The 72,089-nt window shown below is 41.3% G+C and overlaps 1 protein-coding gene across 1 annotated transcript; it reads left to right on the plus strand.

Annotated features, from left to right (window-relative positions):
- The first annotated feature begins 2,156 nt into the window (after positions 1-2,156).
- On the plus strand, positions 2,157-57,509 carry AP1S3 (adaptor related protein complex 1 subunit sigma 3). Its single transcript, XM_067740410.1, has 5 exons — positions 2,157-2,296; positions 39,168-39,346; positions 41,212-41,320; positions 50,218-50,355; positions 55,477-57,509. The coding sequence occupies exons 1-5, from the start codon at positions 2,294-2,296 to the stop codon at positions 55,510-55,512; spliced, it is 465 nt and encodes a 154-aa protein (XP_067596511.1). The 5' UTR covers positions 2,157-2,293; the 3' UTR covers positions 55,513-57,509.
- The last annotated feature ends 14,580 nt before the right edge of the window (positions 57,510-72,089 follow it).

The raw sequence follows: 72,089 nt of genomic DNA on the forward strand, positions 1-72,089 counted from the left end.
CTCGTGCTATGTCATTCTTTCAAAGGTTGTGCCCTGCCTCCTTTCCTCCTGTTTCACCTTGGTGCCTTGATTGTAGGCTCAGCTCAGCCTCATTAGCCTGGTCTATGGTTGCCTTGGTCTCACCGCCTCTGAGACTCAGGCTCTCATCTGTACAGTGGGCACAGCACCCCCTCTTTTACAGGTTGTTTGAAGCCCAGATAAGACCACCTATGTGAAGTGTCCTGCCCTGAGGGTGATTTTGGCTGTGATGTGGGAATTTGGAGGGAAGAACATTAGGGGGCAGAAGCTCAGGAGGGTGTCCTCTGCCCATCGCAGCAAGGTCGTGAGGGAAGGCAAAGGATGGTCCTATTCTTGAACCAAGCTTTTCCTAACCTGGGCCATACAGTAAGGGAACTTTCTTCTGCTTTTATCTTTTACTTAACTGTCATGACAAGAGCATTGAGATTTCTATAGCTTAAAGTCTCACCTTTAGCATTGCCATCTCTTTCCACTAGCAACAAAATCCTTAAAGAAGAAGCTTCACAGAATGGGCAAGGTGGGTGGGACAGGGCTGGGCCCTGCCCTGAAGTCGGACAGAAAGGAGGAGGCACAAAGTTTAGACCGAAGCCAAAATGCCCAAAAAGGAAGAAAATGTACCCTGAGGGTAGAATTAGTTTAGAAAGCAGCTCTCCTAAATTTACAGTAAATTGCAGATCATCCCATAGTCTGGGGTTCAATTATTGCTTAAATAATCTTCTTCTAGTTGAGAATTTCCAGGTTGGAGACTGGGGTTGTCTTGGTGGCTTTTAGTGCATGGGTTGCCTTAAGGTAGGGAAGACCCATTCCCTCTTGCCCACCCTCTGACCTCCTCTCACTTAACTCCAGACACAGAGGCTCTCTTTGGGGTCTTTTGAGAAGGACAACTCTTTTTTTTTTTTTTTCCTTCAGTGCACTGGTATCTCACCTCCACATCTCATGTCACCTTCTCAGAGGGAGGCTCTCCCTGACACCCCAGCTAAATAAATGTAGCTTCCCTTGTGCCTGTCCCAGAAACCTGTACTCATCTTCTTGGAAATCTTCTCATCTACTTAGCACTCATTACTTTCTAATGATCTATTTATTTGTTTATTATTTGTTGAGCCACAAGAGATTATAAGCTTCAGAAGAAAGCGCTTGTTTGTTCCCAGCTGGATCTCCCACCCTCCTTCTGTAGGACTCTGCACAGAGAAAGCACTGATCAATGTGGCATCAATGCACAGATGGACGGAGCTTCCCTTATTTCCAGGTCACCTGGGCTGGACCACACCGCAGATGGCGGATCTGAGGATTTTCACCAATTTTGGCTTCCAGAAACCACTCAGGCAAAGGTTCTTAACCTTTTTAGGGTCACAGATCTCTTTAGGTATTTGATAAAAACGACTCTCCCAAACGAACATAAAAATGCACTCATAACTCTGCTTACAACTTGGGGGTTTGGAGACTCCTAACGGCCCAGGTGGAAACTCCAGACTTAAGAAAAACCAAGGGGAGGAGAGAGATTAGAGGCTCCACGCCAGTCTTAGGAGAGACCTCTTAAAACCGGGCCAGTTTAAAATGACCTATGCCCTTGGATTGCAGATATATATATATATATATATATATATATAAAATGCATGAATATGTGTGTATATGTATATATATATGAAAAGAAAGAAATCCGAGGCAAGAAATCGCTTCTGGCCAGCAGAGTTCCAGATCTGCCACACGCTCCCCGCCTTACACGGTTTAGGATGAGACAACCAGTGACACTTCCCGCAAGTGTCTCGGGAGATCTCTTAGCCAGGTCTGATCAACGTTTGTGGGATGAATGAATGACACACTCGCTCGCAGAGTCAGGAAAGCAGCCCCCTCGGCGCTCACCGCGCGGGGCTGCTCAGTGCGGATCCCGCGGGCTCTGGTTCCCGGCGCCTGGGCCTAAGAGGCTGGAGGGGGAGGCGCGCGCCCAGGTGTATTCGCACCTAGGGCAGCCCACGTGGCGCGGGGCGGGGCCAGCTGCGGCGGGGCGGGGCGGGGCGGGAGGAGGAGGGAGGAGGAGGAGGAGGGAGGAGCGGGAGAAGGGGGCAGGGAGGGAGCTGGTAGGAGCCGGAGGGGAGGGAGGGCAGAGGCGCGGGGAGGAGTCTGCAAACTTTCGCTTCGAGGGCATTGTGGGAAGCAGCCATGGTCTGAGGCGGGCACCTCACCTGTCAGCCGCACCGGCTCCTTCGCTCGCCTCTCGCCCTCGAGTCCACCGCGCTCGTCTCTCGCCCGCGGGGACGGCGGCGGCGGCCCGGCCACCATGGTTAGTGCTGGAGAGCGGGGCGGCGGCGCGGACCAGGGCGGACGTGTGTGTGCGCGCTCCCGGGAGGCACCTGCTGCGCCGAGCCGGGCGCGCGGCCGGGTGGGCGAGCAGCCCCGTCCCGCCCCGCCGGTCCCCCAGCCCCCCGGCCCGCCCGCGCCTGTAGTCCCGGCGCCCGGACGGTGCGGATGCGCCCGGGGCGCTAGGGACGCCAGCTTGGGACTCTCGGGCACTGCCGCTTCATTCATTACACCGTTTGCTGAGCGCTTAGTCTGTGCCAGGCGCGGTGCCAGGCGGTTGGAGATGTCGCGGGGAACAGGTGGAGTCCTTGCTATTGGCGCCTTACCTTCTAGGAGGACGATGTGGAAGGAGGGAGATGAGTAATATACCAGTAAAATGAAGATAACTTCCGAGAGTAAGTGCTCTAAAGTCTCAAGTACAACCGGATGGAGGGATGGAGAGGCGGCAGCTGCAGAGCTGGCAGGCAGTGAAGGCCTCCTTGAGGAGGTGACCTCTGAGCTGTTGGAAGTCCTAGGGGAGCTCTGCAGGTAGTGGGAGCAGAGAGAGCAAAGGCCAGAGAGAAGGAACCCTTGCTTGTAGCGAGAAAGGTAGGCAGGGGCCAGACGAGGCAGGTCCTAATAAACCAAGTTAAGGAGTTTGGATTTTATTTCCACTGAGTGGGGGAGCCTTGGGAGCGGTTTAAGCGTGAGAACTGACTTTATCCCTTCTATACTTTTAAAAGATCTCTTTGGCTGTTGGTGGAGAGCAGCCTGGGATAACGTGTGTGAGGAGGTGTGGAAGTGGAGACAGGGAGACCAGTTTGCAGTGCTCCAGGTGAGAGATCCTGGTTGCCTGCACTTGGATGGAAGCAATAGCTTCAGGCACCTCTTGTTCTTGCCTTCTGCTTAGGGTAGTGTTTTGAAAGTGCGGTGGCCTGAACTGCACGAGTTTCACTTTCCCAGCTGAGCTCACTTCCCAATCGGAGGAGGAACAGAAGTGACCTGCACTCTGGGCTTGAGTACCCTCCACAGGCAGGAGGAGGAGGGCCATGTGGGTTACGAAAGTTGATGGACAAGGAGAGAAGTGGAGTCCGAGCCCCTGGATGGGAAGACCACAGACGCTTTCCAAGGAGAGGTTTGGCTGCACAGACTGGAGGCGCCATTGTTGTGTGTTGAGGGTTCCTTGTAAATATAGCGTGATGAAAAAAGGAGGCTGTAAATAATGGAGCAGCTCTCCTGACTTGCTCAGGTTTCCCAAGGGAGAAGGTGACGTGTGCAGCCCGCCACATTTTTTGCCTGATGGAAGGTGGAGTAAGGCCCTGGAGTTTCTGAGTAGCAAAAATCTTCCAACCCGAGAGCTTGTGTAGGGTCCACGCTCTGGACAACACCTGCAGTGGAATTCTATGTTTTCTTGCTGGTGGCAAGTGATGAGTTGATCAGAAATGTGGTTTCCCTGGCTTTTCTACTAGATCTAGCCCAATGGGAAATATTGATGTTATTGAGTGCCTGTGATAGGAGGATGCTCAACGCTTTACCTTCATGATCTCAGTCAGTTCTTGCAACAAACAACCAAATGAGGGTATCATGCTCTTTGTATTTTATCTGCTCTGACCTGTCCCAACAATGTGTCCTTGGACCATGACTTGACCTCTCTATGCCAGTTTGCTCATTTGTAAAATGGAGATAATAACTGTTCCCAACTCATGAGGCAGTGGTTCTCAAAGTGTGGGCTGGGTACACTTAGGAGTCCCCAAGACTTTTTTTTTTTTTTTTTTTGGTATGCGGGCCTCTCACTGCTGTGGCCTCTCCTTTTGCGGAGCACAGACTCTGGACACGCAGGCTCAGCGGCCATGGCTCACGGGCCCAGCTGCTCCGCGGCATGTGGGATCCTCCCGGACTGGGGCACGAACCCGTGTCCCCTGCATCGGCAGGCAGACTCTCAACCACTGCGCCACCAGGGAAGCCCCCCAAGACTTTTTAGAGGTCCACAAGGCCAAAACGATTTTCATAACAGCGTAGAGATATTATTTGCCCTTTACACGTTCATTCCTACATGACTGTACATGAAGTTTTCTCAAGGCTAACGTGACCTGCGAGAGTGCAACAGAGTGAATGCAAAAGTGGTAGCAGAGTCCAGCTGTCTTCTATTGAGCCAGACATTAAGGAAATTTGCCAAAAAGTAAAACAGTGCCACTCTTCTCACTAATATTTTTTTTTTTGCTTTGGAAAATATTGTTACTGTTCATCAAAGAGTTGTTTCTGGTAATGTGTAATAGGTTGATTATAATTTTTAAGTGAATCAGCAAGTATCTGAAATGTTTCTCTATTTAAATTTACAATACCATACAGTAAATTCACCTTCCCAAGCTGAACTGTGAAGTTATTTCTTTATCTGAATTTATGTTAGAAACAGCATGAATGCTTCCTTTTCCTAAATAGGGTAATTCCAAGTTTCCCATGTTCATCATAATCTCACTGTATTACAGAGAAGTAGGAACAGTGAGAAGCCGAGAGGGTGAGGGTGGAGATATCTAACTCTGAACCTGGAGATCCTGCTGGGAACCCCTCTCCAGCACCCAGTATATCAGTTTTATTGTCTGACGCTTAAGTAAGTTGTGATTAGTGTGTATTGTTATTTTGGTGGTTTAAATTCCAGCTTGAGTGAGGAAGCCTATTATGGCAGCAGTAGCGAGCGCCGTCCTCCACTGAGACGTGGTCTGGGCTGCTGGCCAGCACTTACTGTGGGGTTGAGGGGTTGGGAAGAGACCCTGTGCGGTGTTCAGTTCTCCCAAGAGGGTTCACCCACAACAGACCTTTCCCACAGGCCTCCCAACAGCACCAGTGAGACTTGTGTTTACCCCTCCCCAGGGTTGTTACTTCTGAGTTCCCATTACTGGTTTCTGTGACAAATACTGTCAGCAGCTTACAATTTTTGTGTGGTATTTTATTGACAACAGCTGGCAGGAAGTGGTCAGCAGATTGTGTATTTGCCCCACTGTTTCCAATGTCTGTCCTTTTGGGTCCCATGAATTATTTTATTACGGATGAAGACATAATGGATAAAGTCACCCCTTCCCCTAACACAAATAAAGAAAGTTCCTGTATGAGTCCCCAAAGATTAGCATTCCTTGACATTTCTATGAATCATTCTTTCAATTTTATTTTCTTGTTACTGTACAGAGATTCTCCGAGTGAGCTGAGATTTCACTGGTGTTCCTTCTTTCCTGGGGCCTGTCCTTGCCTCTCTCTCTCTCTTTTTTTTTAATGTTTTCCACAGCAGCTACACCATTGTATTTAAATTATTTATTTATTTAATATTTATTTATTTATTTGTTTGCACCGGGTCTTAGTTGCGGCACGTGGGCTCCTTAGTTGCAGCACGTGGGTTCCTTGGTTGTGGTATGCGAACTCTTAGTTGTGGCGTGCATGTGGGATCTAGTTCCCTGGCCAGGGATTGAACCTGGGCCCTCTGCACCGGGAGCGTGGAGTCTTATCCACTGCGCCACCAGGGAAAGTCCCCTTGCCTCTCTTACAGCCTCCCTTTTTCACGTATCTTGTTTTTCTCTGATGGAATTCATTGCTTTCTAGCTCTTTACCCAGGAGAAGCTCCCTTTCCAGATCCTGTGATGTAAAAGAATGTATGCAGAGATCAGAGGCAAACACCCCTGAAATCCTCTCAGGGGTGTACTAAACTGTCTCTCCAGCACTCTGACTAGCAAGAGAAAATGTACTTCTTGCATGGCTGCTAACGTGGGATAAATTAAGAATTTTTACAGTGGAAAGGGGGTACTGCACACTGTTTCATTTAGAAATGAAATGCCACTGACCATTATGAGGAAGCTGGCCTTCAAAAAAATCTCCCACGAAGTCCCAAGTCTGAACACTTCCCAACAGGTAGAGCTGGGTTCTGAAATAGCTCTCTAAATAGTTTCTGAAAACTGCCTGGGGAAAAATAATATAACCACTTGTGAGTCCCTCAGTGCGATGGGGCGTAGACCTATATGACACTCAGTCAAGAACATAGGCGTGCAGGACTCCAGTTTTAATGTCCTTGTTGGACCTTCTGTAGCAGGGCTTCTGGGCCGGTAAGAAACGATGGGTGTGTGGCAAGGTTCAGTGGCCACTTAAATGCTAGCCTTCCTTCTGCACTGGGTCTATTAAGAGGAGGAACTAAGGCCACAGTACAAACTGTGGTGCTTCTGCCCTTTGTATACTCGCCCTTGTCGAGGGGGGACCTTCGGGGTAAAAACGACTCATCCAGCTCATTAGAGACTAAAAAAAAAAAATTTTTTTTTTTTTGCATTAAAACGTCAATGTATTTGGGTCCAAGAGGCAAACCTCCCAGAAACTTTAAAGATAAACACCTAAGATATAGTTCGTTTATGGCTAGTTGCTTAAGGCTGACCCTCCAGGTCTCACAAGTCTACCTGCCTTTTCTGCAGTTCTAATTATTTGGGAAGAGAAATTTGAGACAGTGTTCTAAGGCAGGTGTCCGAAACATTTTTCTGTAAAGGGCCGGACTAAATATTTTAGGCTTTCTGGGCCTTACAGACTCTGTCACTATTACTCAACCTCTCTGCTGTAGAGTGAAAGCAGCCATGGACAAGATGCAAATGGCTGTGACTGTGTTTTAATAAAACTTTATTTACCAAAACAGGTGGAGGGCCAGAATTGGCCTGGAGGCTGAGTTTGTTCTGTAGACCCATGTTTTCAGGCAACTTCCATTAATTCACTCATGTGTACATTTGACAAATAAATTGGACACCTGCCCTATGACAAGCAGTGTTCCAGGCAGGACTGGCTGTATCATTTGTGGTGCCCAGTGCAAAATGAAAATGTAGGATCCCTCGTTCAGAATTTATTGGGAATTTCAAGCCAATGGCAGCAGAGCGTTAAATCAGGGGTGCTCCCTCTGTGAACCCAGGGCTCTGGTGTCCACAAAAGCCAGCCCTGGATCTAGGCCCCAGAGGTTGCACTGAAGAAGCCAGAAGCTCTCCTGCTCTCCTGGAGCCCACGTTCTTGGCGGGAAGTTCTCTAAACTTTCTTAATATGTATTTTGTATCAAGCATACAGAAGAGGATTATACTATAAAGTAGTGGTTAGTCATCATCTCATTCTTGCTTCATGGAAGTTGTAGATGGTTCCCAGGCAGGTGGCATGGGGACCCAAGCAGTGCCGATCCTGGTGGCTACGTCAGGCCCTGCCACCCCTTCCCCTCTTGTCCTGAGGTCGTGGGCCGTTCGTCCGGCTGGCTTGGACTGTACTTGGTCATTTCCTGAACCAGTTCTGACTGGATGGGGAGTTCTCAGCCATATCCGCTCCCCGCATTTGCTGTAGGTTAGATCCTTAGGTCAGTGCTTCCGCTGCTCTCATTGCCTCTGTCCACGTCCCAATGGAGCCCTGGGCACGGGATGCCATGGCTTCCCCAGCTCTTCCTGGGTCTGCCCTGATTGTCAGGTGTGGTATAATTTGTCAGCTTAGACAAATTTGTGTAAAATGATGACACAGATAAACCTGCAAATAAACAGAAAACTTGTAGAAGGGTATGCTAGAGACAGTGATTGTTTCTGGGAAGGGCTCTAAGCATCTGGTGTTGTAAAAAGAGTCACTTTTTATTGTGTGTTCTATTAGACATCTCAGGTTTTTTTTGTATTTGAACATAGCACCTTTTAAATTATATGAAAAATGACTTAAAAAATGTTCCCATTTATATTACTTCTCCAGCAAAACTCTGCTTTGTTTTTCCCTATGTTTTGTAACTTCTTAAGCCTGGATGTGTCTGGAATTGGGATGGAAACAGAAGTTTCCTTACAATACGTCCACACACACATGCATGTACACATACATACATGTGCACATACATGTACACACACAGACACTTCCTCTCTTCTATTCTCTTTAACTTGGGCTCTTGGTCAGGCTTCCAGGACTCCTGTTTGTACCTTGCTTTTTTTAAAAAATAAATTTATTTATTTTATTTATTTTTGGCTGCACTGGGTCTTCATTGCTGTGCACGGGCTTTCTCTAGTTGCGGTGAGTGGGGGCTACTCTTCGTTACCGTGCGCGGGCTTCTCATTGCGGTGGCTTCTCGTTGCAGAGCACGGGCTCTAGGCGTGCGGGCTTTAGTAGTTGTAGCACGTGGGCTCAGTAGTTGTGGCTTGCAGGCTCCAGAGCGCAGGCTCAGTAGTTGTGGCGCACGGGCCCAGCCGCTCCGCGGCATGTGGAATCTTCCCGGACCAGGGCTCGAACCCGTGTCCCCTGCATTGGCAGGTGGGCTCTCAACCACTGTGCCACCAGGAAAGCCCTGTACCTTGCTTTTGAATGAGAATCGAGACTAGCTGAGGGGGAAAAAAATGTGATCCATCTTTCTCACTTCAGCGACTCTGAAAACTTTTGGTAAAAAGGTAAAATAATATTGCTAGTCACTTCACAGGACGGAACCATGAAAGCACAGAGGTGCTTGTCAGATGAACTAGAATTGGCCTCACTGTATTCAGTAGACAGCAGAACATTCTAGCAAGATTGAGAAGTTCTGTCCCTGAAAGAGTCAGGGAGGACCAGTCAAGCCCGGTACCAGATTCAGATTGTGACTGAATAGTTCAGCCCCCAGTTTCAGTGTCTGCTGCCCACCTCCAGCTTCTCTTGGCTTCCCTGAAAAAAAAAAATCAGGGCAGCAACTTTTCATTATGCAGGTGAGGCTACAAGAGGCCTGAAAAAGATGACTGTTTCTTTTAAGTGTCAAAACTTCCTCGGGAGGCAGAAGTGCTGTTGGAGGAGACATCTCTGTTGTGTAAATGTTGAGATACACGTTGCCTGTGGAGGTGACATGCCTACAGCGTTTCAGGAAGCCTGCCTGTGCTCATTTCTAAAGGCAGATGTGGGATACAGGTGTGACGTGGTGGTGAGGCAGAGGGCCCTGGGCTCCTGGGTGCAGGCTCTGTGATCTGGGAGGCTCTGCTCTTTGCTCTCGTAACCAGGCCCACTTCCTAAATTTCCCTGAAGATTGAATGAGCCAATCCAGTTCAACCCTTAGCTCGGGGGCTGGCACCTGGCATACATTCCATAAATGTTAGCCAGGACATTTTTAAGGGAGATAGGAAAAAGCTAATGAAAAACTTAAAAATAGTTCTTAAATTTTTTTCTTTTTTTAATGAGAAATTTATTTGAACGGATGAAACAAAGAAACAAAATATCACAGACTGCAGATATTGGGGAGGTGGGAGAAGATAAGGGTTATTGTAATATCACATTTAAGAAAATGTGATTCTAAAGTCAGAGTGTGTATAGAACGTTTTCCTTTTATTTCTGAAACAACTGCTTGCCTCCAGTTTCTTTGTGAGAAGTCAGGTTCTCAATTCAAAGTGTCCTGTGTATGAGTCCTACCTTTCTAAGTCTGTTTGGCCTCACGATTTGGATACTTTAAGAATTCAGAAAATCTAATCTACGTTGACAATCTTTGTAAAAAATTACGGGGAAAAGAGGAGGCTTGACTATATAACAAGGCAGGTCTGTCTGTCAGATTGAACCTGAATTTTCAAAGAGTGTGATGGATGGGCAATCTCCCACCTCTTAAATTTTGTGCACAACCATTGGCATGGTTGTCAAGGTATAAAGGCCCTAGGGACAGATTTTTAATGAGTGTGGAGTATAGGCTGCAATAGGAAGAAAAAGGAAGGTTCTTAATAAACGTTTAAGTGATCGTTACGATGCAGGGCGCTGAGTTTAGCATAGTAATCATAGCAAGTTGTTCCTGGCCACAAAAAAATTCACATTAAGAAAGATCAAATAAGCATCACTATGAAATATGAATGGGGTCCCAAGTTATTAAGGTTTCATTCGACTTCAAAGGCGAATTGAAAATTGCTTGGAATTTCTGCTCCCTATTTCTAGGACCTTTTCCTCCTCGAATGATTTGAAACAGAACCAAAGGCCAGTCTGCCTCTCAAAAGACTCCAGGAGAAAACCTAATTAGGGACATCTTGACTATAAGACAAAATTAAACCACCAACAGCTATTGTTGATATACCCTACGTTGATTACCTTGTCCAGATGAAATGATAAATGGAGAAATTGTACATGAATCACTTTTCAGGGTTTTTTTTTTCTTCTTCATTTGTTAATCCTTGTGTTCTTAACCAAGGAGGTTATTAGAAAAGAAAACCCCACAAGTATGAGATCTGTTTCTTGATTACAAGAAACTTGTGTTGTTGGGAAGAAATTTCTCACATGCATAGCAAACCTAGATGAGTATGGGAGTAGATAATTAAGCTGTGAAGTATGTCGTTCAGATTACATAATTGCTGCAGGAATTCCATGCAGGAGGACATGGGAGGGGCTCATGGAAGAGACAGTCGTGGGGCTGAGCCCCAGAAGAGCAGGTGACCCTGCCTCCAGCTTTTCAGAAAAGGGTGTGTGTGTCTGGTATGTATGTGAGTGGGAAGGGGTTAATAAGTAGACAATACGGAAAGGTGGTATTAAGAAAATATAAGTCCTGAAGGAGGGCCTGCTGAAGGTCTACCATGACAAACTGGTTTCTTTCTTTTTTTTTTTAAAGATGTACCTTTTTTCTTAATTAGTTTTATTTCATTTATTTATTTATTTATATTTTTGGCTGTGTTGGGTCTTCACTGCTGCACACGGGCTTTCTCCAGTTGCGGCGAGCGGGTCCGGGGGCTACTCTTCGTTGCGGTGCACAGGCTTCTCATTTCGGTGGCTTCTCTTGTTGCAGAGCACGGGCTCTAGGTGCACGGGCTTCAGTAGTTGTGGCATGTGGGCTCAGTAGTGTGGCGCACAGACAGGGGATCAAACCCGTGTCCCCTGTATTGGAAGGTGGATTCTTAAGCACTGCGCCATCAGGGAAGTCCAAACTGGTTTCTTATTGATTCCCCCATCTCTAACTCTGCCCTCCAGTCAACCCCACTAAGAAATTCTTTATCCAGTATTATCAGGAATGACATTTCTCACTGACTTTACAGATAACGAAAAAGGATAAACTTTTTATTTTAGAGTTAAAAAAAATTAATATCTTACTTAAGCATTTGGGGAAATGGGTCAAAAGTAGCTTGAGGCTTGTCCAGAGTCCGGAGGAGCCTCACTTCACTCAGCTGCATAGTTTTGGAGATGGACTGCCTTCTTAGCAGCCAAGAAACAATGTTACTGAAGTTGCAGGTGTGTTTAGGGATGTGTGCGTGTGTTTTGTCTCTGAGTGGGCTAGTTTCCTTGTGTATCTCTAAGAAACAATTGCTGTTACCTTCCTCCATCACTCTAATGAATGTTTTGAAAAGGAAAGCTTATTTTAATAGCAGCCGAAGACAGACATCACTAGAAAGAGGAGCATGATGCTTGGAAGGATTGCTAGACTGGAAGATAAGGGGATCCGGGTCCTGTACCCAGCTATGCCAGTAACCATGACCTTTATTTACCATGTTACCTAACTTCCCGGGGCCAGTCCTCAGCTGTCACTTGAGGTGAGAGAGAACCTTAAAAATCCTTTCTGGCTCTCACAGTTTGTAATCAGCTACAAGAAAGTCATATGCCTCTCCAAACCCAATGTACCTTATTTTCTGCACGTGTCAGATCCAGAAGCAGGGCAAGCCTGACGCTGAACTGTTGAGCCCTATGTCCTTGTGTTGCTGTTGATCAGGAGCTGGGCTCCTCGTAAGTGCAGCTTGCAGGTGGGGTTGTCACGTACCAGGAAGGCCATACCAACAGAGCTCATGGAACTTTACGTCGAATCGCTGCATTGCTCACGCATCTATTTGTGTGTGTGTTTAGGCACAGGTTTAAGTGCACTTTTGGCTTCAATCAAGTCAGGTATAAAAGAAGCACAGCATTATTATTTTGCTATAGGTACACATTTACTGAATACCCACTGTGTGGTCTGTACCCGGAATTGGAGATTATTAAGAGATATAACGGAGACAGAAATGAGTATGCTTCTTATCCCACAGGGAGGGAAAACAGAAACAGTACAACTTGCACGTTTCTTTCAAGAATATCGAAAATAGAGATGTAGCTGGGATGGGATAGGGTACATGGGGACGTGTACATTTTATGAGAGATTCTGAAAGGATGTTATAGACTTGGTTGGGTGAGGAGTATATTTTGGGCATGGGAGAGGGATGAGGAATGGGGTGTGAGATGCGCTCTAACAAGGCGTGTTTCAGGGCCTGCAAGCAGATTGGCGTGGCTGCATCTGGGAATCAGTTTGGGAAACATACACACGCAGAAACCTAGTTCCCGAGAAAAAGTGGAGTCGTTGGTGGAGGCTGTTGAATGACAGAGGAGATTTTCTCCCTGTCATTTGTTGGGAGGACAGTTCAGGAAGGTCTGGCTTTTTTGTTTTCTGTTCAGAAAGATTTTAAAGTGAACTTTAAAGTTTTATGTTCATTTTCTTTTATAGTAGGTAAGTTGAACAACCACACCCATATCTCAGAAAAACTTGAATCTATCTTGCATAATTTTTTCTTTTTTATTTCCTCTTTATTGAGACGAACTTCCTGATCATGAGCTTGGGTGTTGGGGCAATGCCAAATTGCTATAAAAAAAGTTTTTTTTGAGATATAACTGACATATAACATTATATTAGTTTCAGGTGTAACTAATATAACGATTCAGTATATGTATATATTGTGAAATGATCACTGCAATAAGTCCAGTTAACACCCATAGTCATTTTTTTAAGGAAATTCAGGCCAAATATATTTATGTATTGAGCAGCTATATGTCATTGCTTGTTAAAATTCAAACCATTAAACTTATTGAAGAATAAAATATTTTAAAACATAATGGACCAATGTGAAAACTTCCACTCTTGCTCCTGTGTAAAGCATTTGGTAAAAGACTTATCCTGTGTCAATTGTAAGACAAATAACTTTTGGTCTGAGAAAAAACCTTTTTAAAGTGACTTGCTTTGTAATAATGGGCTTGTCTGATTAACTGATGTTGATCCATATTTATTAGTAAGATCAATATCAAAAATGCCTTTTAGGGCTTCCCTGGTGGTGCAGTGGTTGAGAGTCCGCCTGCCGATGCAGGGGACACGGGTTCGTGCCCCGGTCCGGGAAGATCCCACATGCCGCGGAGCGGCTGGGCCCGTGAGCCATGGCAGCTGAGCCTGCACGTCCGGAGCCTGTGCTCCGCAACGGGAGAGACCACAGCAGTGAGAGGCCTGCGTACTGAAAAAAAAAAAAAAAAAAAAAGCCTTTTAAATCATGATAGGATGTAGTTTTTGGAGCAGCTGCTTAGCAAACATTATGCCAATAAAATTTGCGTTAGCGCCATCTCTGCTGCACGTAAGTCAGTTTTGGGATCAAAACATTGATATTTTAAAGACCCCACTAAATCTTTCTAAAAAGAATTATGTCAAGACTTTTAAACAAAGTCAGCTTTTAAATCTCATTTTTCTGAGCTCCTTTTTATAACCAGTGAGGACAATTGTGTTTTATCAGTAAGAGCTCAAGAACAGAATATTTAAGATAACTAACTGCAATAATCATTATGTTTTTAGCAAATATTTACAACATGAATGCTTCCATAATACACTTCCAATTTAGAATTATATTCTGTACTACAGTCTTAGACACGGAAGCTAAAAATTTTGGACCTTGAAAAAGTGACCAAAAAAAAAAAAAAAGGCACAAATCCTTTTTTAATTAACTGTGAAATAATCACAACCAGAATAGAACTTTTCTTTCCAAAGCTTCTTTTTTCTTCCCAGTTTTATTGAGATAGAATAGACCAAAGCATCTTGGAGTGGTATTTTTTTGGTAATATCCTTGAAAGATTTATAATTAAACATCAGTTTTACTGCCAACTGCCATATTTAATTATGGGTGCTGATGACTTTACAGTTTATATTGTAGTTATACATTGCTAAAATTAGGTTAGATTTCTGAATTTTAAATAAGCATTTAAAATGTTAGGCAAGGGAAAGAACTGAGAAAAATAGAGTGTGCTTTTCTTTCATTGCCTGTTTTTTCTCTGCTGGATGACGTAAAGAATGATTATTTCCCACAAAAGTGACCCCAAAATATCTGTCACATCCTCCCCTTAAAAAAGTCATACTATTTGTCAGGTCTAATGAAAAAGAAACAAGTTTTCAGACTTGAAGATGTCAACCATCTTCAGCCTGCGCACGGCTGATTGCCATGAACCCAAGATGGGCCAGGCCAGTGCTGGGTGTTGTCTGGTGTTCCCTGAGCTGTGTAGGGAGCCGGAGACTGCCAGGTAGAGAACGGGTGCACTCTAGCCGGTGCGCGTTTATTTACTGCCCAGCCTTAGTCTCATCACGCTATAAGAATAGAGAGCCCAGAAAGGGGTTATATAATGAGATTTGAGCAGAAGGCCAGACTCACTATCATGTAACTGCACTGAAATTACTTTGTTGGCAATTAAAATATATTTAAACTATTTCTCCATGACTGAAGCTTAAATCTGTGACTATTTTTTTAATATCCTTTATCTTTTTTTTTTTACATCTTTATTGGAGTATAATTGCTTTACAATGGTGTGTTAGTTTCTGCTTTATAACAAAGTGAATCAGTTATACATATGTTCCCATATCTCTTAAATAATGTCCTCTTCAAAGCAGCTGGTGATTCTTAAAGTTTTCTGGGATAAGAATCCTTTTGGAAATCTGCTAAAATTTCTGCACTTTGTCCTTAGAACAATGCTTATAAATCCAAAATATACTTTTAGGAAGTCTACCAACAAGTCTACCTTTCTCTTCCAGATTATCCTTAGACCTTGGGCATTTCTTGTAAAGCTACAGAACGCTACCTGAATTCAACACTTAGCCCTGCCATCTCTAGCTTGATGACTCCGGGAATGTCTTTTAAGTGTCAGAAACTTAATTTATTATTATTATTATTGTCTTTCATGTTGGTACATTGCCTCAATATGTGGCTTAAACAATATAATGCATATAAACATACCAACATTGTGCCTGCCATGCAGCGGGCCATTTCTACTGATTAATATAATTGTCGTGTGGAACACTGCGTTCATTTTAGTTGGTCAGCAGATTTGCATCTTCCTGGAGGAAAGGCCCCCTGAGCAGTTAGATGATGACCAGAAGAGTTTTGGGGGGCTTAGGACCCGAGTAGTGAGAGTTGGTGGGCCGGTGACAATGTCTCTAGTGTCATATAACTCATAGCTGTTGCATCTGTCTCCACTTGAGGTAAAGAAGTCAACCGCAGATAATCACAGAGGCCAGACGAGGGCACCTTTGCCCCTGGAGATGTGTTCACAGATTCTTCCAAACTGTCTTCTTTTTCAAGGACTCTAAGCAGACCACTGCTGTCCTTCCTTCAGACAGGCTCCTGTGGAGCAGACCCTGGAGCCACCTTCTGGTTGTCATTCCAGCCATGTCATCCTCTGACCACACCGTGGTTGTGTTGATTGGAACATGTCTTCTGCAGAGGGCTAATCACGCTGCCTACGGACTATTTTATTTTAATTGCCAAGTTCTGGGGATTGCATGCGGTCATTTGTCAACAGTCTGCAGTATTGTTGAGCCTAGTGTTATGCAACACAGACTCAAAAGACTCATGTAGTGGAAAGCAGTCCCGTCTACACTGTGCACATATGAACAGCGTAGTTTCTTTTTTTTTTTTTTTTTGTGGTACGCGGGCCTCTCACTGTTGTGGCCTCTCCCGTTGTGGAGCACAGGCTCCGGATGCGCAGGCCCAGCGGTCATGGCTCACGGGCCCAGCCGCTCCGTGGCACGTGGGATCCTCCCGGACCGGGGCACGAACCCGTGTCCCCTGCATCGGCAGGCGGACTCTCCACCACTGCGCCACCAGGGAAGCCCTGAAGACTGCCTTTGATTGTGGGAAGGACTGATGTGTGGATAATGGGAAGACCTCAGGCTTTACAGTCAGATCTGTGTTGGAATCCCTCTCTGCCGTTTACTAGCCTTACAGCTCAGTCATTAATGTAGGTATTATGGTGCATCTATCCATGCCCTCAAATGAACACTCACTATCTGTTCCTTGCTGGTGGTTGTCCTGATGGTGATGGCTTTTGACTACTTACATTTCCTGCTTCTTTTAGCAATGCTGCGTGTTCATGCCTGGAACCCTGGCTTTGTGCAAAAAGGGCCATCTGATCTGTTGATTTGCTTTTGACAAGTGACCAGTTGAAGTAGTTTTTTCAAATGCATGAGGATGGAAAAAATAATCATCTACTATTTGTCCTGGAGATTTATCATTGAATATATTACTTACATTCCTAATTTAACCAATTAAGCTAGCTGATGACAAAGTTCATTCTAGTAGTATTGTGTTCTATGGAATGCAGAATAATGTATAAATAAGAATGGTTTATGCGCTTGGACTATTTGCTGTGGAATGTAAAAAATTTTAGATTTTAGTCAACTAGGACCCATTGCCTTAGTTTTTCTTACAAGGTTCACATGTTAGGTTGGTTTCACAAATCTATGCAATATTCATTTTAGGCTTGTTTCTACCACAGTCCTTAGGAATTTGAAGTTAGTTCATAAACTTAAGAGGGAAAGTGATTGTTATCTGAGAGTTGAGTCAGACCCTGAAGAATCATTACTTGGGTCTGTCTAGAATTTAACCCAGTCTCTGCTTTCCTTGAATTACATCCAAAATCAACCCTGGATGGTTTCTTCCAGAATGAGTTCCTTCAGACTCTTCCTCTCAAAGAAAATGTGTCCTACACTGGAGGCCACAACTGAAATTTACCAACTAAGGAGAACCAATGAATGTCCTGGTTTTATAGCAAAAGATTCTCAAAGGTTTTCCAATGTGGTTTATAGAACGTTGATATTTACTTTCAGAATCAACGGTATTGTTTTCCTAACTTTATCTATCCTATTGGTAGAATGAATTAAAAGTCCAAAAGTCCAAATCAAAAACGAAATCACATTCATTTAAAATAAAGATTGGGCTTCCCTGGTGGCGCAGTGGTTGAGAGTCCGCCTGCCGATGCAGGGGACACGGGTTCGTGCCCCGGTCCGGGAAGATCCCACATGCTGCGGAGCAGCTGGGCCCGTGAGCCACGGCCGCTGGGCCTGTGCGTCCGGAGCCTGTGCTCCGCAGCGGGAGAGGCCATAGCGGTGAGAGGCCCGCGTACCGCAAAAAAAAATAATAATAATAAAAAAAAATAAAAATAAAGATTGGGTCTTTGTTATTATTGTCAGCCTGAAATCTCCTATACAGTCTTAGTATTTTTTTGTTTAACGTACAAGCCTCGTTTTGATTGAAGTAAAACTATATTTGAAACGTGAGACTACATATTCGCAAATGGTGGCTGTTTACATGATCAGTGAGAATTTTATTTGTGCTATTTGGTAGGGTCATTGGAAAACCTGTCTTGGCCACATGCCCCTGATTATTGTGGCCTAGAGGGCGGCCAGGGATGGTTTAAATGTTAGCTTCCAAGCGTATTCAGTTTCAGAATTAGGTGATGTCTGAGAAGCAGAAAGGCCAGCCCTTTGTCGTTTCTGCCTCTTTGTTAAGCTCGGTACTGATGGGCATGGTCTCTGCTCCTAGGCTGTGAATTAAACAGAGCAGAACAGAAAATGAAAGGCAGAAAACAGCTGCTTACCATTGTTAACGGACGAAACAAAGAACAGAGGGTGGGATACTCAATAATGCCAGCTGTGTCCACCGCGGTCTCTTCCCTGTGATTTTTCTCTGACTTGGTCAGCGCAGTCTTCCTGGCAATGAGAGCCACAGGGGGTTAGAGGCTGGGAGGCAGAGAGGGCACAAAGCCCAGGCCACTTCCATAGTCTAAACATGTGACAAAACAAAGAAGTGGCCAAACAAGGCTGTAAGTATTGTGGCACCTTTTCAAACCTTATGCCTAACAAGATAATATATGCAGTGTTCATAAAATTCTGTGCACTTCCGTTTTGCCTTTTGCAAAATACTTTAAGGATTTATAAAACTTTATTGATTCACTGTGTATGCCAGGATCTTGAACTGGTAGTGGGATACAAGCTTATAGCCACATAAAGAATGCCTCTTTCAGACCCATTGGGTTTTTTCTGTGACGGTCTGAGTAATGCATGATTCTAAATTTCATTCAGTGGGGTTACCTCCGATTCCGAGGCTGATTTGTCTGTCTTTGCTGTCCCACACATTAGCACTCATAGTGTCCATATTTTGGAAAATGGCTTACAAGAGGCATGCAGGGGCTGTGTCAGAGTGGGCTTAGCCAGGCTGTGTCCTCCAAACAGGGCTATAGTTGGTAAAAGTTATTCAGAGTTGGGGATCTGCTGCCAACCTTCCTGGCTTCCAAGCCCAATTCTATCAACTATAGCTGTGTGACCTTGGACAAGTTACTTAACATCTCTGTCCCTCAGTTGCCCCAACTTAAGAAATGGAAACTGACTGGTAGCAAATGATATTTCAAATAATGTATAATGGTAATAAATTACTGTTATTTGTTGGACTATTTATTCTTCTCCCCAAGATTTTAATCTATTTGTTCTCTTGCTCTTGGGCTCAGGTAGGAGATGAAGGCCCATTAATATACCGCATGGAGATGCTGTACTCCATCTCTAGGTATCAATTCTAAACGACAGGCTTTGAAAGTCATAGAAAAATTGCTCACACAAATTTTGCTCTCTGCTTTTGATCCATATAGCTCTTTTCTAATTTCTAAACCAAAAAAAGTCCAACATTGATTTTGAATGAACTATAGGAAGCCTAGTGGACTCAGTCAATAGTCCTGACTTGAGAAGGGCCATGGTCAAAGATGTAAAGGCCTCTTGATTTTAGAAGGTGTTCTATTACATTGTTCTCAGTATTACTGATAGAAGCATTATTGGGAAAACTGTTATGAAGCCCTTGATGCTAGCGCTGATGGAATCAGTTATTCACTCATTCTAGCGTTCTGCAGCTGTGGACATTGCTGCTGTTCTGTGACTTGAAGGACACCTAGAAAAATCATAAGGAGAAGAGAAGGGGATGGATGATGACAAAGGCTTGGATCCCCATTCTGAATTCGGTGGCTTGGAAATTAAAACTTAAGTTTTTCCAGAAAAACAAAAATAAAATGGCTACCTCTAATAATGTCTTTAAGAAAACTCTTAAATTTCAGTTCATACTTACCTACAGTTTCAAGTGTCCTTAGGTAGAGACTTGTTTTCTGCTTTGGTACAGTGGGAATTCTCATAACTAGGTGCATCCCAGATGCACAGCCTAGTCTACTTTTGTGTTGTCAAGACTTTTCTTTTGGCCATTATTTGTTTTCTGATTGTTTATTGTCTCTGTCTCATTTTCTAGGAGGGGATAATGTTGAATGTATTGGAAAAACAGATATTTGGTAGCCAGTTGGAAAAGTTAAATGCTCATTTCTTCGTTTTGAGTTCAAGTAAATGTTCAGTCCCCATGGCAGTTACTTTGATTGTTAGTCTTACCAATAAATGGGCTAAGGGAGATTTTTTTTGACTTTGCTATGATGGATCATTGCATCTTTTGTTTTTTACAATGACATTTACAGGAAGGAAAATTCATAGTGTTTTCATGTTGCTTTTAGTATGTTGTCCTAGAATTATCCATCAGAGATTGACACCAAATATACTTGTATGCTGATAGTACATCAACAATTTCCAGAAAAAATTAATTTATCTCCTCTCCCACAGGCAAAATCTGACATTAAAATGTGAGGCAGCAATGGATTTAGACATAATATGAAACCCATCAATATTCTAAACATTAATCTTCTGAATTCTCACAGTTCTATTGTAAGTTAATTAAGTAATTACATTTTACACATATTTTCTTTTTTTGTATTATGGAACTACTATTAAGTAAATTGTTGCTTTATCATCTTCACACAAGAGTTGATCTGCCATAGAACTTCATCCATTCATTCAGAAGGTATTTCTTGAGGACCTACTATGTGCCGGTCACTGTTCTGGAAGAGTGGGAAACAACAATGAACAAAAGGCAAAATCATTGGCTCTGGAGCTTATATTGTAGGGTGTGGAGTAGCAGCAACATAATAAGTAAAATAGTAGGTCAAAAATACTGTGGGGCTTCCCTGGTGGCGCAGTGGTTGGGAGTCCGCCTGCCGATGCAGGGGGCGCGGGTTCATGCCCTGGGCCGGGAAGATCCCACATGCACACATGCCGCGGAGCGGCTGGGCCCGTGAGCCATGGCCGCTGAGCCTGCGCGTCCGGAGCCTGTGCTCCGCAACGGGAGAGGCCACAACAGTGAGAGGCCCGCGTACAGCAAAAAAAAAAAAAAAAAAAAAAATACTGTGAAAAGTAATGGAGTGGCGTTCAGTAGTAGGAGTGTTGAGGTAGCGTAGTGAGAGTGGCGCATTTTATACAGAGTGTTCAGGGTAGGCCTTACTGAGAAGCAGATTTTTTAATAGACTTGATGGAGGTGAGGGAGTGAGGCAAGCAGATATTTGGGGGAAGGGAGCATTGCGCAGAGGGCAGGAGTAGATGATGACCTCAGGGGTAGAGAGGGGCATGTGGAGTAAGGCCTCGTGCAGGTCATGGTAAGGACTTGGCGCTTGCTTGGAGAGAAGGGTTTGAGGAGGGGAATGACCTGCTCTGACCTACAGTCGATCTGGCTGCGGAATTAAGAACAGATGGTAAGGGAGCAATGGTGGGAGTAATTGTTATGCTCTTCCTAATGAGCTCTCCTAAAACTTCAGCAGCCTGTCAACATTTATTGAAAAGAAAATGTTGAATATTTCCAAGGAAATTTAGCTGCATTGTTTTCTAGTTCATGATTCTAGTGCATTCTAGTTGATTTGCCATCAAAGAATCAAAATGTAGGGGCCTATTTAGGTCTGCATTAATGAAAAGATGTCATTTAAAATGAGAACTTATACATCATACAACTTTCAAATGAAAAGTGATTGGAAAGAGTCCTTCCTTCTGTAATGCTTCCAGCGGCCTATGGAATGACCAAAAAAAAAAAAAAAATCCCCCTTCCATGTAGCAGTAAATCCCCATTAATTAACCTAGAATTTAAAACTCATCCAAAGGGATGGGGCTACACAGGGAGGAGAAGAAGCAGTACTCCTCAGCCTGGCTTCCCGGGGCCCTCAGGGATGATGTTGGTTAGCAGCTGCTGGTGATGACAGGGTGACAAGATGGGCTTCTCCAAATCCTTGAAGCCCTTGCTACCTATGTCACCTTCTTGTGTTCTCAGGCCTTATCTTGCCATTGGGAAGAATTTATGTTACCGATTTTTTCATTTCTGATTAAGGAAATTCTTACAAGTATTAGTCTCTTTCTTGACGTAAGCCAAACATCCACAAAGCCATATTTTCTTGGCTGGAGTGTGTTGGGGCCTGGGCTGGGGTGTGTGGCAGAGTCCTTGCTCCGGTGTCCCTGAGTAATACCACTGCCTCTAGCTATCCAGCATTCCGGAAAGCCCAGTTCTTCCCTTCCTGTGTTGGATTAGCTACTATATTCTATATTTCCCTAGGAATTGTAACTTAAATTTTTTAAAAATTGTGACTAATACATAATTATTATAGAAAACTTGGAGAAAACACCAGAAATGTGAAGAAGAAAATAAAAACCACCTGAAATGATGCCTGGGGAGAACCACTGCAATGTTGTTTATACTATTACTTTTTTCTTCAAATACTATAAAAAGTAAACATGAACAATATCTCAGCATATATATATTATATATCTATATATAAGTATTTACATATATTCTGAATAGTGAAAGTATAAAGTTTACTTCCAAAAATAAGAAAAGAAAAAAGGGGAATCTAAAATGATATGCAGCTAAAATGATATAAAATACAGCTAAAGGACATAAAATTATATAAAAACAATCAGCTAAATGATATGAAAATATATACAGCTAAAATGATATAAAAATAATTCTTCCCTTATACCAAAAACTGAAATATGACCATGAATTTCACAAGATGTGCATTTTGCATTTACTGGCGTGATTACGAGGAGGGATTATTTGGGTTTGGCACTTTGAAAAGTGAAAGCATCCACTCAGTTGGAACCTGTCTGGTTTCTTTTTAACTTGGCAGGCATACCTGCTAGAGAGCTATGCAGTTTTTCTAGTGTCTGTACTCAAGTTTGTCTTTATTTTTGTTTTTCTAGAAGTTAAAAGTTTGACATTCTTTCTCTGTCTCTCATTTGTTAAAACCTTTACTTAGTACCACCAACTCTCCTGTAACATTTGATTCTGTACTTGATCAGTGTTAGAAATGGAGGTTTCTGGTATACTCAAACTAGTGAAGGCACAGAAAGTATTCAAATTTAACCTCCGATTCGCCATCGTTTGCAAAAGTTCTGAAAAAAATTGTAACTCAATTATGTGTATTACTTGGGTGAAACAAGTAAAGCAAAAGGGGAAAAGAAAACCCTCTCTGAGACTTCAAAGCAAAATAGGTCGAGGAGCAACCTGTGAGAAACCAAAATACTTTTTTTTAGAAGTATAGGAAGTTAGATGTGGCTCTGAATGACAACGAGGTATTAAGCATATATTTGTTAAAGTAATTTGGAATGGTATTAAATACACATCTAAAGTATCCGAGCGGAATGAACTCTGAGACTAAATAATTTTGTCTTGACACCAGAAGTGTAGCACCATATATTGTAAATATAAAGGCACAATCTTCAGAAGTATTTTGGAGAATTGTACATCAACATATGTTAAAGCTGTAATGGTCACTATTTCCTACTTCCTATGCCCACTGACGGATTTAAAGGCTTCTGTTCAACATTGGCTTTTTCTTTGCCGGCCATTCAGAGGCAGATTCTTACTGCACTTGTTTCTCCAGGAATGTTTTCTCACAGGTTCATTTTACTTGACTTGTACACATATGAGCTTAATGCCTGTGTAATTTTAGCTGTTAGTTGAAGGTGGTTTTCAACTAACTAGAAACAGAGTGCCCATTCCCTACAACACTGCTGCAAAATTAAGACTTTACCTAAGATTCAGTATTCAAGATGGATGTACATACAAACGCAATTTGTAAATTTTACCATTAATATCCTTACTTTAGAAACTCCCCTTCCTTTCATTTGATCCAGAAGAGTCTTGTCTTTTCCAACCTCCCCTAGTTTGGAATCAGGGACCGGGAAAACTGGAAGAAAGGTGATTATGGCATTGGCAAAGCACGCATGCTTACTTGAGAGTACATTGTGGAGATAATTAGTGGTTCCATCTCCGTGTTGGCAGTGTAGATTTGCAGCCACTAATTTGGGTTTGGGATGTGTGCTCAGCCACTGGCTGCTGTGTCATGCTAGAGTCATGGGTGGGACCTAAATTTAGGGGCATGAACCTAGGCGTCAATTGGGAGGTTCTCCACGTCTAGCTTTACCTGACTCTCATCACACATTGTTTTTTTGTTAAAGGGCCATAATTCAGCCTATGGAAAAGGGGAGATGCAGGGTAGGTTGGGTCAAAATCAACATTCTACTTAAGTTTGAATAGACATCCTTACACTCCACATTTGTGCTATCCATTCCACCTTTCAAAGGTCAGGAAAATTGTACTCATTATTAAGTATTTTTTGGATACCTAATTTTCAAACCAGATAATCAGTGACCTGCCATCCTGGGACTTCTTAAGAACAATTTTCTTTGAGTCTGACCTGTCACTTGTACCCTCATGCTAGGTGCCATGCTAATAGGGTAAAACCAATTAATTACTGCATGAAATGAAAGCACTTACGTATGGAATGCCGAGCAGTAACATTTAGTGACACTAAACTTGCACCATGAAATGGGGGCATTATAAACCTTATTAACAGTCTCTCATTTTTGCATGCCATTTTGGTGCCTCTTGATCACTTTGGATATAAATTTTAAAAATTAACTGGTTGCATTCAACTTTGAATAAAGCTTTAGCTTTCTAAAAGAGGAAGACTGATAAGTGAATTGTTTGAGGATAGATCTTGGAGTTGGGGTGGTTTGTCTTCAGTGAGTACCAGTGATTTACACGAAGAAAAAACTTGACTGCTGATGTGCAGTCAAGTTTTTTGCATTTGATAACATCATTGCAGTTTAAAGTTACCCTAAACAGGGTTCAAGTAGTCATAGAAAAAGGTTGGTCTGAACCGTCAACCAATACAGAAATTTTGATTGATGGAAATGTTCAGACTTTAACACAATTAAGTAGATTGCTATAACTGGAAAACCATCTTACTTTGGTTCTAGCATATACTGGTTTATATAGCCAAGGATGTAGGTGCTTATTTATTGCAGTTTCATCTATAAAAAATGCTTAATTGTTCCAAAATATTTCTGGATTATCTATATTGCAGAAAGATATTTCTTTTGAGAACTGTGGATGGTGGAGAGGACTAAACACTTAAAAAAAAATGCTCCTTTTTGAAACCATTGATGAAACTCTTAATTTACTTGACACTGAGGTTCAATAGAGGAAAACAGTTTGTCTTTGCTGCATTTGGGATTTGTGTGGTTTTTTGGTTCAAATTCTGTAAGAGCTACTGTTCTTTAACATAGTTCACATTATTGCTTAAGAATGTAATTTATGATTTTGGAAATTATTTTTTAAAAATGGGATTCATTACTGGGAATCAAAAAGGCAAAAGACCGTAAGTAATTTTTACATTGTGTTTTATAAGAAAATACTTTTATTTGTCCTTATTTTGAAAACCTTTGAAATGGCTATAACAATCTAGCAAAAATCACTATGAATTTTTTTTACATGTTAAAATAACATTAATTGGGACCCTGCATAGAAGCATTGCTGATTACATGGTTTATTATTGGAAAGTGGTTCATTATTGTGAAGTACTGAGACACTCCCAATCGACATAGTATTATTTCTTTCTTCCTGAGACATTTTGAAATGTTCTTCTTTAGTGAATCCAAAATTTAAAAAGAAATAGATAAGCAACACAGGATATAACTAATGCTGTCTTTCTCTCCAGGTTGTACAGATTGGCTCTAGGGAGGTCATGGGAAGGGGTAAAAAGTTTGACTCTTACTTCACGAGAAGCACTGTAGGGTGGTGGACATGGGCTGGTTACTACATCTGATTTTACTCACTTCCTTTGTGGTCTTGGTGAATCATTTCCCATCTCTGTGCCTCAGTTTCTTTATTTAAAAGCATGGGATTAGAGCCAGTGATTTTAAACTTAACTCTATTCTAAGCCTCTGCTGGAGAACAGTCTCTACATTCCAGAGGATCTTGAAGCATGACCTGGTTGAGTCTCCAAGCCTGTTGCCACCGCCATGACTGCCCCCTCCTCTTTGGTGGTTTATCTCCTACTCTTCCTGGGTTCCCTGGCTCAGAAAATTTGCTGCCACTCTTGGGAATTATCCTTGACCCTTCTCTCCCTCTCACACCCACAGCTAACCAAGTCCCACTGGTTCTACTACTTAAATAGCTTCGACTCCTTTAACTTCTCTCCATCCTCACTGCTACAGTGATGGAGGCCACTGTTGTCATCTATTGCATGTCTTACTCCATTCTTGGGCTTCTTTATTCCCCTTTCCCTTAGACTAAAGTCCAAGTTCCTTACCCTGGCTTACAAGACCCTCCTTCTGTTTGCCTCTGCCATCTCTCCTGTGCCATTTCTCCCCACTCTTCCTCTCCAGTCAACCAGCCACATGTGCTGTCCTCAGTTTGCAGAAGATGCCATCGCCTTTCCTTCCTGTGGCTTTCCTGTCCACTGTTCCCTCTGTCTGGTCATTCTTACTTAGCTCTACCCTTTCCTTTCCCTGTTTCCATTTGCCTGATCCTCTTCATCTTTCAGATCCTATCTTGAAGATCACTTCCCCAAGGGTTCCCTGACTGTTAGACAAGGTTATTTTATTTTCCCATAGTTCTTTGTGCTACTTGTGCTTTAACGCATCGGGCTCGGATAGAATTCATACTGTTTAGTTGTCCATCTCCCTCTGTTAGAATGTGTGCCCCATGAGGGTAGGAACTTTTCTGTTCTGCTCTTGGTGGTATCCTCATCTCTTGACACAGTACTTGGCATATAGTAGATATTCAGTAAATACTTGCTGAATGAATACGTGAAAGAAGGAAAGAAAGGAAGAAAGGTAAAATTCTGTGAATTTGCAATAAGAAAGCAAGCCTAGCAGGCAGCAGCTGTACCTTCTTCCTCTCTTTTCTTGCCATCATCCTCCCTACCTCCTACCCCATTTCTGTTAGGTACAGGGACTTCCCTACCAATGCAGGCCCTGTTTTAGTTATCACCTCATAGGAAGTAATGGCCTTCCCTCTCAATAATGTTACAGACCCTGAGTAGAGCTATCCATGCAAATTTTTCCCAAGTTCAAGTTCCTCATTGCTCCCATTTATATGAGAAGCGATACAGGCCCATGTTGGATCTAGCTAAACTGCATAGATGGCTTTAGATGATCTTTCTCTGCTAGCAAAAAAGTTTCCAGTCCAATAAACTTCTCTTAATACTTCCTCTACCCATCTTGATGTCACTGCTGCGGTATGTTTAATAGTAGTGACTCAGAGTGATTCAGTCCTAATGTCATTATTATCTTCAGTTGAATATTTATTTCTCTTATTTTGATTTCTATAAGTACAGACCTTTTGGCCCGTCCTGCTCATTTTTAAAATTGTTACAGAAGCTCTTGGTATTGGATAAGGCAGGGAGAGCTTCAAGGACTACCTTCTGGTTATAAAGATGGTCAATATCATATTGACTTTAGAAGTGGGTGAATCCAGCCTCATTGGTGCCGGTCTGTATCTGTGCTGTCTCCCCACGAGGTGATGTTGCAGAGCAATTTAAAAAGTGGGCTCCAGAACCAAAGCCCACCTCTGGAACCTCCTTCTTGCTGATTAACTCAGAGCAAGGTACTTAACTTTCCTGGGACCCAGTTTCCTTACCAATCAAATGAGGGTAATAATAGTATCTACATCTTACAGTTTTAATGAGGGTTAAATGAGGTACTGCATGTAATGTGCTTAGCATGGTGTTGGCACGTGTTCAACACATGCCAGTCATTGTAAATAGGTCTCTGGGATTAGCATAAGACTTGCCTATTGTAATTATTTGCATAAATGGGAAAAAAAGTAGTAGTTAATTAGCTTTGCCGGAAAAAACTGATTTAAGGTGCCAAGTGCAAAGAGCCTTGGGCTGGGAGCGGGGAGATCGTCTTAACTCTGCCACTTGCTAAGTACCCAACCGAGGGTCAAGTCACCAGCTCTCTGTCTTAAGATGAGGTTTACACCAAATCAGCTCTGCTGTCCTTTCTAATGTTATTAGCCTTTTGTGAGTCCAGGAATGAGTGGTTATTTCATTTCAAATACCTCACTAGGGTAGACACTGAATAAATATTTGCTAAGTTGAATGGAATCTGCTGACTTTATCTCTGGAATGTAGATGATTCTTTTAAAAAGCTTTTTCTGCATCTATTGAGATGATCTTTTTTTTTTTTTAATAAATTTATTTATTTATTTTTGGCTGCGTTGGGTGTTGTTGCTGTGCGCAGGCTTTCTCTAGTTGCGGTGAGCGGGGGCTACTCTTCGTTGCGGTGCGCGGACTTCTCATTGCGGTCGCTTCTCTTGTTGCGGAGCACGGGCTCTAGGCGTGCGGGCTTCAGTAGTTGTGGCTCGCGGGCTCTAGAGCACAGGCTCAGTAGTTGTGGCGCACGGGCTTAGTTACTCCGCAGCATGTGGGGTCTTCCCAGGCCAGGGCTCGAACCTGTGTCCCAGGCATTGGCAGGTGGATTCTTAACCACTGCGCCACCAGGGAAGTCCCGATGATTTAGTTTTATGATATTGAATTGTAATGACAGAAAACAATGGTGGTGATTTTGAGATTTAAAAAAAAAAAAAGACAAAATGAAAAGCCAGAGACAAGCTGTATATCAGGGCTGTTGTAACAAAGTACCACACACTGAGCGGCTTAAACAATAGAAATGTATAGTTTCACAGTTGTGGAGGCTGGAAGTCCAAAATCAAGGTTTCAGCAGGGCTGATTCCTTCTGAGGATTCTGAGAGACAGTCTGTTCCATGCTTCTCTTCTAGCTTCTGGTGCTTTGCGGCCAGTCTTTGGTGTTCCTTGACTTCTGCTGCATCACTTCGATCTGCTTTTATCTTCACGTGGTGTTCTTTCTGTGTGCATGTCTTGTCCAAATTTCCGTTTTTTATAATGACATGCGTCATATTGAATTAGGGGCCCACCCTACTGTAGTATGAGCTCATCTTAGCTTATTACATCTGCAGTGACCAAGGTCACATTCTGAGGTGCTGGAGTTAGGACGCATGTCAACATATGAATCTTTGGGTGATGCAATTGAACCCCTAACAGGCTGCTTATTCTGTCCTTTTTGTATAGCTATCATCTCTCCATCCTTCTTTCTTACCTTCCTTCCTTTCTTCCAATAAACATTACTGTGCAATACAAGCAGATTGATAACAGACAATTTTAGAAACATCTTTAAAGCTTTACATAAATGGCCTCGAGCTAATTCTCAGCAGTTGACTTTTTAATTTGTGACTTACTCATGACTTTTTTTTCCATCTCATTTCCTTTTTTTTTCTTTTTTCTCTTGCTGCCCCTCTTACTGGACTCTTCCTAACTCTTTCTTCTTCACCCAATTCACCTACTTTTCCTTCTTCACTGAGCATTTCACTTGTTATAAATAGATAGTTCTGCCACCAGATGGTGTGCAAGGACTGGGAAAGGATTGGAAACACACTGGCCGATGTGGCAGCTTTTCAACATTTTATCTCAGGAAGAAAGTTGACATAATAAGCCCAAAATGAGATCCTGAGATCGTGTAGCTTTTACTTCTCTCTCTACATTTTCTCTTCCTGTACTGTGCAAGCAGAACCCTGAGCTGGAAATCTTGAGGAGAAAAAAAAAAAGTTAAAAATTTTGATGAATAAGAGTTAACAGGAGACCCTGATCTGAGAATAGTTTCAACAGTAATATTAGGCTGAGAGGTGGAAGCAAGCTTCTGGGGTCTGAGGGCCACTTCCTCAAACAGGTAGATTCAGAAACCACAAAAAAATGGGGAAATCTGTTGAAGGCAATAAAGCTGTAGAAAGGCATTCGTGAAATAAGGCGCTTCAGCTGTCATTTAATTCAGCAGTTTCAAATGAGGCCTGCCGCCCGCATGCAGCTCACAGACCACAGCCACTCACAATGCGCCTTGTTTGGCTTGCACAGGGTTTTGTTATCATTATTCCTATTGATTGCGAATATTAAAACAATCCCAGTATTTCACATAATCATCCAGGTTTCAGGCTTCTTCTGGGGAAAAAAAAAAAATCTGAAGGCCTGGCAATACTGGCTGAATGTTTTTCTTGGCAGTACCTTCCTATGGCTGAGTTGAGGCTGTCCCTTCAGTTGGAACTTGTGATTTACAGTTTGACTTTGTGTCTTCCACCCCCTTTGCATACGGAACCCTCACCCCCATTGAAAATGTTGCCTGCCGCTGCCAGCCTGTGAAAGGTATTTGAATACGTGACCCTGCTCTCCTGTTTCTTAGAGGAGGAGATGAGGCCCAGAGAGGGGAGTTGACAGCTGATTCAGTGCCACACCTGCCCTGGAATTCCCACTGAGCCCTGTTGGCCCGTGAAAGAGAAACAGGTGGGGAAAGGGTGAGCGTGACCCACCACAGAAGTGTGATGCAGTTTAAACAAAGAGTCAGGAGGGAAGGTGAAAAACCTGAACACCTGTTGTTACTCAATATAGAAAAAGAAACTAGAGCCATACACAGACACACAAGTGAAAAGATGAGGAACCCCCAAGTAAACACCTTACAGGGAACTTGGAGAGAATTAACAAATACATGATCAGAATACCACTGGTCAGCCGTCCAAAGAAAGAAAGGAACCCTAAAGGGCTACCTGCACGTTTAGGCTATCTCTGGACTGAACTCCTTATTTAAGCATTGAGAAGGTGGTTGATGAGACAGAGTGACTGAGAAGGCAAGGTAGCAAATCAGCTAGAAATTGGATGGTTTGTTATCCAAAGAAACAGCAGAATGCCTTTCTGGGTACCTATGAAATGGCTGTCACAGACACTTTCCATCAGAATGTGGGGACCAATTAGTGGGAAAGTGATGGGGTAGACATGGAGTGATTCCAAAGGTGGAAGCAGGGAATTTTTTGCTTGCCTCAGTGAAGATAAATGGGATTGTAAATGGGCTGGGCTGACTCCTGGATGAGTCATTAGCCATAGCAAGTATTTATTGAGAGCTCACTCTGTGCTAGGCTCCTCACTAAAAGGTAGACGTGTGATATCATCGTATCCTCTACATTACTGAGGTCATGACTGTTGTCATCCCTATTTTATAGATGATGAGACTGAGGACCAGAGAGGTCAGGTAACTTTTCCAAGCCCACTTAGCTCACAAATGACAGAACCAGGATTCAAATGCAAACTCTCAAAAGCTGCCTATCACCAGAGTCTTCCCACGTAACAACCAACCTGCTCTACTGCCCCCCAGCCCTGGCCAAGGCCTGGCCTAGTGATAAATGCCCTTCATGTCCTGAATCCAATTTGGGTTGGCCTACTGGTAAACGCACAGCATGTCCTGGATCAAATCTGAAACAGTGGTGGAGGTACACCATTTGGACTGGGTGGCATATAACGAGTTTGGAAAAACTAAAATTTAAATTTCCAGGGAACTCCCTGGTGATCCAGTGGTTAGGATTCAGTGCTTTCACTGCCAGGGGCCTGGTTTCAATCCCTGGTCGGGGAGCTAAGATCCTGTAAGCCGTGTGGTACGGCCAAAAAAAAAAAAAATTTCCAGCACGCAACTAGTTTGTTTCAAAGGGTCACTAAGTTAGAGGTCTAGCCAGTTGTCAGTGAACCTTTGTCCTAAGAACACGAGTACATGACTTCTGGGAAACTTTGTGGTCTGACATCATCTTCTTATTTCCACCTGGGGCATGCTGGTAACATCTATAATAAAGGTAGATCACTAGAAGCTTAAGCAAATGACCTTTTTAGAGAGAAGGAAACTTGGCTGTGGAAGAGGGAACTGGAGCCCAATGCGAAGGTGACTACATGAGGCTGGTGAAGAAGCAGTGGATATCCCTTCTCTCTACATTCTGGAAACCCCTCTGATTGGGGTTCCGACCAAAGGGAGATGCACGAGAGGCAGCAACCTTGGAGGGTTGGTCTTGTCGCTTTCTGAGCAGGCTTAGAGGAAGGAAATCAGGCTCATTGTTAAAGGGATCATTCCTACGTGCAAGTATAAACTGTGGGACCCCGAAGGAATGAGTGCCCAGACCAGTTGTGGGTAACATTTTTTACAACTGATCTAGCAGAGAGAATAGGGCAGCTGGAGCTCTTGTTTTTTAAATGCTATTAAGCTCTTCTGGCCAGAGAACTGTTAAGCCGGACAGGATAAGCTGCCAGAAGGTCTGGCAAATACAACAAGGGAGAGTTGAGTTTATTGCATCTGGAGAAAAGTAATCCCAGTTACAAGCATATGATCCCAATAAAACCCCAAACCGCAGTGTTCTCTAACCCTTATAGAAAACCCAGTTCTCTACTCAGAATATTAATGCAGGGCTGGTTGCCGTTTCTCAAAATTCAACACTTCCACCAATATTTACTAAGTCCCTGTTATGAGCAAAAAGTGGAGTTAGACATGATCCAGGAAGAAACATGCAAAATGATAAGAGAATTGAGAAACCCATGGTATGAAAAGAAGTTTCAGAGGTGAACGTCTTAGCTGCACAGGTGATAGCTAAGGGGGATGTATAGTGAATTGTTAGTACATGAAGGATAGGTACAGAATCTGCAAAAACTTTTTAATCCATCCTCTCTTTTTAAAAATTATATTAGGAACAGTAAAATTCTGGTCAAATGTTATGTGCTTGAAGTAAAATCAGGACATAAAATGTATTATTCCACCTGGAAGCTAGTAAACTAATGGCACTCTTATTCATGAACTGGTACAGGTTGAAAACTAAAACTGCCTCAGATAAAATCAAATGAGAGCTCAAAACTGATAGTTTAGAATAGTTACCGTATTTAAGGATTTTTCCCTCTAAATTTCAGAGTTTAATATTAGGAGGGAGAAGGGAAAATATCTCAGAATATGTTTTTTTTTAAATAAATTTATTTTTTATACTCACTCTGGCCTTTCCTTTCAGCATCATTTTGCTTTGGGTTCCCTGTGCCCTAGGTAACCATATCTAACTCTTTTCTACGCTTTGCTCAGAGACGTCTTACAGCGGCTTCCTAAGAAAGATATACTGAGTGCAAATTTCTTTATCTTTCTCTCTTTATTTTTAGTCTTTGCAAGTATGAAAATTCAAAGGTCACTTCCCCTCTTTCACGCGATTGATAATTTGTTTGGGTGTAGGCGTGTAGTCTTCCAACAAATGCAGGTGAGGAGTCCAATGCTCTTTTGTTTTGCTTTGTTTTTTTTAAATTTTTATTTCTTTATTTATTTGGTTGTGCTGGGTCTTAGTTGCGGCAGGTGGGCTCCTTAGTTGTGGCACATGGGCTCCTCGTTGCGGCATGTGGGCTCCTTAGTTGTGGCATGCAAACCCTTAGTTCTTCCTCTCCGTTATCTCTGTTGTAACTCTCTGGATTTTGCACCTTCTGGGTTGACTCCTTAATAGTTTTATTTTTTCCTCTAATTTTCCATCTGTTTTTCTGTTTGTTCCGATCTCTTGGAGAATCCTCTGACTTTATTTTGGTTACCATACTTTTTAATTTGCAAGAGTTTTCTCTCTTTTTCCCCCAATAGAATGCTGTTTTTGTTGTATTGATATAGGAACTCCATCTTCTTTGAACTCTGAGCATATTCATGTTCGTGTGTATGTGTGTGTGTGTTAACAGTTTGTCCTGCTACATGCTTTCTTACTGTATGCAGTGCTTACTTTTTTTCTATTTGTTTTTTTCAGTCTCTTCCTTTGACATTCGAGACTATTCTCAAATGTCTGGTAATCCTTGGCCTCTGCTCATATTTAAAAGTGGGTTCTAAGATGCTAATAGGCAGTTCTGAGGGCATCGTCAGTGGCCTGGAAAGCTCCGTTGTTAGTACCTAGAGGTCTTTTCTCTGCCATTCAGTGTCTCCAGAGAGGAATCATTCCATTTCCGGATTAGGAGATGGGTTTTTTTATACAACAAATTTGGTGGTAGAGGTGCAGGAACATGTTTCTTTCTTAGTGAAGATACATAGATAGCTTTGCAGGCTCTGAATTACGTTTAAGATCCAGGAGGGTTGCAGGTGTCTCTAAATATTTCTTCTTACGGTAAGATCTCTGAGAGCCTTAAGTAGAGAAGACATATGGCATTGCACGAATTTGAGCTTCTCAGGTTGAGTAAACCGCGCCTTGTTTGGGTCATCATTGACAGCTGCTTGCTGTCCATTACTGACTGGGGGCCAGAGGAAGCCGAGCTAAGAGGTGCTTCAACTGCATGACCTCCACTACATTTCTGCGCCCTTGAGTAAAGCAGCTGGGAACTTACTGAGGAGTGTGTGTATGTGCACGTGTGCTATGTGTGTACACACGCGTCAGTGTTCTCACTTAGCTGTAATCCCCTGGAAATGCCACAGGTGGTCCATGCCAACCACTCTGTAGGTAGACCTTTAGCCAGTGTCCCTGTTTTTAGAGCTTTGTGGAGCCATGGTACCCACAAGTGCTGCCCTCAGGCTTTCTCTGGGAGCGTGGCTGGTTTGTCTTTGTAATCTGCCTCTTAAGCTACGATTTTCCTTATTTTGCTAGGTTAGTCATCACTCTTCTGTCTCCTTCCATCTTCCAAAGATTTGTTGAAATCTCTTGGCTGCTATCACAACCCCTGTCATTCTCCTAGTCTTTGAGGGTTAATGCATTTAAGAAAATTCTACTATTGTCATTTTAGTGGCATTTTGGGAGGTAGAGGAGTTAAAGCCCTGTGGTTTAATTCAGTATGTTTACTTTGGGTTTTTGTTTTTGTATTCTTTATCACGATTAAAAGCGCTTCAAGGTAAAGAACCAAGTTTTACGTTGTAGGTTCATAGTGCACAGAGTAGGCACTCGGTAAATAGGCGTTGCGTGAATAAATGATCTGTGCTCTAAGGTCTCTAAAATACAATTAATTCAGCTGCCAATGTGATTATTTCCTCTGCTATTGTCTCAGGTTAACCTTGAATGAGGGAGGGGAGAGCTCGGTGAAATCAGATGCCTACCTAAGGCCAGAGCATTTGGGCCAAATGTAAGAATTCAGGCTTGCCCATCACAGTTCGTTGGATGTTATGGTTGTTTCTGGAGTTGGCATTTCCCAGAAGAGGATTACCAATCAGCCTCTCCATTATTCCTTTCTTGCCAGCACTGTTATTGAAACAAAATGCCTGGGTGTTCTGAAGTCAGTTGAAGTTTGTTTATGACATCAACTTGAGTTGAAGTTGGCTCTTTGTAAATATTGGGAAAAAAATCCAAACCCTCCCAATTGCCTGTTTCTCATACTCTCAAGCTAATGCTAATCAAAAATGGTATTTGATTAACCTCTTGAAACATATTATCCAAATATGCCTTGAATGACTAAACTGATAAATTGGATACAATTAATTGCTCGAGGTGATGAACTCCTGTGAATCACTACAGTTCATTCCGCCAGTTTTCTCATGCTACACTGTTAACTCTGGAGAGGCAACAGACACCAGACACACAGGAGCGAGCTACACTTCCCCCTCAGAGCAGAACTTGAGAGAATAAAGTCTGTCAACACTGTCTTATGCAATGCAATTACTGGATAAACTTGAACCTGTTTGTTACTTCTTTTGAATTTGAAACACATTTTTGTATTTTAAATCGCTTCATGGATGTGTGTATTATGTTCCTGATCATCTTTTCTCTTTGAATTCATTGTTAGAATGAAAAAGGGTTATTTGTTTATTTTCTACCTTGTTGAGCCGTTTAAGAAGGCAGGCACTTGATCTTGAGGGAAAGTTGCAGTAGAAGGAATAGAAAGTAATCCATAATTAAACGCAGCAATAGTTCCAGCCACTCACTGGAGCTCCTTGATCTGAGCTCCATAAATTAAAAGTGACGTTTATCTATGAAGTAATCCTGGAGGAATTGTAACAATGATGGTTTTGAAATCTGATAATAGAACCAATAAGAAGACATGAAACCAGGGTAATTTCTTCTGGAAAGAAAGGACTCCAGATACACTTTAAAGTCTGTCTTCAAGTATTTGAAGAGTTTCTTATTATTTCGAGGGTAGTGATATATTGTCTTTTAATCTGCTCTGTGGATAAAATCAGGGAAAATCAGTTTAAATTGTAACAGAAAAGATTTAGGTTAGATGTGAAGAAGAAAATTTTCTGACAGGAAGTGCAAAGTAAACACCAAGAAAATGTGTGGATTTCATTTCTCTAGCAAAGGTCTGACCAGTCACTAGAAATGGGATCGAATAGTCTTAGCCACTGGTGATAATCCAAAGCTGAACCTTGTTCTCAAGATCCTGAGGTTTTATTATTATTATTCTATTCCCATTCAATTGTGTACTTTGAGAATGTCACTTTTTTTTTAAAACATCTTTATTGGGGTATAATTGCTTTACAATGGTGTGTTAGTTTCCGCTTTATAACAAAGTGAATCAGTTACACATATACATATGTTCCCATATCTCTTCCCTCTTGCGTCTCCCTCCCTCCCACCCTCCCTATCCCACCCCTCCAGGCGGTCACAAAGCACCAAGCCGATATCCCTGTGCTATGCGGCTGCTTCCCATTAGCTATCTACCTTACGTTTGGTAGTGTATATATGTCCATGCCTCTCTCTCGCCCTGTCACAGCTCACCCTTCCCCCTCCCCACATCCTCAAGTCCATAGAATGTCACTTTTATGATGATCTCTTCTTGGAAGCAAAAAATACCTTTCTCAATATGATTCTTAGAAAGCGGTAGCTGTGTTTCATTATTGAATTATCTATACCTGTGCTGATAGTGAAATGTGTATTTAAGAAAATGCTCTGTTCTAAGCAGATGCTTACAATTCTGGACTGAGGGTGATTTTTCTTAAAGCTGCTAGTTGAGCAGGGCTTTTTAACTTGCTTTCTTTTCACTTGCCATGTCTTGGTTTTCAAGTCCTTATTAACAGATGTCTCCTTTCTAAGAAAGAATGTAGTTTATTAAGAAGACCTCAAATTCTATATGTTGGGGTAGGGGATGCTCTGAGGAAAGAGCCTGGTTTCTGTTGGTCTTTGGATGAGTTTGTATGATTTGTGCTGTGACATTAAGAGCCAACTCTCTTTAATAAAAAGAGTTGAATATTTTATTTGTAGAAAGTTTTAAAATTGTAATTATTTTGGCTCCTAGTATATATTGTTCCCTCCATGATACAATTAACCTCAATAATGAATTTTATTTTTTTTAAAACAAAACAAACACGTGACAGAATAAATTATGATTCTAAACTTGATCTTCTCATACTGTGGATTGAGAAAACTTAATCTCGTAAAATAAAGATCAGACCATCTGACAATTTCTGAAAAACAAATCTTCCGTACCTCCCAGGCTCCACAGTAAATTTCTACAGCGTCTTCTATTCATGTAAAGCTTTCAAAATTCATTGAAATAGGAATGTGCATTTCAAATACACACTTTGAAACTTAATTGAAAATAAAATCAGGTTTCTTCCTAATGTGGTCAACACACTATTTAAATTGTAAACATTTATTGTGATGCCCAACTGTATCTTGAGATGGTTGACTCTAAAACTCTCAGCCAGGTATCCCACAAGGTGGAGTAAAGAGCTTACATTTGAGACTTAGTTTGAACTTTGAGAAAGGTGCCAAGAATGCCCAGTGGGACAAGGACCGTCTCTTTAATAAATGATGTTGGGAAAACTAACATCCACACACAGAAGAATGAAATTGGGCCATTATCTCACTTCACGTACAAAAATCAACTTAGAATGATTAAAGACGTAAATGTAAGGCCTGAAACTGTAAAACTATTAGAAGAAAACCTACGGAAAACACTTCTTGACATTGATATTGACATTGACGTTGATCTGGGCAATGATATTTTGGATACGACTCTAGAAGCACAAGCAACAAAAGCAAAACTAGACAAATGGGATTGCATCAAACTAAAAAGCCTCTGCACAGCAAAGGAGACAACAAAGTAAAGAGACAACTTATGGAATAGAAGAAAATTTTTGCAAACCATACATCTGTTAAGGGGTTAATACCCAAAATGTATAAGGAATTCAAACAAGTCAATAGCAAGAAAACAAATTATCCAATTTAAAAAAAAATGGGCAAAAGACCTGGATAGACATATCTCCAAAGAAGACATACCAATGACCAACAGGTATATGAAAATATGCTCAATATCACTAATCATCAGGGAAATGCCAATCAAAACCACAATGAAACATCATCTTATACCTGTTAGAATGGCTATTATCAAAAAGATAGGAGATAAGTGTTGGTGAAGGTGTGAAGAAAAGGGAACCCTTGCACACTGTTTGTGGGAATGTAAATTGGGACAGCCATTATGGAAAATAGTATGGAGGCCCCTCACACAATTAAAAAATAGCAAAACCGGGCTTCCCTGGTGGCGCAGTGGTTGAGAGTCCGCCTGCCGATGCAGGGGACACGGGTTCGTGCCCTGGTCCGGGAAGATCCCACATGCCGTGCAGCGGCTGGGCCCGTGAGCCATGGCCACTGAGCCTGCGCGTCCGGAGGCTGTGCTCCGCAACAGGAGAGGCCACAACAGTGAGAGGCCCACATACCGCAAAAAAAAAAAAAAAAAAAAAAAAAAAAAAAGCAATACCATATGATAGTACTTTTGGGTATATTTCCAAGGGAAATCTTACTTCTGGGTATATTTCCAAAGGAAATGAAATCAGTTTCTCAAAGAGATATCTGCACTCCCATGTTCATTGCAGTGTTATTCACAATAGCTAAGACATGTAATCAACCTGAGTGTCCATTGACAGATGAATGGATAAAGAAAGTATGCTGTGTGTATGTGTATACATACGTACATGCACATACAATGGAATATTATTCAGCCTTAGAAAGAAGGAAATCCTGTAATTTGTAACAATGTGGATGAACCTAGAAGACATCATGCTAAATGAAATAAGACAGGCACAGAAAGACAGATACTACATGATCTTACTTATATGTGGAATCTAAAAACATCAAACTCACAGAAGCAGAGAGTAGAACAGTGGTTACAAGGGATGGGGAGGTGGGAGAAATGGGGAGATGTTGGTCAATGGGAACAAAGTTGCAGTTATGTAAGATGACTGAATCTAGAGATCTGGTGTACAGCATGCTGACTATAGTTTATGATACTATATTGAATGCAGGAAATTTGCTAAGAGAGTATATTTCAGGTGCTGTCATCATACACAAAAACTGAGAACTGTGTGAGGAGATAACATGTTAATTAGCTTGACTATAGTAATCACTTCACCATGTATGTGTATACCAAGCCATCATGTTGTACACCTGAAATATATATATAATTTTTATTAAAAAATTAGAATATGGTCCCCTTCTAGTTTTCTCACTTTTCCCCCTTGCTTCATCCTTATTTCCTTCTCTTACTTCTCTTCTTTATGTCTATATTATCATTTGGTTTCTATACTTGTGATATGAAGCAAGAGTATAATTTTTAAAGTAAATCTTTCTACTGTTTTTAACTTTTTTTTGGCTTGTGAAGGAAGAATTTAATATTTTCTCAAAAGAGTTCTATTCTGCCTTGATATATTTTTTCTCACTATGAGGTTGTGACTCGTAAAAGAAAACTTATCTCTCTCCTATAGTATAAATAAGCTATGTTTGTGGTGTGTGCATTTCTTTGTTCTTTTGGGGTTAAATGTAATTGTCAGAGGGGATAGTTTTCATGCTGGTAATTATTTTTTTCCTCGGTTCAGAATAATCCTTTGTAAACCCTGCTGCTGTATTTTAATATCTATGGTAGAATGATTTGGCTGACCAAATTCTGTTTTTTTTCTCTCCCTTTATTTGTTCTAGATTCATTTCATATTGCTCTTCAGTCGACAAGGGAAATTACGGCTGCAGAAATGGTACACTACTCTCCCTGACAAGGAAAGGAAAAAGATCACCCGGGAAATTGTTCAGATTATTCTCTCTCGTGGTCAGAGGACAAGCAGTTTTGTTGACTGGAAGGAGCTAAAACTTGTTTATAAAAGGTGTGAGTAACTTCATGAGAACTGAATTTCTTATTACTCTTTGGTTTGTTGAGTCCTGAGCATTTTAGATTGCAACACCAATTCTATCATTTACTGAAATCTTTGAAGGCTGGAGGCCAAACGTTTGTACCAGTAGACTAAATAGAAGAGAACTCTCATTTATTGAAAGGCTTTCCATATGCCAGGATGGATTCTAGATACTTAATTTATGTGTTGATAATGTACACATGCATTCAGGAAATTATGAGCATCTATTGTATTTCCAGCGCTGTTCTAATGACTGTGCGTATGGTAGCAAACAAGACACAGAGCATTCCTGCTCTCTTGGAACTTATTCATCTGTTAAGCAAACAAAACAGTTTCAGTTAGTAACAAATGCTATAGAAAAAAGGTTAACATGATAGAGAGATGGGCAGCTCTTTATTATTCACGTTTGCAGATGAGGAAACTGAAGCTGCAGAGAGTTTAAGTAATTAGTCCCCAGTCACAGTAATTGAGTGGTAATCAGCAGAGCCAGGATTCAAATCCAGATTTTTCTGACTTTAAAGACTGTGTATCCTCTCTTTACTGTACCTACTTGCCATGGCAAGACCATACTAGAAAGGGACCTCAATTTCTAGGTGAGGAAACTAAGGCCCTGAGAGGTAAAGTCATTTTGCTCATAAAGACCCAGATAACTGATGCCTAAACCAGGACCAGAACACAGCCGATCTGGCCCTGCATCCAACATCATACTGCAACTTTCAGAGGGAAAACACACATTAGAAAGGCTCTCACAAGGTGTGTTTATAAAACTGGAAGGGGAAAGACAGAGGTAACATCAAAGGCTGTATTCAATGGAGTAAATTACCAGGAAGTGCCTGGACCAAGCTTCTCTTGCTGGGCCCAAGGTCAAAACTTTTCGTACTAGCATCGTGGGAGACGTCAGCAAAGGCCCTTATAGCAATAAGCATCCCAGGGATAGAAAGACAGAGTCCCAGGAAATCCTTGCCGACAAAAGGCTTGTCCCTACTCTCTGCCTGGTTTCTACAACTTGGGGTTCAATTGTGATTTAAACCATTACCTGAAGAATAGGCTTCAGCAGTTCTCTCAACAGCTATCTATAACTACTGGGTCAACAACGCAGACTCAGTACCTGCCTTTGGGAAGCCATTGATTTAGTGGGGGAGAGACAGGCCATGAAATACGGAATGAAGAGCTCTGGATGCTCTGTGAAGGAGGCACAGGAATGCATACCAGGGGCCTCCAGTGCAGTCAGAGAGGACAGAGGTTTCCTGGAGGAAAGGACATCCGAGCTCCGAGCTACAGGAGAAGGAGGAGTGAGCCACGTGTATGGGGTGAGGAGGGTATTAGGCAGAAGAAACACACATGACGGGGGGAGGACTTGATAAGCTGAGGATGGGAGGCACACTACAGTACAGTATGAAGTAAGACACACTATCAGTACAGTATGAAGAGACACACTACAGTATGAAGTAAGAGGGTGGGCACGTGGGCCCATGGGCCCCTTGGTCGGGGCTCTGGAGTTTAGAAAGGACAATTCACAATCCAGGGAGGGGCATGAACAGGCACCCTGATTCCCATGGGTCAAAGGACTCTGTGTCCCCTGATCACAGCTCCTTAAGGTAAAGTTTTGAGGACCTTTCACATAATTAACAGAAATAACCCAATCCCCACCATATTTTTTACATATTCTATTTTACATTTGGGGAGGCTATTGGATATGATGAATAATGATTTCCCTCTTGGATGTGGACAGGAAGAATCCCTGGAGAGGAAGCGGTAACTGCATATTCATGGAAAAAACCATCTTCAGGTTGTGTAATGTGTCATTATATTTTATATTATCTTCTTTTCTTTTCAAGGTATGCTAGTTTATATTTTTGCTGTGCAGTAGAAAATCAGGACAATGAGCTCTTGACACTAGAGACTGTGCATCGTTATGTGGAGTTGCTGGACAAATACTTTGGAAATGTAAGTGGTGTCCTGGTCTGTAGAATGAGTCCGTCTCCACCCCAGCTCCGACTTCAGTTCTGTCTGTTTTCATATTCCTTCTCTCTCTCAAGTCTAAAATATGAACTGCATTTGCGCCGAGAATCAGAATGCAACGCTTTCCCCCTTTCCTGTAATTCTTAGTAAATGGAAGACCCAGAGCTTTCCAGAGGAAGGTGGTGTGTGTATGTCCAGACCACAGCCACACTAGACACTAGAATTTAATTGTGAAGGATTCCTTGATATTTTGTCCTTTACTCCCCACTGACTGTCTTCTCTTTTCTGTTGTGCCTTTTTATCCTCTCTCTGGCTTCTTTTACTAAGCTCCAAGGGTTCTTTAATATTATTTATACATAAGAAAAAAAAAACAACACCAGACAAACAAAACCAAAATCCTTTTCCTTCACATTGCTATTCAATCTCCATGCATTTACTGCCAAGCAATACACTCTACGAGGTGCCCTGATCCCCAGAACACATTCACTCTGTGGCAGCTTACGGCTTGGCTTCACCTTTACTCCTCCAGGGAAATCATAATGGTCAACACCAGCGATGCTGCTTTAATCTTCACCTGCCTTAACCTCTCTGCAGCACTGGACCCTTGCTCAGTGCAATGCTTTCTTTAAATCCGCTCCTCTTTATTTTGCCCTGACACTGAGTTCTGCTAATTCTCATCCTGTTGTTTTGTTTTTTTGTGTTTTTTTTTTTGCGGTACGCGGGCCTCTCACTGCTGTGGCCTCTCCTGTTGTGGAGCACAGGCTCCAGATGCGCAGGCTCAGCGGCCATGGCTCACGGGCCCAGCCGCTCCACGGCATGTGGGATCTTCCCGGACTGGGGCACGAACCCGTGTCCTCTGCATCGGCAGGCGGACTCTCAACCACTGCGCCACCGGGGAAGCCCCATCCTGTGTTTTTGAAGGCCCCAACTTGGTCTCTTCCCCAGCTCCCTCCCTCCCCCTGCCCTCTATATGCCCTCCTGCTCCTTCTTTCTCCTCTCCTGTGTGTCTACTAGACTCTGTCTCCTGGAAATCCATCACCAGATGACTCTTCTTCACTTTGCTGATGACGCTGTTCACTGGGCTTCTCACGCTCACCTCAGTCTTAATGTGACACGAACTGAAAATTAGCTTCTGAAAACCTGTTCAGTCGTGTGCTTGAAATTATGACATCCTAGGATCTCTCAATGCAGAAGGACGGTGTTCCTTACATATTTCTCCACCCTTTACTTAAGTCTGCCTCTGTCTATTCAAATTGGATGAAAATTCATCTCCTTTCACTCTCACTAGTATAGTTTTACTTGGGATTACAGTTTTGCTTTTCCTTTAAACCTCATCTCTCCCCCTTTCTGCCTCTGGGCTCATCTCTGCTTGCCTTTCCTGGCCTGTTTGTTAGCATTGTCCTTCCAATGCACAGATCTCTGGTGACATTCGGTCACTCTCCTCCATCTTTAATGAATACAATTCAAATTTCTTAGCTTGGCATTTACTCATTGTAAACGTTGGTCCCAGACCACTGCTCCAGCCTTCTCACTTCTCTGTCTTTTTATCCCTGACATATCCAGTGCTCCAGCAACGTGGAGCAGCCTTGTATTATCCTCAACTTGTACAGGATTTGCCTGACCACCAAATTGCGAGTATCTCGAGATCATGACCTGGGACTTATTTGTTCGTTTTTTCAGCCCTTGGAACCAGCTCTGGGCCAGATTTTAGAGAATGTTCCAGAAATATTTTATCTAGTTCACAGTCTCAAGAAATGAATCAGTGGATTAGGAAAATGTTTTCTTCTCAGTAATACTCTCTTCCCTATTTCCTGGCTCACTAACGATTTTTTTTTTTTTTCTTTTTTGCGGTACGCGGGGCTCTCACTGTTGTGGCTTCTCCCATTGCGGAGCACAGGCTCCGGATGCGCAGGCTCAGCGGCCATGGCTCACGGGCCCAGCCACTCCGCGGCATGTGGGATCTTCCTGGACCAGGGCACGAACCCGTGTCCCCTGCATCGGCAGGTGGACTCTCAATCACTGAACCACCAGGGAAGCCCTCTGAAGTTTTTTATTAAATGCTGTTAAGAGAATTTGCTTTCCGAAGAGTTTTCTGTACTGTATTCTATATAATGGATTGAACAGCAGTTGAAGTATTGGTTAAGGTTTTGTCAGGTTTGTTGCAACAGTTTTCACAAGGATGAGTACCTGAAAGGTTTCTGAAATAATTTTCCCTCCCTCTCTTTGATTCTTCTTCTTTTTTTTTTTTTTTTTTTGTCTTTGTAAGTTATGTTGTAAGACCTAAATATTGCTTCAGAGATTTCAGTTTGTTGGTCAGCGTATAGAAATAATAAGACAGGGCTTCCCTGGTGGCGCAGTGGTTGAGAGTCCGCCTGCGGATGCAGGGGACATGGGTTCGTGCCCCGGTCCGGGAAGATCCCACATGCCGCGGAGCGGCTGCGCCCGTGAGCCGTGGCCGCTGAGCCTGCGCATCTGGAGCCTGTGCTCCGCAACGGGAGAGGCCACAGCAGTGAGAGGCCCGCGTACCGCCAAAAAAAAGACCATTTTTCTTTTGCTCTCTCCTGGTTCACCAAGTTTATTTTCATTTTTTTAAAGAGAGATTTGCAAATATATAGTGGCAAGTTTTCAAACCTGAGATTATTTAATTTTATGCTTTCAGTTTTTCAGAGGAATTCTGACATTGCAGTACATTCTTTTGAAATAAACTGCAGACTTGGCCTTCAGCAAAGCCCTGTAAGAGTTCTCCTGAGGCCCAGAGATTCCCATAGCCTGCCTTTCCCCCCTCATTTCCGCACTCCGGTTTGACCTGTTGTGTTTTCTTAGATTTATCCAACTGTGGTCATGTGAATTGGGATTGAATTTTCTCTCAATCTTATCTGACCAAATATCAGATATTTCAGAACACACTGCTTTCTCAAGGGAATCTGAATCAACTTCCCTAATTCTAAGCCCAGTTAAAGTGTCAGCAGAATCAGGATGCATTCCTATTTCTCTAATATTATTAATTTTTCATCCTGTTTTGGCATACCTTTAGAAGCTCTGTCTTTGTCATGGACCAAAATTTAATTCACTAAAAAAGTTCAGTGAATCTTTCATTAAGCTAAGAGCAGCTAAGAGCAGTTCAAGCCTCTGTGCCCAGTACATGTTCAATTCTTATTAATTAACTGTGATGAGTAAGCCCAGCAATACTGATTCTTATGACATTCTTATGACAATTCTTATTGTCTCAGGAATGATATCTTTCTCTTTGGTTTTCTTTTGCTCTTGTGTTAATCCTGAAGGTTTCCTTGAATTTTGCCCTTATGTTATCCCAGGAAAAAACTCTGTACTGAGTTTCTCGTAAGACTAGAAAATATTACCTTCCTACGACAGATAAATCCAAATCCCTGGCTCCTAATTTATTTATTTATTTATTTTTAGCACTTTTCAATTCCCAGGAGATTTACAAGGATTAACTAGTTAATCTTTCGGTCTTCAGGAGGTAGCATGAAGCCCAGTTTATAGAGGCTAAGAGGCAATGCCTCAGAGTCTCAGAGTAGATAAGGGTCAGTTTGAGGACTTCGACACCTGCCATATTTTCCCATTACAGGCTGTTATGTGAGGTTTTACTGATGCACCCGGACGGTGCAGAGGTCGCTGTGCTGGAGAGGTTCTGTCTTTTTTTTTGTTTGTGTTTTTGCAGTATGCGGGCCTCTCACTGCTGTGGCCTCTCCCATTGCGGAGCACAGGCTCCAGATGCGCAGGCTCAGCGGCCATGGCTCACGGGGCCCAGCCGCTCTGCGGCATGTGGGCTCCTGGACCGGGGCACGAACCCGTGTCCCCTGCATTGGCAGGCAGACTGTCAGCCACTGCACCACCAGGGAAGCCTGAGAGGTTCTGTCTTGATTCAGGGAGTTTTCTTGTTGTCAGGGGAGGGGTGCTCTATGTCCTGCTGGATCCTGGTGTCAGCTGGCTTTCTCAACAAACCCATGATTTGACTCATCATAGATCTCTATTTCACAGATAAGAAAAATGATATTCAAAAAGTTGAATAGAAATATTTACTCTGCTAATGTCATGGGGGCTATCATGAGGATCAAAGGCAGTATAATTAACAATACTTATAAACTGTCAATTGCTATGTAACTGTACTTTGCATTATTATTTTATACATCCTTTTATGCATTTGCTGTACGTAACTTGAACTTTTTGTACTTACTTTAGAACAGAATTCAGTAAGGGAAGGTCCTTCTTAAATTCTATCCAAAAAGATTTAGTTATTTAAATGCCAGAAATAATCTCACTACACCATGTATTATGCTATAACAGAAGTCCCTCAAGCCAAATTATAGTAAAATTGTAGTAAACACAAGGCTAGGAGATCAAAAGTAACATTAAATTACCACTGTGTTTTTCCTTTTATAAGCTTTCTTCCAGAATAGAGAGACATGAGAAAATGAGAAAAAATAAGGAAAGAGGCTCATGTGTTTATTAACACAGAAGCCATGTGCTTTTGTGTAATTAGATGGAGTGCAGTCATCTGAGCATCAAGGGTACATTTCTGATATACTGGGGCAGCGCCCTGAAGGTAGAATTAGAAGTAGTATTTGAGTAATTAGACAGTAGCTGAAGAAATCTACATTATGTCTCAGGTTCTGAGGTGTTTTCTCTTCTTACTCTCAGGTACAATAACCCCTCGGGGTTAGACTCAATAGCAAATAGAATAGTATTTTGAAGTTGCTGTATATGAATGACTTGCTTGTTTGTAACATTCTCTATTCGGCCAGTAGAACTTGTGTAGCCATTTCCCTTATGATCTGGAGATAGTAACTGTATAATCAAGGGGTGTGTGTGTGTGTGTGTGTGTGTGTGTGTCTGGCTTTGCATATTACCTAACCTTATCCCTTATCCCTACCCCTTGAAACTAGGTGCAGTAAATTAATTGCCCCGTGGCCATTGGCGAGCCCTACAGCCTTGGGGATGGCTTGCTGCTAGGAGAGTGGAGAGTGGGGTATGAGAAGTTCCCAGAGAACTTGCATTAGTATCTGTCAAGTTCATTTTGCAGGATTCTGGTTGCTCGTTTCTTCTCATGAGGTTCCTGTCTGTCCTGGATTCCTGGTCTACACCTTCCTTGAACTCTGGGGTTCCCCAGCTCTTGCTACTATAAATCCTGACTTCCCACCTCTTCTGATCTCTGGTAACTGCTTACTTCTTGTACCTTCTTTAATGTGCATGAATGTCTAATCTACTGTGCTTTCTTTCTGTTTATCTATATTGTTTAAAATTGCAAAATAATACATATTTTTACATATCCTTCTAGACATATACAGTTTTTTAAATTAAAAAATGATATTGTATTATATATATTATTCTGCAACTTTCTTTTGTTCCCCTTACCAGTCTATCTTAGAGCTATTTCCATGTCTATCCATGGAAATCTACTTCATTCTTTCCAACTTTATGCATGGAATTCCCATGGTATATAATACGATACACAATAGGGGTAGACCATACTTTATTTAAGCAATTCCATTATGGCTGGATTTTTGAGTTGTTTCCAATTTTTATTATAAATGATGCTGGCATCATCCTTATTATTGATATATATTATTATGCCCTGGTTTGGGTATAGCATAGGAATAAATTCCTTGCGGAATTATTGGCTCAAAGGATTTGTTCATTTAAAACTGATGGACACTACAGTTTGAGCCTTCAAAATGCTTGTAAAATTTACAAATTCCACCAACAGTGAGTGCGAGTACCTATGTATCCATACGCTTAACCAGGAATGGATATTATCTCTTCTTAATAGTCAGATGGTCATTAATTCAATTTGCATTTTTCTGATTACTAGTGAGGCTGTATATATTATTAGGTGTGCATTGGCCTTTTGCATTTCTTGCCTTGTCTATTAATTGCTTCTTGACAGCCTTTCTTTGATTTTTTATGTTGTGGTGTTTGTCTCAGGGATTCGTGAGAATCCTTTCTATATCACGGAGACTATGCTTTCCTTTCTGTTATATATGTTGCAAATATTATTCCCAATCCATTGTTGTACTTTTAACCTGTACTCTGATCTCTACCTTTTTGCCTGGGAAGCTCACTTCTAGTCTCATTCAAATTTCTGGAGTGAGTGTTCTAGAAATAAAAGGGTTTATAAGCTGAGAATATTTCCTTTTATGATGCCATCCTTTTTCTGATGGTTGTTCTCCAGAGGGAACCCTAAAGTTCTGGGGAAGTCCTGGATTATAGTATCATGTCCCAGTGAATAGACTCTTATTTTCAACTGGTTTTACACATATATGTGTGTGTATGTGTATGTGTGGAGAGAGAGAGAGAAAGAGACGGACCCTGTAGGGAGGGGGAAATTAGCTGTGTGTGTGTGTACACACACACACACACACACACACACACACACACACTTGTTGATTTGATGCTGTTTTCTAATGAATGAAGGGACCATGCCCTTTGCAGATTCATTAGATTAGTTCTTCTTAGGCGGCCATTTATCACAGTGGTTTTGTACTTATTTGTTCTTATGCTTCTAGATTCAGTTGGATCTGTCAATATAAACCATTTTCCTTGGAGAGTCTGCAAGTCTATTGACCTAAATCCTAAGTATATGGGGCAATTTGTTAAAATATTGACATCCATTGTATGTCAAGTCATAGGATTGTCGATCTGGGAAGCGATTCGTCCCCAGCATCATAAAAATAAGGCCTGTATGGTGGCCGACTCACTCATTTATCCTGAGAACATTTATTGCATCCTGCTATGTGCCAGGTTCCAGAGGTATATGGATGACTAAGACAATTTCTGTACCTGAGCTCACACTACAAGGGGAAGTGATTGATAAGTAAGCGTATACTTGGGCACACAAGATGTAAGAGAACACGAAGGAAGTGATGCAGAATCTCTATGTGAGAAAAAAGGATTTGGGGGAATCATTGTGCTCATACCTTTTGAATTTTGCCTTGAAAAATGAGTCTGATTTTGCCAGCAGAATAAAGGAAAAGACATTTGGAACATTCCAGGAATTTCTGGAATGTGCGAAGGGTAAAGGCATGAAAGAAAGGGGTGCGTTTGTGGAATGTGTAGCTTTAGCATGGTGTGGGTACCAGCACAGGAAGCCAGAGAGCTGGGCTGTGAAGATTCCTACATGCCATGCTGAGGAATCAAAACTGTCCTGAACAGAAGACCTCACCCAGGAAAGGACCCAGATCAGCATTTTAGCAAAGTGCTAGTGGTCATTGGCCTCACGTGGGTAGACACCACCTAGAAAGTCACTGCAGCACCCCAAGCGAGAGACGTTGCAGGCCTGAGTAGCGGCGAAAATGGACAAGAGGTTAGGGGTTTATTTACAAGATGGAATCCATAGAAATTGGTGATCAAATTTGAGAGGCATGAGATCAAGGGGGAGAGAGGAATGAGAGGGAGGGGAACTTAAGCTGAACTGTAGAATGAATTAGATTGAGCCACGAGATAGAGCTTGCAGCTACTAAGCAAAACAGGGACTAAAGGGAAAAGAATATGCTTGATTCAGTTTGGAATACGGGGATGTAGACTGAGGAATATCCAGGCAGAAATTTCTGGTCAGTGGATGAAAATATTGGATTAGCGCTGCAGAGAGAGATCAGCCCTAGATAAAGATCTCACTTCGTTAAGCCACCTGCATGGAAGACCCAGCTGTAGAGCGTCAATGAGATTATCTAGGAGAATGTATGTGTTGCAAAGAGAAGAGGCTCTCTTGGGAAGCACCAGTCTTTAGGAAGAAGGTGGGTCCCTAGAATGTAAGCAACCTGCTGCAGAGATGTTTGTTTTGCCGATTGATGTGTCCCAAGCATTTTGTAAATACTTCTTAAATGAATGCAAGTTTCTGGGGGGGGAGATAAATCATCCAAGGAACCTGAGAAGGACCATCAGAGATGGAGGAGGAAAACGGGCACTGAGTGGTATTGCCAACATCAGGGCGTAAGCAAGAGCAGATTTTCAAGCAAGGGTTGGGTGAAGTGTATCAGATGCCGCTGAGCCATCAAGGTGGGAGAGGACTGAAAACTTTCAGTGAGCAGACCTTCCGTAAGGTATGGAAAGCGAGAGTTGAGGAATATGTGAGAAGGGAAACAGCCGGGATGGTGCCTGAGTGGCTGTCTGGTTGAAACATTGGAATTGAGCCTTATTTGCATTATGGGGAGTGGTCTTGCTACTTGCTACATTTAACCAAATCTATCAGACTCTGCTTTGGTCTGTGACAGTGGTAGCGGTTCTCGACGTGTGGTCACCACACCAACATCATTAGCATCACCTGGGAACCCATGAGAAGTTCAAACTGTCGGGCTTTACCCAGACCTACTGAATCGGAAACTCCAGGGTAGGGCCCAGTAGTGTGTGTTTCAATGAGCTTTCTGGGTGATTGGGATATACTCTGTAGTTTGAGAAGCACCGGCCTGGGACATAATTTTGAGAAAAAATAACACAATTGAGCTAATTTGCCTCTGAAGAATGAGCTTCTGAGAGTTTTAAAGCTAGGAGCCAAATTTACAGACCAGAGGGCCGGAGCAACGAAGCACTGCCCTCGTGTCTGAAATGCAGTGGCGGCTCAGCTTTTATCTGTGCGGACGGAGAGGTGAGCTGGGCAGCTTCACTCCTGGACTGAGTCTCAAATTTCCCGTTGTGACATTAAACAGTATTATCTAAGGACATGCTCAGCTTTAATAGAATGTGGTTTTACTTTTATTCAGGGCCTGGATTTCCATAGTTCTACTTTTCTGGCTTTAAAATACCATCTGATATTTTTATCTTTGGTGTGCCACATGGGTGTCACTGTTGAAAAGCTTGAATCACTGGCCCATGTTTCCCCTGATACTACTGCAAGTTTATCAAAATATTCATTTTTGTCTTACCAGGTCTGCGAGCTAGATATTATCTTTAATTTTGAAAAGGCTTATTTTATCCTGGATGAGTTTATAATCGGTGGAGAAATTCAGGAAACATCCAAGAAATCTGCTGTTAAAGCCATTGAGGATTCTGATATGTTACAGGAGGTCAGTACACAGTTTCTCATGCCCTGGGAAAAGATGATGGTGGTGCTGTGATGGCGATGGTGGTAGTGGTGGTAGACTGACTGACACTTACTGGGTGTTTACTCTGTGCTGGGTACAGTTTTTATTTTTAAGGTAAATTCTTTATTTTTTAATTTTTATTTTATTTTTAAAATTTTCGGCTGCATTGGATCTTAGTTGCAGCATGCGGGATCTTTTGTTGTGGCATGTGCGCTCCAGAGCGCATGGGCTCTGTAGTTTGCAGCACGCGGGCTCTAGTTGAGACGCGCAGCCTCGGTAGTTGTGGCGCACAGGCTTAGTTGCCGCATGGCGTGTGGGATCTTAGTTCCTCGACCAGGGATCGAACCCGAGTCCCCTGCATTGGAAGGATTCTTTACCACTGGACCACCGGGGAAGTCCCAGGGTGCAGTTTCTAAGTAAGTTACGTGTATTAACTTATTTAATTATCACAGCAACTCTAAGAGGTAGGTATATTGTTACCCTCATTTTAAAGATGAGTAAACTAAGACACAGAGAGGTTTAATGACTGCTCAACGTCACACAGCTAGTAAGCATGGAATAGAGATTTGAACCCAGGTAATTGGGCTCCAGAGTCTTTGCTCTTCATGTCTGAGCTTTTCAGTGAGGATACCACACTATCGAAAAGGGATTACATACTTGGTGCTATTCTTTTCAAGAATAATTTTATGGGAGGTATAAAAAGCCTTTCATTAAAATATCTGTGCTGCCCTGGGAAAGGAGGAGAATAGTAATACATCATTATTTTACTTGCCAGGGATACTAGAGCTTTATTATTGAAGATGGCGATCATCATATTAATTAAAATTTCCTACCTTCCTGGGAGGCTGTACGTGTGCTCTTATTTGCATAAATAAATTGGGAATTCTGTGGCTTGCTTGTCAAGGGATAAATGGGCCCTGCAGCAGCCATTTGGTCATGTTCCTGACTCTGTGATACTTATATAAAATACACTGGGGCTTTTCTTGTAGATAACAGTCCAGATTTGCATTGTCCCTAATATCGGAACGTACCTACATTAACCCCTTCAGTCCTCCCGTGGGCACTGTGAGAAAGGGTGCTTCACCCAACTGAACTTTGCGCTCGCAAATGAGATGATCTGATCAGCCCCTGCTCAAGCATGCCTTTGCCGACCTGGTTTCTACCCCAGCTCTGCCACCTCTAGGTTCTTCTTCTCACAGCATCATTGAATCTATCTTTCTATTTTCATGATAGCTGGTCAGAAGATTCCAGAGCATTATCAAGTGTCTTCTAAAAATTGGCATTAAAGCCATTCTTGCTGCTGTTTGGAAATAAGAGCCTGCTTCAGTGACTAAAACATTAGACATGACTTCCGAGCAACAGTTTTGGCACATCTTTGAGCTGATTACTAGCTCCTGGCCATCTAGGGAACCAGTCCTCAGGTGAATGGATACCGAGAAAGATACAGGGTACCCCTGAGCCTCTGTGCTTGCCTGTTAGGAAGCTGATGCATTTATTTCTAGATGTGTTATCACCTCAAAAAAATGCATTTAAACTTTCTGATGTTCACTTGGCTGTCTCCAAATGACACAGGAAGGGAATTTTACAAGGTACTTGAGAAATCAGTGGTTTGGAAATTCTCCATTACCTTTCTTAAAATATGCCAGCGGGTTATTTATAATTCTATCCTCAGGGTCCTTACTGTGGAATCATGTTATAGGAGAAACAGGATTGAACAGGGTCTTGGGCACTTCAGTAATTAAAGCTCCTTGAATTAGGGCCAAGATACACCTGGGTTATTTTGAATTTCCCCTCTGTAGGAAGTAGAATTTTAAAGGGCTTGCGGGTTATCTGGTGCTTCTAGTTCCATTTAAATCTGGGAAACAGGTATTGCCTGCTATTTCAAGAGAGAGGCCTTTCACAATTAAACATTAATTGGTCATTCCCTGGTGTCGCTGGTGATTGAGTGGAAGGTCTTGATAGGTGGGTCTCGGGGACCCTCCATTTAGCTGCCGTGTCCCCATAGTGAGCAGGCAGTATCATGACTGCCCTCTAATCTTTCACTGAATTCACAACACCTGCCAAATAGAAACAGTGTTACCAGTGTTCTCTTGGGATCTGGTACTTCAGCTAAGTCAATGAACATCTGGGGAGCTGGTTGAAAAATTGACTTTGTATATATGGTTTGCTTTGTGTATCTGGTCAGAGCAGTTGAGCATATGAATAGGCACAAGTAATATAATTGCATAAAGAGAAAAAATGATTGCTTTCTTTTTTCCCTGTCCTTTGGACCTGAGCATGTATTTGTATTGAATACAAACTCAGTTGCTTAAGTTTAAGGGAGGCCTTTGTAATATTGCTTTTACTTTTAGCACAACTGAAAATCTCAGAGTAGGCCCTGAACTCTTCCCTGACCTCTACCCAATAAAACTTTTTTAGAATAAAAAAACTGTCTCTACATTTTTAGTAAGCAGATACGTAGTCTTAAAGCCCTAAATGCTCAGAGCTTATTCTGAGTGTACCGGGGCTAGACGTTGATAATATGGAAAGAAAGGAACAGTTTAATTGGTTGGGGATGACTTTAAGAGGTACCTTATTTTGAAGGTACCTGTGGACAATGGTGCAAAAATGATTAGAAGGAAAAAGAAACTCTGAAATAAGGTAGTGATCCTTAAATACAGAGGTTGCAATTCTTGGGATCACCAGTGGGGGCGACAAACAGAAGATGTTCCGACCACAGAATAAGAAAGCAAGTTAAGAAGGGAGGGTCAAATGGTACCTCATTAGATCAAGCAATAGGATACCTCATATGTGTATGTGCGGATTCCTGAGAACCGGCTAGGTGCACCCCAATACTGTCACCCTTAAAAGCACAAACCATGTTAAACAGCTATTGCATTGTGGTTTAACCAGGTTAAAATGCAATAAAAACTCGTAGCATGCATAGTGTTGAATGCACAAGAAACACTGCTGTGCTGGATAGATAACTGGGGTCCCAAGATACCCTAGTCCTCTTGTGAAAGGCTAGGGCAGACATCTTTAAGTTTGTGCCAGCCTTAAATGTCTGTTCCAACCTTTAAAGGGGCAAGCCCAAGAAAGTACCAACCTCATATGTCATTGGCTCATGTAACTCTACGTAACAGCACAGCTCAGAAAGGGCAGCCCGTGCAGTCTCAGGCAGGTTGACTTATCCGGTGGTGTGAAGCAGTGCCAATAGCTAGAGACCAATGAACTGTGAAGCCAGTGAAGTGACAACTCCAGGACCTTTCCTGGCCCAGATCCCGTCTAAGGCTGCAGGCTCATATGGTCAAATTTGCAAAGGTAAGATAGCTCAGCTGCAAAGAATTTGTGGCCATCTAATGAATATGTAAGATGTTATAGAAGTGTGTCAGGCACTTAGTGAATGAAACCATTCTGCTATTGTTCTGGATTTTGTGATATTTGTAATTTTTTTTTTTTTTTGCGGTACGTGGGCCTCTCACTGCTGTGGCCTCTCCCGTCGCGGAGCACAGGCTCCGGACACGCAGGCCCAGCGGCCATGGCTCACGGGCCCAGCCGCTCTGCGGCACGTGGGATCTTCCCGGACCGGGGCACGAACCCGTGTCCCTTGCATCGGCAGGTGGACTCTCAACCACTGCACCACCAGGGAAGCCCCGATATTTGTAATTAAAAAAAATTTGTAATCTACTCTCATTTTTTTCTCATTCTAAGTAAATTCATACCCAATTTTATATTTGTAATTTTGTATACTCTTTTAAATGGGCTAAAGTCTAGGTACCAAGAAATAGTCATGGGCCCCTGGCCAACGTGATACCCCTGCCAAGTTGACAGACATGGGCAGTATCTGTAAGAGGAGAGACAGGGCAGAGGTCTTAAGGTGTGGGCTTCTCTTGGCCAGTGCTCATCCAGGAGGTGTAAGAGCTTTATAAGAAAGTGTGGATAATGGACCACAAGTATTTTCAGCAGAGGAAGACTGGAGTTTGAAGTAGAGCTGGTGAACACAGTCAGAAAACCTGATTTCTAACCCTAGTATCTTCTGAGCAGTCTTGCTTAGCCATGATCTCGGTCTCTTTGGGCAACGCTGGTCCATGTCTTCCCTGGCAGGTGCACGTGAATCACATCTCCTGAGGTTCAAGCTTAAGAACAGGTTAAGCATTGCTGGTTGCGCTGTGACTTCCATGTAAGAGGTAGGGGTGTTACCAAAGGCTGGCCCCTTGAGCTCCCTGATTGATTCAACCCAGGGACCTTGTTACACAAACATATGTTTATAACAGGAGAGGGTAGAAGAGGAAGTCCATCCATCATGCATAATAAAGGGCTTGCATCATGACTGTAACTTTGAACTCTGCCTGTGGTTGTGAATCCATTTAAACATTTTTTTAAAGTACTGGGAAAAAATTAGGGCCTTGTGGCATGTTAGCAAACTTGGTAAGTTATGAGGAGGATGAAGAAACATAATTTATGTACTTTGGAGGAAAGCCTTTTCAAACTACATGAAAGAAATTCTTAAGAATTACGGTCTGTTTATCCCTTATGTCTTGGCAATAAGATGTTCTGTATCTGTAATGATACACATGTTATGTATGTATGTAACGATACATACGTTATACAAATTTCTCTAATACCTGTGTCTGGAGGTAGTCCTCATGGTTATTTTAGCAGGCACATTTTTCTGAAGTCAACAGTGATAGCTTCGCAGCTGTTGCTTTAGCATTTCTCTTATCAGACATTCCTTTTATGGTCAAGTTTAGCCATTTCTCTGTTGAAAGTTATTTAATTCCAGCCATATGGATGTGTATACAAATTATACTCAAACTTTGAACCACCTTTCTTGATTAGAATGCAAAGATTTATGACCATGTACACTTCAAAAACTTCTTTTCGGGAATTCCCTGGTGGTTCAGTGGTTAGGACTCTGGACTTTTACTGCTGTGGGCCTGGGTTCAATCCCTGGTCAGAGAACTAAGATCCCACAAGCTGTGTGGTGCAGCCAAAACAAAAACAAAAACAAAAACTTCTTTCTTCTAATGGCAAAATAAATGAGTAAGAGAATGAAGAATTTTCACAGTCTGCTAAAGGATGTGGTTTAAGGGAAAATTGCTCTTATATATGGTTCTCTTTCAGACAATGGAAGAATACATGAACAAGCCTACGTTTTAACCATGCATCTACTTGAAGACTCCAAGTGCTACATGTTGTGAACCTGTAAATAAGCAGTGCCTTGCATCCAGTTATTTGACAGAGCCTCTGGCACCATGCCAAAAATAACTTAAAAGGGATTTTTCTGTTAATTAGCAAAAATTATTGTTTAACATAATATATTTATCATTATTCATGTCTGTATTATGCTGTATATGACTACTTGGATGTTAAAACAACTGCTTCATTGCTCAATAGGCTGAATGTTTGTTTGCAGTGTTTTAACTCCATGTCATATTTTTGAGCTAATTTAAATAAATTTATTGCAATGTGTTTTGTTGCATTTGGTCCTCTACTGACAGGGTGTAAACTATATTGTCATAATCCATGATTTTGAATGTAAAGTATATCTTATATCAATAATACTTTTTCTAAATGTTTAGCTTTTTAAATTGTATAATGATTCAAAATTATGTTAATAGTTCAGCATTCATACATGATGTTAGACATTTTAAATACACTTAATACTGTAATTTCAGTCCAGATACAGTGTATCTGATTTTAATGTCCTGAATTCATTAATTTTTCAGGGCTGGAATTAAGGACAACAACCAAAGATAGTATAGGCCTTAAGTGTTTTTGATGCCTTGGAAGCTGCTATCTAGGCTGAGGTTTTAATTTTACCTTTTAATTGAATATAAGGGGCATTCCAATAAGGTTGTGTTTTGTACAAACTCTATGTATTTATTAAGGTTTTGAGACATCTGAAAAAGTGTCTATAACTTCCCTTACTATAAAAATAGTATAATAAAGATGAATAACAGTAGCAATAATACTTATTAATACTACTATTTTAATAATCTTCTATGTTACAAGCACCCTTAGTTGCTTGAGAGATTTTTGTTTCCAGTATGTTTTCATGTATATCTAATATATTTGAAGACATTGTCTATTAGGCTTACTTGGAGCATTTAATATTATTGCAACCTATATAGTAGGTGCCTTGCCTCCTTTTTCTTTCCTCATCTCCCAAAGAAAATATTTGCTGCTGACTGTTACTATGGTGACTATGTCGCATTCATGCTTCCTGGAAAGTTCTATATAACCAGGTGGTAGAAGTGATCAGACATTCTAGGGAAATAGCTTGTACTGTTCTGTCTGGTGCCCTGCTTTTGATGTCTTACCTGTGCATTTTCAATGTTAGTTTTGAGGTCAAATGTCATCATGTTGCAGTGGTTAGGGACCTTCTAGTCTTCTTCCTAAGAGAAGAGTGTGCTTGCTGTTGGGGAATCCAACATGAGGGGAAAATGTCCTCTTTGATTCATCGTGCCGGACATATTTAGGGAAAGATGGCAAGACAAGAGTGGAAGAACATGAGGAAAAATTGACCAACTCCAAAATATAACCATTATTAAAAGGAAAAACTTCAGGTTAGTATATGAAGTAATTATGGGGCTTTTAATATCTAATATTTCCTCAGATTAATCATGTATTTACAATTAGGGCATCAGGTTGAAGTTTGTCATTTTTATCACTTTGTTTACTTTAGATCTTTGATTTTGTGCTTTAGCCTTTTTTTTTTTAATATGGCAGAACTCTTTATTTTAAAAACCATTGTATAAACTTTATGTAAATTGATGTAAGTTTTTCTGGTTCTTTTGAAGCTCTCCACCATTTTTGGATGAAGGTATTGATTGAATCTCATTCAAATGTACTCCACATATTCTGGGGAATTCCATATTAGACACTGTCTAGTTATAGCGGGGGCTCCTCAGACTTTATGTCAGCAGCACACATGGTGTGAACATAATGATATGGCACTCTGGGGTAAATTTGAGGGATTTGGGGGACATCTTACATGGACTTTGGTGAAAATAATCATTATGTTTTCTTTATGTCATATAATTGTCATTATGTTTTCTTTATATCATATAATTGTAATAAAACCACCAAGGGAAAGGAAAGATAATAAATATTAAACTTGTATAAAAACTTGCAAATAAAATTTTTTAAAGTTTTTTATTGAGGAACTTCAGCGTGTTTTTATGAATATAATTTTTTTAAATCAGATTTTATGCTTGAAATTGCTATCCATAATTCTTGTTGACGTCCTTCTAATATAACCTCTTCATTTTTTTAGTTTTTTATTGAGGAACTTGAGCATGTTTTTATGAATATATATATATATTTTTTAAATCAGATTTTATGCTTGAAATTGCTACCCATAATTCTTGGTGAAGTCCTTCTAATATAACCTGTTCGTTTTCTAGACAATTACCTATCAAGGTGGAACTTCATAAGCAGGTGACAGCAAATGAGAGAAGAGAATTTATTGTTCTGCTCCTATTGGCTTTTTTCTCACCATTCACCCACATTTTGATAATCTGATCTCTTTACATGTAGTTAATGACTCAACCACCCTTTAAATCTACTAACTCCTTTTCGTTCATTAACAAATGTAAAGTTGACATTTCTTATGATAACTCAAGTGAATTTTTTAAAAATTTATTTATTTTATTTATTTTTGGCTGCATTGGATCTTCGTTGCTGCGCTCAGGCTTTCTCTAGTTGTGGAGAGTGGGGGCTACTCTTTGTTGCGGTGTGTGGGCTTCTCATTGCGGTGGCTGCTCTTGTTTCTGAGCACAGGCTCTAGGCGTGTGGGCTTAAGTAGCTGTGGCATGCAGGCTCAATAATTGTGGTTTGCGGGCTGTAGAGCGCAGGCTCATTAATTGTGGCACACGGGCTTAGTTGCTCCGCGGCATGTGGGATCTTCCCGGACCAGGGCTCGAACCTGTGTCTCCTGCACTGGCGGGAGGATTCTTAACCACTGCACTACCAGCGAAGCCCAAGTGAATTGTTAATTCAAACTTTTTCCCATATCAAGTCTTCTGAAATAGTATAAAGTATTTTCATCAAACATACAACAGATGTTCTTCTACAGCTAGTAATTCTTCTTTAGGATTTGTATTATAATACCCATGCAATATCACTCAGAACTGTCTTTAACTTTACTTTTCTAAGTTTTAATCAATAAACTTTATTGGTAAGTGTTAATATATTTTTTTCACATGGTTCCTGCAATTTTAAATTAAGTTCAGTAGATGCTCTGGAATGTGAGTAAGCAAGCCAATGACTCTTTCAATAATTTGTGAAGGGAGGGTCATTAAATTTTTTTTTTTTTAATCCTTATTGAATGTTCTAAGCATTTCCCTTCAGGGCTTAACAGCATAGTTCCTAACAAGGGTAGACTTAACCGTCTTCTAGATTAGATAGAGTTGTTTTCATGTGGTTGACATGTCCTTTGTTTAACTAATAGTATTATTCCAAAGTGGTAATTTTTACTCATTCCTTTGGAAAATAGTGAGTGTTTCCATGGAGGGTGGTAAAGAGAACATTTATGCAATTGTGTGAGTTAATGTGGGCTTTTGCTGTTGTTAGCATGATCTTATAACTGAGCTACACCTGATATTGCTATAATTTATAAGAGAACTCTGCTTCTTATTTTACACTTGTGCATGTTTAAAATGTTAATCTTGTGTAAAGTGGTTGTTTAGTAGAAAGACGCCAGCATAGTTTACTTGATAATATTTTGAAGTAAATAAGACATTTAGACTGAAGAAGAGGAAAAATTATGAGAACACTTGGTTCCAAATGTGAGATAATCCTCATACTGCTTTAATAGTGATTTCAAACTCTCTTTTATACTGATTTTTGTAGGGAGAGAAATCTGTTGAATTTGTGAAGGCTCCAGTTTTAATAAAATTTTTCCTCTACAGTGGAAAAATATCTAAAATTTGAGACTATATAAATGTGAAGAAAAAAAACTAACGGACTTGTAAGGGGTTTATGGTCGAAAATTGTTTAAAAAATAATTTGTTTTTAAGAATGGTACAAAAAAATTTTAAAATTATAAAAATATAATTTTGAAAATGAATGCAGTCAGTGTTGGAAGTATTAAAATATTAATTTCCCTTTAATAAACGTCTAAAAATGTCTTAAATTATAAACATTACTTTCATTTATGTAGGATTAAATAATTTTGGAGAATCTGTATTTAAAGGATTGATTATATTTTCCTGTTTTTAGAAATAAGCCTTTTTATTTCTTGAAGCCAAATTTTAATGCCCTTTTATTGGGTCAGAATTTGGCTAATTATATTAAAAGCTAAAACTGAAACGATGGATGGATGAGTGAATAAACCAAGGCACATAATAAGAAAAATGGACAAAATCAATTATGTTCTACTTAAAATGTCTAATGTTATGATAGTAATAGTTGTAAAGAAAATGATGTGTACATACTTCCGCTATTAGTTGAACACTTCGTTAAAAATGTAAGAGCAGAGAACAAATTAAGTTGGAAGAAAATTAAAATTTTTTACCTATACACAAAGAAGTTCAAGAATGATAAATCATAAAGTAAAAATCAGACTAACTCATCTGGAAGTGTTACATGTGTGTATATTTTATTTACGTCCTATCAGTTCTCTGTGCTTTCTGTATTCAAAATCGTATGAGCATAATTACTGAATTTAGGAATTTTTCTGAGGCAGCTATCCAAATGCTATTCAAATATAAGTTCAACTCTTGTGAACTTTTGAATCGATGAGAAATAATTGCTTATCATTTTTTAAACTTCTGTATATGATTTTCATCCATCAGTCTCAGAGCAAGCAAGTGGGTTTTCTCTCTGGTAGGGATGTTCTGAGGCATAAGACAAAGTGTCATGATGATGTTTAGAGCATCAAAATGGACTAGGGATTGGGAGCCTTCATGCTTGTCCTGAATGTACCACTGACAAGGTTCATGAACTTGCTCTTTGGAATGGATGGAATGTCAGAATCAGATGGGATCATGGAAGTGAGCTAGCCTGAACCACTCATTATACAGAAGAGGAAAGAATAATCATTACATTGACATTTATGTTTTAATCAGGTCCCAGTGCTGATCATTTGCTTAATTAAATCTTGCCTTGATCAAAGGTGTTACCTCATGAAAGTATTTGATGAGCTTGTTTCCTGGTATGAAATAAAAGCCTAATGACATTCAAGCATATTTTTCACCCTTTTAAATGATACAAGTGAAGTATATTGAGTGCACTTTAGATGAAAGGTGCCATTATAGGAGTAGAAAGAAGAGCTGCTCTTGGAATACAGATAAAGAGTGAATCACCAAGGTTGCATTGTTGATTTTTGGAGGTAGAATATCTTACGTGTTTTAGGTGAAAGGAGAGAACAGAAGGGCAGTACATTTTTTGGCTAATGTGAATAAAAGGGACTAATGATCTAGAAAAGTCATTGAATTATGTGACATTTCTTGCATTCAGCTAAAGCTTGTCATTTCAACCTTGTTTATACCTAACTATGAAGTAAGACCTTCACATGTAGTTCTGAGTCAAGGAGCCAGTGCTGGATGAAACCAGAGCACTGCTTGGAAAATATGATAGAGACCAGATGTTTGCTTACCAGGCCATTTCCTGTTTCCTGCTGGGTTTACAGCTAGACTTAACTTCCCACCCTTCTTGAAGTTTGGTTTATCCATAATGGAATCATAACCAGTGGCATGTGGGTCCAAGTAACATATGCCCAACTGCAGGTCTGACTCTTAAAGCACTCCCACGTGTGACCCTCCATTCTGTCTTTCCTGGTTTATAGCCAAAGGAAAATACTCTAGGATCCAGAGAAGGCAGAGAGCCATGAGATGGAAGGAACCTAAAAACGGCTGTCAGGAAAGCCAACCAAGCAGGAATAGTCACACTGGACAGAAGTAAACGTGTGACAGAAGTAAACTATGATGTTAAGACCCTGAACTCCTGGATTTGTTGGTTACAGCAGTGAACCTACCCTGACACGTGAAACAATCATGGGCTAACATCAGTGGGATCAGGATATGTTTAATCAAGATTTTCTTCAGAGAATGGAAAAACATAGCATCCTTTAGCGTTAATACACACTAATTATGTAGAAGAGGTAATCAGATAATAAATCTGATTGAGAGAATTGAGGATGCTGAGGGACTTCCCTGGTGGCACAGCAGTTAAGAATCCACCTGCCAATACAGGGGACACGGGTTCAAGTCCTGGTCTGGGAAGATCCCACATGCTGCAGAGCAACTAAGCTCGTGCGCCACAATTAATGAGCCTGTGCTCTAGGGCCCACGAGCCACAACTACTGAGCCCACATGCCACAACTACTGAAGCCCGCATGCCTAAAGCTCGTTCTCCACAGCAAGAGAAGCCACCGCAATGAGAAGCTTGTGCACTGCAATGAAGAGTAGACCCCAGTCGCTGCAACTAGAGAAAGCCCATTCACAGCAACGAAGACCCAAAACAGCCAAAAATTAAAATTAAAAAAAAAACAACAACTGGGCTTCCCTGGTGGCGCAGTGGTTGAGAGTCCGCCTGCCGATGCAGGGGATGCGGGTTCGTGCCCCGGTCCGGGAAGATCCCACGTGCCGCGGAGCGGCTGGGCCCGTGGGCCATGGCCGCTGAGCCTGCGCGTCCGGAGTCTGTGCTCCGCAACGGGAGAGGCCGCGACGGTGAGAGGCCCGCGTACCGCAAAAAAAAAAAAAAAAAAAAACAACTAAATAAATTTATTTAAAAAAAAAAAAGAATTGAGGCTCCTGAGAAGTAGAAAGATAATGTTACTATCCACACAAGAAGTCAGTTTTGTAGAGGTACAAATTGGGTACCACAAGCTACCCTGAGCCTGCATACAAATTTTGTTTGGCCCTCACTGTATGAAAAATGGAATCAATTTTGTGATTTTATATAAAACTTAGGTTTTTTTCCCCCTTCTCTTGAAAAATTGTAAGAATTGGCCACTTAGGGCCTGCACATCTGCATGCAATAATCAACTGAAGCTGGAGGGTGTGCACTGCTGACTTCTGCAGTCTCCACCACTATACCTGCCCACCTAACAGATTTGCACACTTGTTACCCTGTACTAAATGTTTACCTTGCTTTTGTGGTTGCTGATGCAGCTTCTTAGTCTGGCTTTTGAGACCTTCCATCATCTGAATTCTAAGTCACATATCCCATCCTTTCACAGGTCGATGTATTACTCTTCTTGGCTGTTGCTTGTTCTACTTTTTCCTTTTACCTGAAATGTCATTTACCCCCTCCCTATGTCCAGATTCTTTAATACCCAGCTCAAGTGTCACTTTCATGACTCCTCTCTTATTCCAGCCTTCCTTCCCCCTCTAAAACCCCTTTGTTTTACATTAGTACCTCCCAGGGTACTTATTATTTTTAGTATTATAAATATTTATATACATGCCCTATCTCTTGCTGACATGAACAATCCTTGAGAGCCAGGTGTGTGTGTGTGTGTGTATGTGTTTATGTGTGTATGTGTGTGAGTGAGAGACAGAGAGAGAAAGATTGCTTTTCTGAATCTCCTAAAGGACCTGTTAAAGTCTTATATTCACTGACACAATTTCTCTTATAGTTATTCCTTACTTTTCGGAAGTTCGCTTTACGCCCCTTGGCTTTTACAAAAGACCTGTATTAGTACCTGTTTTCGATAACCAAAAGAAATCTGAAGAGGATTTTTGATTTTACAAAAAAGCAGAAAATGAAATAGGGTTCAGTTTGTGTTTTGCGGGGAGCCATTATAAAGGCAGCGGGCACCCTGAACAGGAGACTGGCGCTACCAAGCTCCTTCCCCAGGAGCTACAGTCAGCATCTCAGCCTCAAGCCGCCATAGCTTTGAACTGTGTCTATAAGCCTCTGTGCTTTATCTGCTTTCATACCATTTTGGCTTACGAAATGTTTCATAGGACACCCTGCTTTCGGATAATGGAGGAAACCTATAGATATCAAACCAGAATCTGAAACACCCCCCCCCAAAAAAAGGTATGTTTTTTGGCGATTCCCTGGTGGTCCAGTGGTTAGGACTCGGGGCTTTCACTGCCGTGGGCCTGGGTTCAAACCCTGGTCGGGGAACTAAGATCCCACAACCCGCATGGTGTGGCTAAAAAAAAATAAAAATAAAAAAGGTATATTTTCCTTAACACTCCCGGATTGGAATGTTTTTGAAGTACTTTAAGAAATTCATTAAAAAAAAAAAAGAAAGAAAGAAATTCATTAGACCAGCAAGCAGTCTGCTCATTTCTAGAGGATCACCAGTATAGTTTATTTTTGATCAAGATATACTATCTCTTGTCTTGAGTTCAGAAATTAGGGACTTCCCTGGTGGTCCAACAGGGAACTAGATCCCACGTGCTTGCTGCAACTAAGAGCCCACATGCCACAACGAAGATCCCACGTGCCTCAACTAAGACCCAGCGCAGCCTAAATAAACAAACAAACAAATAAATAAGAAATAGCATAAAAATCTTGTATTTCTTAAGCACGACAGGCTCCCAAAACTTCAGGTGACACTGCTGCACTTCTGTCTGCAGCTGGGTCCCCAGAAATCGTATCAGTGCCTGACACTCAGTAAAATATCAATAAATGTTTGCTAAATGAAACTGGATGACAAAAAACTAAATTCAATATGGCACCTAATTGGCTGCAGTTGTTCCTGTGATAGTAAAGTGACCAAGTTTAAAACTGAGCACTTAGTGGTGGTACCATAAAGATATATTTATTTTCTTGAGAAAGAAGAAACAAGAAAAGAACACAAGTGAGTTGGGACTAGCAGTTAAGCTATCACATTTCCAGGTCAGCCTTAATTCAATATCTTTTATGTGAGTGACACTGAGCTTTTATGTTGAAGCCATTCATCTGGGTGGCAAACCCATCATCAGCTCTTACCAGCAAGGTGAGAAAACCCGAGGGTTTTGTTGATGTGGTTGTACAAAGAAGAACAGCCTCCTAAAAATACACATATATGGTTCGCTTCTACCCAAAGGTGTACACTCTTTTGTGTTTTTAACTGTGTCACATGGACACTGTATGACTCTTCTACGTGATTATTATAGGGGTTGGCTTTTTGTTAGAATGCAACTTCCCTTTCTGATTATTTTTTTTCTAACTCATGGAGTAGAAAGTAGTGATGTGCTAATTCCTCTCTGTCTCTTCAGCCTTCCTTTGCCCTCTGCTCCAAAAATGAGTTGAATTGCTTTTTAGATACCATGTGAGATCTGTACAGATGCAAGTGATGTGAAAACAAAGGTATGAAGGCACATTGGTAAACAGAAATGGAAAAACAGCTTTCAAAGAAGCTTACTATAGCAGAAGGTGGTATTTGCCATGGGAATGGGAACCACCAATAAATTACAATTCACACTAGACCTAGCTAAGATATTACTTATAAGGGACAAGAAAGGTAGTTTCTTTTAAAAATTTAGAACAGATGAGCAGGTAAGGAAGGACAGGCAGCATAAAAGAGAATAAGTTATTTTGTGTTGGTAAATGTAAAGGTTCTCCATGTATTGATTCTCTCATCTCATGCTCCTGTTAATAGATGAAAAATAGTAGCATAAGAATTTAGAATGAGCAAAAATTGTCAAGGAGGCCTGAGAGCCAAGTTGGATTATTTTTTATGAGTGCTATGATGTAAAAAATGTTGGCAAACTGCCATAAACTACCCAGTAAAAACTAGCCTTACAAAGTTGACCTTAGAGAGAGGACTTAGAAAAGTCCTCATTATTTATATGATAGTCCAGAAACCCCCAATACACTGAGCTCTCTGTCTCTAATACAAGTGCTGTACCCTTGGTTTGGAAATCCTACCTTTTCCTTTCCTGCCTTGAGGGTACCCTGCTCACTGTTGACCTGGCAATTCTTGGCCACCACCTGGGCCTCAGTTCAGGTGTCAGCTCCTGTGAAACTTCCCCCATTGCCTCTTCCCCAGCATTAGTGGATGACATCAGATGCTACAGGAGCAGAGAACATTGTGGCTCAGAGATACATGATAACATGTTGACAACAGGGTGCCTCTCCCTCAAGATTGCGAGTGTCTTCAGGGCAGAAGCTGTGAGCTTCATATTGCTATCAAGATATCTACTTAATGTTTGTTACATAAATAAATACTTTTGAACTTCAGGTGGAAGTTAAAGTTAAAACCTTGGTCATGGGGTTTCCACTGAATCCATGAGGATTGGATTGGTTCCATTGTCCTTTTTTATTCCAAAAAAGCATTTGAGGGGATCCATCTTTTTCTCAGATCACAACTAGTACAGGAAAGGGTTAATTCAGCAGGTCTGGGTTGCTCAGACCCGGCACATTCTAAATAAAAACCTGCCTCCAGCTGGCTGGCTCTAGGGAGGTAACCTCTGAGCCCTTGGAATGTTCTGCCTGATAAGAGTGTTTTTTATGCCTGAGGGATGGGCCATGCTACTGCAGTGTGACAGTTTATCCTGACAATGTGATTGATGGTAAACACCTATTTTTTTTTTTTTAACTCTGGGTTGGGGCTGAAGTCTGAGTACCTGAGATCAGTCACATGGGCTCTACCCACCTTCAGGACTGATCCGCGGTAGAACTCCTGGATACCAAGGCCCGGTGAGCATCCCCAGTTGGCAGCACTTAGCATGTTTTGTGCACATGGCTGCTGGGAGAATTAAGCATATTCCCATGTGACACTGTAACCGTGCAACTCAGATTGGGTCTTGAACCCATGGTTCTCTAACTGAGATCACACACCTGGTAACAGGACTTAATGAAGCTCAAGTTCTTGATGTCTCATCACGGAAAGAATTCAGTGAGAGGGATATTAACTAGAGTTATCGTGATAATCATTGTGCAATATATACAAATATTGAATCAATATGTTGTATCCAAAACTAATATAATGTTATATATCAATTATACCTCAATAAAATATTACACTACATATTGAAGAAAAAGAATTCAGTGAGAGACAAAGTGATAGGTAAGAAGTGGATTTATTTAGAGAGAAACACACTCCGCAGACAGAGTGTGGGCCATCTCAGAAGGTGAGAGTGGCACCAGGGTATGGGGTAGTCAGCTTTTATAGGGGTGGGTCATTTCATAGGCTAATGAGTGGGAGGAGTATTCCAGCTATTTTGGGGAAGGGGTGGGGATTTCCAGGAATTGGGCCACTGCCCACTTTTTTTTTTTTTTTTACATCTTTATTGGAGTATAATTGCTTTAAAATGGTGTGTTAGTTTCTGCTTTATAACAAAGTGAATCAGTTATACACATACATATGTTCCCATGTCTCTTCCCTCTTGCATCTCCCTCCCTCTCACCCTCCCTATCCCGCCCCTCTAGGTGGTTACAAAGCACCGAGCTGATCTCCCTGTGCTATGTGGCTGCTTCCCACTAGCTATCTACCTTACATTTGGTAGTGTATATATGTCCATGCCTCTCTCTCACTTTGTCACAGCATACCCTTCCCCCTCCTCATATCCTCAAGTCCATTCTCTAGTAGGTCTGTGTCTTTATTCCTGTCTAACCACTAGGTTCTTCATGACATTTTTTTTTCTTAAATTCCATATATATGTGTTAGAATATGGTATTTGTCTCTCTCTTTCTGACTTACTTCACTCTGTATGACAGACTCTAGGTCTATCCACCTCATTACAAATAGCTCAATTTCATTTCTTTTTATGGCTGAGTAATATTCCATTGTATATATGTCCCACATCTTCTTTATCCATTCATCCGATGATGGACACTTAGGTTGTTTCCATCTCCGGGCTATTGTAAATAGAGCTGCAATGAACATTTTGGTACATGACTCTTTTTGAATTATGGTTTTCTCAGGGTATATGCCCAATAGTGGGATTGCGGGGTCATATGGTAGTTCTATTTGTAATATTTTAATGAACCTCCATACTGTTCTCCACAGTGGCTGTATCAATTTACATTCCCACCAACAGTGCAAGAGGGTTCCCTTTTCTCCACACCCTCTCCAGCATTTATTGTTTCCAGACTTTTTGATGATGGCCATTCTGAATAGTGTGAGATGAAATCTCATTGTAGTTTTGATTTGCGTTTCTCTAATGATTAATGATGTTGAGCATTCTTTCATGTGTTTGTTAGCAGTCTGTATATCTTCTTTGGAGAAATGTCTATTCACATCTTCTGCCCATTTTTGGATTGGGTTGTTTGTTTTTTTGTTATTGAGCTGCATGAGCTGCTTATAAATTTTGGAGATTAATCCTTTGTCAGTTGCTTCATTTGCAAATATTTTCTCCCATTCTGAGGGTTGTCTTTTGGTCTTGTTTATGGTTTCCTTTGCTGTGCAAAAGCTTTGAAGTTTCATTAGGTCCCATTTGTTTCTTTTTGCTTTTATTTCCATTTCTCTTGGAGGTGGGTCAGAAAGGATCTTGCTGTGATTTATGTCATAGAGTGTTCTGCCTATGTTTTCCTCTAAGAGTTTGATCGTTTCTGGCCTTACATTTAGGTCTTTAATCCATTTTGAGCTTATTTTTGTGTATGGTGTTAGGGAGTGATGTAATCTCATACTTATACATGTACCTGTCCAGTTTTCCCAGCACCAATTATTGAAGAGGCTGTCTTTTCTCCACTGTACATTCCTGCATCCTTTATCAAAGATAAGGTGACCATATGTGCATGGGTTTATCTCTGGGCTTTCTATCCTGTTCCATTGATCTTTCTGTTTTTGTGCCAGTACCATACTGTCTTGATTACTGTAGCTTTGTAGTATAGTCTGAAGTCAGGGAGCCTGATTCCTCCAGCTCCATTTTTCGTTCTCAAGATTGCTTTGGCTATTCGGGGTCTTTTGTGTTTCCATACAAATTGTGAAAATTTTTGTTCTAGTTCTGTGAAAAATGCCATTGGTAGCTTGACAGGGATTGCCTTGAATCTGAAGATTGCTTTGGGTAGTAGAGTCATTTTCACAATGTTGATTCTTCCAATCCAAGAACATGGTATATCTCTCCATCTATTTGTATCATCTTTAATTTCTTTCATCAGTGTCTTATAATTTTCTGCATACAGGTCTTTTGTCTCCTTAGGTAGGTTTATTCCTAGATATTTTATTCTTTTTGTTGCAATGGTAAATGGGAGTGTTTTCTTGATTTCACTTTCAGATTTTTCATCATTAGTGTATAGGAATGCAAGAGATTTCTGTGCATTAATTTTGTATCCTGCTACTTTACCAAATTCATTGATTAGCTCTAGTAGTTTTCTGGTAGCATCTTTAGGATTCTCTACGTATAGTATCATGTCATCTGCAAACAGTGACAGCTTTACTTCTTCTTTTCCAATTTGGATTCCTTTTATTTCCTTTTCTTCTCTGATTGCTGTGGCTAAAACTTCCAAAACTATGCTGAATAAGAGTGGTGAGAGTGGGCAACCTTGTCTTGTTCCTGATCTTAGTGGAAATGCTTTCAGTTTTTCACCATTGAGGACGATGTTGGCTGTGGGTTTGTCATATATGGCCTTTATTATGTTGGAGAAAGTTCCCTCTATGCCTATGTTTTGCAGGGTTTTTATCATAAATGGATGTTGAATTTTGTCGAAAGCTTTCTCTGCATCTATTGAGATGATCATACGGTTTTTCTCCTTCAATTTGTTAATATGGTGTATCACATTGATTGATTTGCATATATTGAAGAAACCTTGCATTCTTGGAATAAACCCCACTTGATCATGGTGTATGATCTGTTTAATGTGCTATTGGATTCTGTTTGCTCGTATTTTGTTGAGGATTTTTGCATCTATGTTCATCAGTGATATTGGCCTGTACTTTTCTTTCTTTGTGACATCCTTGTCTGGTTTTGGTATCAGGGTGATGGTGGCCTCATAGAATGAGTTTGAGAATGTTCCTCCCTGTGCTATATTTTGGAAGAGTTTGAGAAGTATAGGTGTTAGCTCTTCTCTAAATGTTTGATAGAATTCACCTGTGAAGTCATCTGGTCCTGGGCTTTTTTTATTGGAAGATTTTTAATCACAGTTTCATCTTCAGTGCTTGTGATTGGTCTGTTCATATTTTCTATTACTCCCTGATTCGGGCTTGGCAGGTTGTGCATTTATAAGAATTTGTCCATTTCTTCCAGGTTGTCCATTTTATTGGCATAGAGTTGCTTGTAGTAATCTCTCATGATCTTTTGTATTTCTGCAGTGTCATTTGTTATTTCTCCTTTTTCATTTCTAATTCTATTGATTTGAGTCTTCTCCCTTTTTCTCTTGATGAGTCTGGCTAATGGTTTATCAATTTTGTTTATCTTCTCAAAGAACCAGCTTTTAGTTTTATTGATTTGCTATCGTTTCCTTCATTTCTTTTTCATTTATTTCTGATCTGATTTTTATGACTTCGTTCCTTCTGCTAACTTTGGGGTTTTTTTGTTCTTCTTTCTCTAATTGCTTTAGGTGCAAGGTTAGGTTGTTTATTCGAGATGTCTCCTGTTTCTTAAGGTAGGATTGTATTGCTATAAACTTCCCTCTTAGAACTGCTCTTGCTGCATCCCATAGGTTTTGGGTTGTCGTGTCTCCATTGTCATTTGTTTCTAGGTATTTTTTAATTTCCTCTTTGATTTCTTCAGTGATCACTTCGTTATTAAGTAGTGTATTGTTTAGCCTCCATGTGTTTGTATTTTTTACAGATCTTTTCCTGTAATTGATATCTAGTCTCATAGCGTTGTGGCCGGAAAAGATACTTGATACAATTTCAATTTTCTTAAATTTACCAAGGCTTGATTTGTGACCCAAGGTATGATCTATCCTGGAGAATGTTCCATGGGCACTTGAGAAAAATGTGTATTCTGTTGTTTTTGGATGGAATGTCCTATAAATATCAATTAAGTCCATCTTGTTTAATGTATCATTTAAAGCTTGTGTTTCCTTATTTATTTTCGTTTTGGATGATCTGTCCATTGGTGAAAGTGGGGTGTTAAAATCCCTCACTATGAATGTGTTACTGTCGATTTCCCCTTTTATGGCTGTTAGTATTTGCCTTATGTATTGAGGTGCTCCTATGTTGGCTGCATAAACATTTACAATTTTTATATCTTCTTCTTGGATTGATCCCTTGATCATTATGTAGTGTCCTTCTTTGTCTCTTCTAGTAGTCTTTATTTTAAAGTCCATTTTGTCTGATATGAGAATTGCTACTCCAGCTTTCTTTTGGTTTCCATTTGCATGGAATATCTTTTTCCATCCCCTTACTTTCAGTCTGTATGTGTCTCTAGGTCTGAAGTGGGTCTCTTGTAGACAGCAAATATATGGGTCTTGTTTTTGTATCCATTCAGCCAATCTGTGTCTTTTGGTGGGAGCATTTAGTCCATTTACATTTAAGGTAATTATCGATATGTATGTTCCTATTCCCATTTTCTTAATTGTTTTGGGTTCATTATTGTAGGTCTTTTCCTTCTCTGGTGTTTCTTGCCTAGAGAAGTTCCTTTAGCAGTTGTTGTAATGCTGGTTTGGTGGTGCTGAACTCTCTCAGCTTTTCCTTGTCTGTAAAGCTTTTAATTTCTCCATCAAATCTGAATGAGATCCTTGCTGGGTAGAGCAATCTTGGTTGCAGGTTTTTCCCCTTCATCACTTTAAATATGTCCTGTCACTCCCTTCTGGCTTGCAGAGTTTCTGCTGAAAGATCAGCTGTTAACCTTATGGGGATTCCCTTGTGTGTTATTTTTCCCTTGCTGCTTTTAGTATGTTTTCTTTGTATTTAATTTTTGACAGTTTGATTAATATGTGTCTTGGCATATTTCTCCTTGGATTTATCCTGTATGGGACTCTGTGCTTCCTGGACTTAACTCTTTCCTTTCCCATATTAGGGAAGTTTTCAACTATAATCTCTTCAAATATTTTCTCAGTCCCTTTCTTTTTCTCTTCTTCTTCTGGAACCCCTATAATTCGAATGTTGGTGCATTCAATGTTATCCCAGAGGTCTCTGAGACTGTCCTCAGTTCTTTTCATTCTTTTTTCTTTATTCTGCTCTGCAGTATTTATTTCCACTATTTTATCTTTCAGGTCACTTATCCGTTCTTCTGCCTCAGTTATTCTGCTATTGATCCCATCTAGAGTAGTTTTCATTTCATTTAATGTGTTGTTCATCGTTGCTTGTTTCATCTTTAGTTCTTCTAGGTCCTTGTTAAATGTTTCTTGCATTTTGTCTATTCTATTTCCAAGATTTTGGATCAACTTTACTATCATTATTCTGAATTCTTTTTCAGGTAGACTGCCTATTTCCTCTTCATTTGTTAGGTCTGGTGGGTTGTTATCTTGCTCCTTCATCTGCTGTGTGTTTCTCTGTCTTCTCATTTTGCTTATCTTACTGTGTTTGGGGTCTCCTTTTTTCAGGCTGCAGGTCCGCAGTTCCCGTTGTTTTTGGTGTCTGTCCCCAGTGGCTAAGGTTGGTTCAGTGGGTTGTGTAGGCTTCCTGGTGGAGGGGACTAGTGCCTGTGTTCTGGTGGATGAGGCTGGATCTTGTCTTTCTGGTGGGTAGGTCCACGTCTGGTGGTGTGTTTTGGGGTGCCTGTGGACTTATTATGATTTTAGGCAGCCTCTCTGCTAATGCGTGGGGTTGTGTTCCTGTCTTGCTAGTTGTTTGGCATAGGATGTCCAGCACTATAGCTTGCTGGTCGTTGCATGAAGCTGGGTGTTAGTGTTGAGATGGAGATCTCTGGGAGATTTTCACCATTTGATATTAAGTGGAGCTGGGAGGTCTCTTGTGGACCAGTGTCCTGACGTTGGCTCTCCCACCTCAGAGGCAC

Source organism: Pseudorca crassidens, chromosome 6 (assembly GCF_039906515.1).
Source record: "Pseudorca crassidens isolate mPseCra1 chromosome 6, mPseCra1.hap1, whole genome shotgun sequence".
Taxonomy (NCBI): Eukaryota; Metazoa; Chordata; class Mammalia; order Artiodactyla; family Delphinidae; genus Pseudorca; species Pseudorca crassidens.

Bases quoted from the DNA above. Each gene is read 5' to 3' on its own strand.
- AP1S3 (XM_067740410.1), top strand. The intron at 41,321-50,217 runs GTAAGTGGTGTC...TTGTCTTACCAG, and splicing joins TGGACAAATACTTTGGAAAT to GTCTGCGAGCTAGATATTAT. The intron at 50,356-55,476 runs GTCAGTACACAG...GTTCTCTTTCAG, and splicing joins ATTCTGATATGTTACAGGAG to ACAATGGAAGAATACATGAA.